This window comes from Engraulis encrasicolus, chromosome 5, assembly GCF_034702125.1.
Source record: "Engraulis encrasicolus isolate BLACKSEA-1 chromosome 5, IST_EnEncr_1.0, whole genome shotgun sequence".
Taxonomy (NCBI): Eukaryota; Metazoa; Chordata; class Actinopteri; order Clupeiformes; family Engraulidae; genus Engraulis; species Engraulis encrasicolus.
The window spans coordinates 21,913,605-21,981,104 of NC_085861.1; the positions used below are offsets into that span (position 1 = coordinate 21,913,605).

General features: G+C 41.7%; 8 protein-coding genes across 8 annotated transcripts in view; 6 read left to right on the forward strand and 2 right to left on the reverse strand.

The window, feature by feature from the left end:
• Positions 1–10,604, forward strand: part of LOC134449731 (meprin A subunit beta-like) — an 11,206-nt gene extending 602 nt beyond the window's left edge. The window contains exons 2-8 of the mRNA XM_063199840.1: positions 4,240–4,389; positions 5,088–5,306; positions 7,110–7,559; positions 8,352–8,516; positions 8,662–8,773; positions 9,518–9,610; positions 10,361–10,604. Of these exons, the coding sequence (XP_063055910.1) occupies positions 4,240–4,389; positions 5,088–5,306; positions 7,110–7,559; positions 8,352–8,516; positions 8,662–8,773; positions 9,518–9,610; positions 10,361–10,553 (1,382 nt within the window). The 3' untranslated portion in view covers positions 10,554–10,604. The remainder of the gene's footprint in view (positions 1–4,239; positions 4,390–5,087; positions 5,307–7,109; positions 7,560–8,351; positions 8,517–8,661; positions 8,774–9,517; positions 9,611–10,360) is intronic.
• Positions 10,605–21,849: 11,245 nt separating this feature from the next.
• Positions 21,850–23,607, forward strand: LOC134448393 (apolipoprotein A-I-like). The gene is made up of 4 exons (XM_063198070.1): positions 21,850–21,910; positions 22,032–22,086; positions 22,582–22,732; positions 22,831–23,607. The coding sequence occupies exons 2-4, from the start codon at positions 22,047–22,049 to the stop codon at positions 23,405–23,407; spliced, it is 768 nt and encodes a 255-aa protein (XP_063054140.1). The 5' UTR covers positions 21,850–21,910; positions 22,032–22,046; the 3' UTR covers positions 23,408–23,607.
• Positions 23,608–25,910: 2,303 nt separating this feature from the next.
• On the reverse strand, positions 25,911–27,426 carry LOC134448394 (apolipoprotein A-I-like). Its single transcript, XM_063198071.1, has 4 exons — positions 27,361–27,426; positions 27,169–27,222; positions 26,901–27,051; positions 25,911–26,770 (listed from the first exon to the last, which is right to left on the reverse strand). The coding sequence occupies exons 2-4, from the start codon at positions 27,206–27,208 to the stop codon at positions 26,194–26,196; spliced, it is 768 nt and encodes a 255-aa protein (XP_063054141.1). The 5' UTR covers positions 27,209–27,222; positions 27,361–27,426; the 3' UTR covers positions 25,911–26,193.
• A 7,576-nt stretch (positions 27,427–35,002) lies between these two features.
• LOC134448395 (apolipoprotein A-I-like) lies at positions 35,003–36,399 on the reverse strand. Its single transcript, XM_063198072.1, has 4 exons — positions 36,312–36,399; positions 36,130–36,187; positions 35,853–36,003; positions 35,003–35,755 (listed from the first exon to the last, which is right to left on the reverse strand). The coding sequence occupies exons 2-4, from the start codon at positions 36,167–36,169 to the stop codon at positions 35,200–35,202; spliced, it is 747 nt and encodes a 248-aa protein (XP_063054142.1). The 5' UTR covers positions 36,170–36,187; positions 36,312–36,399; the 3' UTR covers positions 35,003–35,199.
• Positions 36,400–47,175: 10,776 nt separating this feature from the next.
• LOC134448396 (apolipoprotein A-IV-like) lies at positions 47,176–48,489 on the forward strand. The gene is made up of 4 exons (XM_063198073.1): positions 47,176–47,205; positions 47,315–47,364; positions 47,647–47,782; positions 47,880–48,489. The coding sequence occupies exons 2-4, from the start codon at positions 47,325–47,327 to the stop codon at positions 48,454–48,456; spliced, it is 753 nt and encodes a 250-aa protein (XP_063054143.1). The 5' UTR covers positions 47,176–47,205; positions 47,315–47,324; the 3' UTR covers positions 48,457–48,489.
• Positions 48,490–52,235: 3,746 nt separating this feature from the next.
• Positions 52,236–55,409, forward strand: LOC134448397 (apolipoprotein A-IV-like). Its single transcript, XM_063198074.1, has 3 exons — positions 52,236–52,285; positions 54,566–54,701; positions 54,795–55,409. Exons 1-3 carry the CDS (start codon positions 52,246–52,248, stop codon positions 55,369–55,371), a joined length of 753 nt encoding a protein of 250 aa, XP_063054144.1. The 5' UTR covers positions 52,236–52,245; the 3' UTR covers positions 55,372–55,409.
• Positions 55,410–59,350: 3,941 nt separating this feature from the next.
• LOC134448398 (apolipoprotein A-I-like) lies at positions 59,351–60,481 on the forward strand. Its single transcript, XM_063198075.1, has 3 exons — positions 59,351–59,390; positions 59,672–59,807; positions 59,905–60,481. Exons 1-3 carry the CDS (start codon positions 59,351–59,353, stop codon positions 60,479–60,481), a joined length of 753 nt encoding a protein of 250 aa, XP_063054145.1.
• A 3,361-nt stretch (positions 60,482–63,842) lies between these two features.
• Positions 63,843–65,400, forward strand: LOC134448399 (apolipoprotein A-IV-like). The gene is made up of 3 exons (XM_063198076.1): positions 63,843–63,882; positions 64,595–64,730; positions 64,824–65,400. The coding sequence occupies exons 1-3, from the start codon at positions 63,843–63,845 to the stop codon at positions 65,398–65,400; spliced, it is 753 nt and encodes a 250-aa protein (XP_063054146.1).
• The last annotated feature ends 2,100 nt before the right edge of the window (positions 65,401–67,500 follow it).

Genomic DNA, 67,500 nt, shown 5'->3' on the forward strand with positions numbered 1-67,500 from the left:
ATATTAAGTCTATTTTCGTGGACTTTATCTTAGAATAGACGTACTCATTATTTCCCCTTGATTTACACAGCTATTCTCAAAAATAACAACACACCCAAAAACACTCAGATGGGCTATCCATCCTGGCAGATTTAACCGGATGTCTATAATTCTTATCAAAAGTAGCCTATGCCAGCCCAGTAGCGGTGGGTGGATGTTGATTAGGGAGGCACAATACAGCCAGAGAGAGTTTAAAAAAATAGCCAGAGAGAGTTCCTAAAAAAATCTCTGGAATAGCGCAGGTAAACGTCAGCATAATAAGAGGTGTCGATAGGCATGGATTTCAGTTCTTGCCTAGCTCTATTTAATAGGCCATGATGAGGTTTGCAGCAAGTGAAACGTGTAAGTAAAAGGGACACAGTTTGCTCCACAAAAAATCCCAAACTGTTTTGAGATGTGCACGATGCAAGGGGTCACTAGTTCTAGAGAAGGGACAGGTTGCATAGTCTGAAACCTCGGATATGCTCTCAGATATCGGCTACCAACCATTCCAGTGCAAATCCATCACCACAAAACCGGAGACCTTTTGTTGCCTAACAGACAAGCGTCACAAAATAGTAAGAGTTTCCACGTAGTCCATCCCATCAGCCCAGCCCTCTGCACGACAGAAGAGAATAATAACTTAAACAACAACAAATGCGCTGTCTTTCTCTATCCCTGCTTGTTGTCACACGCGACCTAGAACTATTGTTATTCGTGATGACAGCCAGGAAATATTGCGCGATACTGAGGAAACCATCGAAACATTGAGCGGGCCAGCTAACGTCAGCTAGCGTCTGTCCATCTGCCACGAATGACTTTATCCCGCATTGACCACAACAACAGATAAATAAGACGTCCTTGATTACAGCACATAAAACACCAGCTCTCACCTCTCTTCTCTACAACCGACAGTGGGATACGCTGCGCACAACAAAAGCACTTCAGTAACTTTACCACAACATAATTTGCCATAACCGCATTGAACATCGAGGCACTCGGCGGTGCCATTACAAGTAGTAAGCTAAACATGACTTACCCACCAGTTGCCTCTCGAGAGCACTCTGCGAATTAGGTTCATCAAATCGCCTATTCCTTTGCAAATCATAGACTGTATGGTCCAAATACTCTGTCCCTGTAGGAATCCCAACACCGATCTCAAGACATGTTCTCTTTTGCTCTCCATGAGACTGAAGTACAGCGCGGGTAAAGTGTCATTTCTCTTACAAAAACTTATTTGATATTGGTGGTCAAAAACTTTAGGGCGGGTTTATTAGAGTCAACTTCCAATCACTACGAGAAAGCCAGGAGAACAGAGACAGTTTAGTTCTAGTTTCCTATCAAATTCTCTGAGGAGAAGCACATCCTAAATTTACCCAGGAAGTTTCTCCATACAATGCACAGTCGCACTCTGATTGGCCAATGCTCCTCAATATTTTATCAATAGGCGGCAAGAGCTCAGGTGAAGCAAAATGCTGTTGCTGTATGCATGTTTCCCCTCATACACGTCAGTAGCCGAACTAAAAGACTGCTCGTCGCCATGGTTACTCCTCAAACAAAATCGTGCACTTGTATGAAATATAGAGAACGAAAAAAAAAACGTTATTAACCGGTTTGTGGATTTCAGAATAACGTTTTTGTTCCGGAACACTTGAAGACCATTTCGTTTTCGTTTCCGTTTCCGTTCCTTGTAAAATTCCATAAAATTTCGTTCGTTTTCGGTTTTCGTTTTCGTTCCTTGAACCGGTTCGGAGCCCTGCCCCTGATGCTGCGTTTACGCTACATTTACCAGGGCACCTGGAACGATATAGATGCTGCGTTCAGGCTCTTGAGATTTGAATTTGAATTTGGGGTTACACTTTATTTTAATGTTCCACTATTACAGTGGATCTACCACATTAGGTACAGTGTAATAACCAGTGTTACAATATTTAATACCATGGAATACCAGTCTAACACCTGTTCCAATTTTGTAGTTACATCTGGGGCAGAGGTCGCGTTAACCGACAAATGTCCGTCATTGACGGATTTTTTTGAAGGATGACGGAAAATTCTGAAGTCTGTCCGTCATTTTGACGGATCAATATTCAGGGTGATGATAAATTAATCACAAGTTTAAGTAGACCTACGCTTCTAACGAGTAGAGCAAATATGCATTTCAATTAGGTATAGTTATCAGCGCAGATAATTTCATGCTACTATCGTTTGCCTTTCTCCCTCTCTCCTTGCTTGTCATACCATGCGCCGCAGCTGGGCTGTGCGGCTGGCTGCAGCAGAGCGCGCGCCTCTGCGCTTGCTCAAAATAATGAATTAAAATAACTAAGACGTTGACACCATAGCCTACACGTGTGACTTCGACTTTAAGATTCAGAACTGTGTAGACCTAGGCCTACTACATTTACCGACTATCTGATTTTCTGCCAATGACGAAGTTGTCCCTCTATCGCCCTTCATAGAAGCATTGTTTCATAACTCCTCGCTTGAAACATAAACAAATATACGAATAGCATTTGCTAGCCAGAACCTTCACTCAAAGGCAACGCAGGTCTAAAACGGCTTCAGGACATTAACTAATAAAAACGATGGATATTCAAGAGCCTAAATATTACCAGGCAACGCAACTTACAACTTGGCAAACGTTGCCAGAAACGGCTAACCGTCTCTCATTTCGATAGCTGGTTCACCCATTATAGGCGATATATTTATTTATTCAAACAACTTTACCGCGCCAACATATAAGCCGATGGGGCTACGAGAGGCTCCCTTAACCGTCGCTGATATTTTTCAGCAAAGTTTTGCGAAATCTGGTCGTCTTCCTGTCGACTGCCTGGGCTAAACCTTTCTGCTTCAAGACGGCTGTCCTTTCCATCGTGCATGTGAAGCCCAACGCGAATATTATTTAACACTGCGCATTTGTATTACAATCGTTGCATTAATCAGAGCCAAACGAGTGACTGACAGCTGTTGGATAAAGCCCTGCACGCGTCTTTTAAAAAAGTGCTTGTGGTGACCATAGCGCTGAACACTGAACCAGACGCGCGTCGTGAGAGATATCTGCAGCTTTTTAAACAGTGCAGTGAGGGGGGCAGAGAGAGAAAGTGAAAAGCAAAATTGACTCCATCCTCAAAGTTGGAGAATGAATGTCGAGTGAAAGGGGGTGTATTCACAGCGGTTTACTCTCAATTGGCCGCAGTTGCGCATGTGTTGTTCCCGGTGCGGGGATGGAACGGAACGAGATGGGGAATTTAAAAAATAGGTGATGACGGATTTTTTTCGACCCTGTCCGTCAAAATGACGGACTGTGAAAAAGTCTAGCGCAACCTCTGATCTGGGGTTAGGGTTAGGGTTAGAGTTGGTACATGGTATTACACTGGTATTACATGTTAAATATGGCAATGTCAACCAATGTGCATCTGTCACCTCTTTTTTGAGGTACCACCCAAGCGGCTCAATGGTACTCCCCTTGAGGGAACTGCCACAGCGACGAGTTCTGTACCGTTATTTCTGAGAGTGTAGCTTTTAAGTGCAACTTAATTTATGTTTTATATGCTTCAGAGGCTGAGCTTTAGGTTTTTCTAGGCTGAGGGCACCTTTTCCCAAAAAAGGGCTTAGGCATTCAGCAGGCGTTTTTTGCAGGCGTCCCAGACTAAAATCAGTTAATTCCCCATGATATGCCCAACAACATGCCTTAACCATTATAAAATGTAAACCAGGATTTGTTTTTCAGTGCCTTTTTTAAGTGTAACTACGTGTATTCATTTTATATCATTACCTATTACCTACATATTACATATCTAACCCTATCTCTATGGTACACTGTAGGTATATAGAATTATATGCAACAACATTGTTGCAATGTACCTAATTAACAGGAATAAGGAAAAAGTGAAAACACATTGTGTGCTAACGCTGTGCTGCCCTAAAGGCAAAGTGTGGTAACTACATATGTTGTCGAAATTGAGTTTGGACTGAAAACGGTCTTCATTACACCTCTCTTATCTTGTTGTGACAAAGCCTTACAGTCCAAATGTGTCCCGTTTTAGATATATTCTTACTGCAAATTTGCAGTGACTTCAATATCCAACCCAATACCAATGCTTTGAATGCCTTTTTTCTCAGTTTTACTGCACTTTTGCTCTGCATGGGCTATGTGCATGCTGCCTGCCACTCTAACCCTGAGTTGTACATACTGTATTCATTCAATGTTATCTTGTTATACAGAAAATTCTATCTCCTTCCTGGAGCACTGCAACTTTGACGAGTGGTGTGAGATGAGAGTCTGCTCCAGCACACCAGACGGATGGAGGAAAGTGAGACGTGCTGTTTGGGGCCCCTTCTCTGACCACACTCACCTGGGCACAGACACCAAAGGTGAGGTGTCCTGTCCTGTATTGCTGTTTATTTTGTCTTAATCTCGTGGTGTATACACCCAAGGCAGTTCATAGGTGGACAAATTATTCAGTTTGTGGGCGGGGGGGATGGGGGGCCAGAGGTGGATCCCCATTTCATTGTACATTTCTATGTGTTGTGGGGGTGGGGTGTGCGTGGGGTCAGATGTTTTTTGTCCTGGGCCCAGCAAAACACCCACCCAACCCCCAACTCCCCATGTATGAGCAAATGTAAAGCTTCAAGTCAAAGAATTCAAAGAATTTGAAAAGAACATTGTTGACAGTGGTAAATAGTCACGTAAATGGACACGTGTGTGTCTCCAGCTTTGATTATGGACAGTTAAAATGCTACAGATTGGGCCTTTAAAGCTGAACTTGACCCCTTGCCCAATGTTATAAGTATGCTATGTGTTTGGAATCACCTGCAGGCAACTCAAAAAACTGCATGCAGACAGACAGACAGACAGACAGACAGACAGACCGACAAGACAGACAGGCAGATAGACAGACAGACAGACAGACAGACCGACAAGACAGACAGACAGACAGACAGACAGACAGACAGACAGACAGACAGACAGACAGACAGGGTCATTGCAAAAGGGTTGCTGAGGGGCTAGGCAACTAAACTTTGAAATGTAGTCCAGCTATTGTGGGTAATTCTTACATTTATATTCACAGGCTTCTTCATGTACTTAAGTACCAGTAGAGGAAGGATAGGCCACAGAGCCAGCCTACAGACCAGGAGGATGACTCCCAAGAGAAGCTGCAAGGTCCAGTGTCTTGAATTCTTCTACTGCAACACTGGTAGTCGGTCTGACCGTCTCGACATCTGGATAAGAGAGTTTGATAATGATGATGACATCAAGGGAACTCGAAGACTTATCAGCCAGATAAAAGGTAGCCTGCCGTACTTGGGTTTATTTTGCACCCATAGCAACGAACATGCATCCATACCTTACCTTTTTCTTAAATCCCAGTATAGTATATGCTATATACAGTGGTGCTCATATGTTTGCATACCCCAGCAGAATATACGCTTTCTCTGCGATTTCTCACAAAATATGAAGGATTACACAAAATCTTTTTTTTCACTCATTGCTAGTGACTGGCTTAAGACATTTATTAGCAATCTTCTGTGTTTACTCTTTCAAAAGCATGATCACAACCCAAACTACCCAAATGACCCTGTTCAAAAGTTTACATACCCTAGTTTCTGATGCTGAATATGGCCTTGTTTAACATCAAGGACCGCTCTAAATTGTTTGTGGTAGTTGTGGATAAGGCTCTTAATTTTCTCAGATGACAATAAAGCACATTCTTCCTGGAAGAATGGTTGTTTCCTATAATATCTTTGGGTATCTTGCTGGAACCTCACATTTGAGGTTTCCCCTGAATGGCTCAATGATGTTGAGATCTGGAGAGTGAGACGGTCACTCAAAAACCTTCATTTAATTCTTTCTGAAGCTAATGGCGGGTTGATTTGGCTTTCTGTGTCAAAATATTGTCATGTTGGCACTGTTGGAATTTCAATTCAGAAATGCAATATGAGGGGGTTTGGTTGGAATCAAGCTATTGGGCAAGGGAATCGTTGCATTGCAATGATCATTGCAAGGGAAATTGTTCAGGAGGCATAGGACAACCAAAACATAACTTCAGGTGAAATATAGGACAACATGAAAAAATGTTTTAAACTGTACAGCAAAGAGGCACTTGAGGAAAGATGGGCTGTTGGGGGTTGCCAGGAGAAAGCCATTACTACAAAAATGCAAACATGTTATTTTGCATATGATACACCAAATAGCATAGTGAGAAGCATCAGAATGCCTGTGACAAAGTCATTTGGAAAAATGAGATCAATATGGAACTTTTTTCAGCCACTATTAACAGTACCATTTGGAGAACAGTCAACGGAGCCTATGATGAAAGTTACACCATCCCTTCTGTGAAACATGGCCATGGACCACTGATGTCATGGGGACATTTGAGTTACAAATGCACTATAACTTTGGTCCATACTCGCAGAATGATGAATACATTGCCCTGTGAAAAGTACTGGAGGAAACTTGACACACATCAGCCTTGAAACTGCACATGTTCCATTTATTGGACATGCCAACATGACAATATTTCAACACAGAAAGCCAAAGCAACCCGTCATTAGCTTCAGAAAGTATAAAATGACGTTTTTGAGCGACCGTCTCACTCTCCTGATCCAAACATCATTGAGCCATTCAGGGGAAACCTCAAATGTGAGGTTCCAGCAAGACACCCAAAAATATTATAGGAAACAACCATTCTGCCAGGAAGAATGTGCTGTTTTGTCATCTGAGAAAATTAAGAGCCTTATCCACAACTACCACAAACAATTTAGAGCGGTCCCTGATGTTAAACAGGGCCATATTCAGCATCAGACACTAGGGTATGTAAACTTTTGAACAGGGTCATTTGGGTGGTTTGGGTTGTGATCATGCTTTTGAAAGAGTAAACACAGAAGATTGCTAATAAATGTCTTAAGCCAGTCACTAGCAATGAGTGAAAATAAAGATTTTGTGTAATACTTCATATTTTGTGAGAAATTGCCAAGAAAGCGTATATTCTGCTGGGGTATGTAAACATATGAGCACCGCTGTAATGATTTAACAACCACGTTACTTACCATTAAAATACACAATTGTTCTGGAAAAATGTTTCCCCCTGAAGGATCCCGTGATCCTTACTGGCAGCTCCACCATGTTACCCTGAACGCCTCCAAGACCTTCCAGGTGGAGTTTGAGGGCCGCAAGGGATCAGGGTCTTCAAGCGGTGGCTTCTCTGTGGACGACATCAACCTCTCAGAAACCGAGTGTCCCCATCAAACATGGCGGATCCAGAACTTTGAGAAACAATTGGCCATGTCTGATGATTGGCCATTCCTTTTCAGCCCACTATACTACTCAGAGGAAGGGTATAGGTACCAGCTTGTTGTGCACATGAAGGAAGACCATTTTGGAGTATATTTTCGACTTGCTTCTGGGATTAATGACGACAGACTGCCATGGCCTTGTGTTTCAAGGCAGGTCACTGTTACATTGCTTGACCAGAACCCTCACATTCAAAGGCGCATGTCCAGTCAAAAAAGCCTAACAACAAATTCATCAGCCGTAGATAATGGTAAGGTTTTACAAGTACAGAGAAAATCCCTCATATCCTGCTTACAAACACAGAGCCAGCTGAGACAATCACTGCCTTGCTCTTTTAGAATCTATAGACCAAACAAATGTACTTCTTATACCCAGCATGAACTTAAAAAGACTTTCACTCATACCGCCTCCTCCTCTCTTAATTAAAAACAAACAAACAAACAAACAAACAAACAAACAAACAAACAAACAAACAAACAAACAAACAAAAATATTAGTGGGCTGCTTGCCAGTTCTGTGAGCTGCTGGTCATTCTCTCTAAATGTAATGAACATTAGAATAGCAGTTTGTGAAAATAAATGAAAGGCTAAGTTTGAAATAAAATACAGTGTATAAAAAAGAATATTGACCATTTTGCCCCCCTGAAAAGATACACCCCCCCCCCAGTAATTTTGGTCTAGAACTGCCACTGCATGGAGTTAAGTAGTAGAGTACACATAACCTACATACACAACATGCCAGTGTCTACCCCGGGATTGGGGCAGTGTAGGCATTAGTGCAGCAGAATTTCACGAAAGATTACACATACATACAATACTTTGCCATACTTCATACCATACCATATTTTCATTTGTCGGTGTGTCTCTGTCCTACTGTACTGGGGTGAGTTTCTCAAAAGGGAAGTTGTTAGCCTGTTAGCAACTTCGGTAGTTGCCAATGGGAAAATGCATTGAAAGCAACGAAGTAGCTAATGTAGTAAGCAACTTTGTTTTCGAGAAATTCACCCCTGCTCTCACTAACCCTAACATTTTACTCCATCTAGATATCCAAGGCAAGCCACAAATATCGGGGACGCCTGACATAGTAGACGGTCAAGTTGTGTTCTTCAATGATGCAATCGGCCATGCATTTTTCATGTCTACCAAGGTCCTTTCAACCAGAGACTTCCTCAAAGGAGGCGACATCTTTCTCCTTGTCACCATGCAAGGTTGGTGTGTAACACCTACTTAGTCAGATTCGAAATAGTCTTAATTTTGTTGTTCAATCAGACTTAGTGTGGTATTCTGACACAGTTACTGTATGTACATACTGTACTATATGCAATGAACAATAACTGGTGTGTGTGACTGCAGATATCTCCCCATTAAACTCTGAGGTTACATTGCCATGCCCCGGCGTCCAAATCCAGACGTTGCCTACCAATGATCAAGAGGGCTATGATGAGACTGCATCGTGTGAAACTCTGTAAGCTCACGCCACAAACACTTATATTAATGCATGCTATAGCTGCAGGAGGCCACTGCACTAAAGTTTGCTAAATGGCGATGTCTCAAAATTGTATGTTGGTGAATGTATAAATAGCCTATTATTGTATGTCAGTTGCTCAAATGGAACTGGTGTATGCAGTTACAGTTATAGTAATCCTTTTACAAAATGAGATGCAATAATATAAGATGTGAATCACTGACATGGAAGCCGGGGTAAAATGACATAAGAAATATGTGGAAGTGCACCTATGGGTTTCCAATTGGGTCAACACTTTTGTGTTACCATTTCCCAGACATTTGCACCCTCACCCCTTTTTCTGTTGATGAGTGTGTTCCACTTTTTCGTCATGGAAATGCTGTTTACAAACTACATGTGTTAGTTGGTGAACTAAAATTGAGACCTAAGTGAACCTTTTGAAACTGCTTAATGCACTTTGAAATCTTCATTCAATATTGTCTGAATTAATCAGCCAAGTACATCTGTGATGAATCCATCATTTGCTTATTGAAGTTTGTAAATGAAACTTTTATTCGGATACACCTCTCTTGATAATGCCCATGAAAGTTACAAGTAGACAAGATCTACTACACATGTTTTAAAACATTTTGCTTTCAGAGCAATGGGTAAGCTGTACCTGAACTACTTTGTACGTATGTGGAAATGTGCATGCTTAAGGCAGATGTTAAGTGTTATTTTTTTGTGTGTAAAATTCCCATATAGGACTTTACCCTTTAAGACTGAATTGAGAACTACGGTACCCACAGTCACCCCCACAGAGCGCATCAAACCCATCATAACAACTTCAGAAAACAGGTAGGCCTACACATAAAACCTATATTGAAATTGTTGATGAAATTGGTGTTTTTGTCATAATAAAATAGTTTTTTGGCAGACCTTATACTTATACCCTTATATCACATATTTGGACTATGAAAGCCACCATATTAATTAATTTCACTTATTTTATATGCGTAATGTACATTACTGCATACTTACTTCCTATTTGAAAAAGAAAGCAAAAACTATTTAAAACTACACTATTTCTAGGGCAACTTTTTCCTTCCTTTCCAAGTGAGGTCTGCTAATTAAACCCATTCAAATGAAAATTAGTTTCAATTGACTAATATCGCTCATATCAACCTTTGGTAACACTTTCTATGAAGCCCATATCTACAGCGCATTATGAGCGCATTTATAACAACTTATAATGCGCATCATAATTAGTCATAGTGCATCATGACAGTTATACTGTATTATAAGCCCCTTCACTGCCTGTAGTTCACTCAAAAGCACTCAAAACACCCTAAGCCTTATAAGCCAGATTTATAGTTATTCATGACTGATGATATACTCCATCATGAAGCGTTATGAGTGTTGTCGTAATGCACTATAATCATGATACGCATTATGTTTTTATAAATGTGCTCATAATGTGCTATAGATATGGGCTTCATAGAAAGTGTTACACAACCCTTTTTTTAGCAATTTATTTCAATAAATGCAATAGTAGTCTAGTTGAAAGTTAATAAATCATCATCTCATTATCTCTTTTTTTCTCTACAGATTTTATGAAGAAGAAAGTCCCTTGTACAACATAATACTGGGCATTGCTTTCTTTTCATTGTTCATTTTATTCATTTTCATAGTTCTTTCCAAGTGTGCTTCTTTGTACAAAAGACTTTGTTCCAGAGATAAGAGGGACACGGACACACCATCTGGGGAAGTTTTCACAGTGTTGATGCAGAGAGTTAATTAAAGCAGGACAATACATCTGGATGTCTGGAATTATACATCAGTGTTTAATTAGTATAAAATAATTTAAAAAATATAATATAATATACAGGGCCAGAAATATTTGGACAGCAACACAATTATCATCCTTTTCCACCCTATACCCCACCACAATGGATTTGAAATAAAACAAATAAGCTGTGCATTAACTGTAGACTCTTAGCGTTAATGTGAAGGTGTTAACATCCATATCGCATTAACAGGAATGAAATAGCAACGTTTTTTGTCTGTGTTGCCCACTTTTCAAGGGATCAAAAGTAATTGGACAGTAGGCTTCTCAGCTATTCTCCAGTCAGATGTGTGTTATTCCCTTACTACACCATCACCAAGATGTCAATACAAGGCCTTACAGTTCATTTGAAGTGTTCCATTTGCATTTCCATATATTTTTACGCAATGTCCATGAGATCCAAAGTCCACCTGTCACCATCAGTGATGCAAGCCATCATAAGGTTGAAAAAAATCAAAACAAACCCATTTGAGAGATGGGGAAACATTGAATATGATTAATTCAAGAGTTCAGAATGTTGGAAAAAAGAAATACTAGAGCAACACCAAATTACCTGGCAGACATGGAAGACAAATGCTGTGGATGACAGACAATATTCTGTATCTGGTGAACAAAAACCCATCTCCCAACAGTTTGCCAGATGTAGAACAGTGTCCAGGTGAACGGTGGATACATGTCCAAGGCAACAATCAAGAAAAAGATCAAGACCATTCAGGAACACTTCACCATAGGAAATACAGAGGGTTCACTAAAAGATGTAAATTATTTATTGCATCAGAAATAGCAATACCAGATTTGGCTTTGCCAAACAAGGTCTTAAAAGACTTTACAGGTCTTGAGCTGCATCCTATGGACAGAGGAGACAAAAATCATCTTGTACAAGGGTAATGGGAAGAAAGGAGTATAGAGAGGGGAAGGAACTGCTCATGATTCAAAGCATACCACCCAATCAGTGAATCATGGTGGTGGTAGTGTCATGGTGTGGGCATGCATATCTGTCAATACTATTTTCCCCTTGTATTTATTGATGATGAGGACTACCGACAAAAGCCACAGGAGGAATTCTGAAGATTTTCAGGCTATATTATCATGTCATATTAAACCTAATGGTTCTGAACTCATTGGACAATGCTTCACAGTGCAGATGGACAATGACCCAAAGCTTCATCTGAAAGCCACTAAGCCATTTCTACCCCAAAAAAGTGGAATATTATTCAATGGCCCAGTCAATCACCTCACCTGAGTACGGTAGAGCAAGCATTTCACTTGCTGCTGGCAAAACTGAAGGGAAAATACCATAAGAATAAGCAGGAACTACAGACTGTTGCAATAGAGCTCAATAGCATCACCAGGGATAAAACCAAGTGTCTATTGATGTCTATGGATTGCAAATTACAGGCTGTAACTGACTGGAAAGTATTTGCAACCAAATAATTGAAAGTGTGATGTATAAATACTAGACTGTCCAATTACTTTTGGTCCCTTAAAAAAGGAGTGGCACTGATAGAAAATGTCATAATTCCTTCACAGTTCACTCGATTTGGATGCAAACACCCCCATATTAAAGCTAAAAGTCTGCTGTTAATGTGCATCTCGTTTGTTTCATTTCAAATCCATTGGGATGGTGTACAGCACCAAAAAGATGAAAATTGTGCAGATGTCCAAATATTTATGGCCCTAACTGTAGTAATAATAGTAACAACTAAAACAACAACAACAAAAGTATCGCCATAATCATCATCATCATGGTTATGATGAAGTGTAATAATAGTCAGGTATGAAGGTATGTCTTTGTAGAAAAAAAATACAAAGGATTTTACAAACTTTTGCCAATTCAGGTGTGTTTGTTCTGTGTTTACAATATTGGTCAATCTTTTTGTCTGGTTAAATAACTTACGAAGTCATGAATGGGTCATTTGATAATATTGTCACTAACTCAGTGTGATATTTTTTGTGAAAAGTATTTGCTTGATTATCTCACCCCAAAAAATAAATACATTAAGTATTAAGCAATTTCGTATTATTGGACATTTTTGGTAAAGACCAGCCCCTCACACTACTTGTTTTTCTATACAGTATGATTGGCTCTGTCTGTTCTAAAGACGGAACATTATGGGCTGCCCCATCTAAATTACGGACCGGTCTCTAGGCGACAAAAAGAAAACAACAACAGTGTCAGCCCCTGAGGACTGTTGGCCCACCAGGAAAAAGCCCTGTATGGCAGATTACCTACCAGTCCATCAGAAACACAGGTTGTGAGTGACTGAGCTGTCTTCTTGCTGTCTTCTTACTATGCTTTCTTCTTGCACAATCTACCCAGCAGAGGGCAGACACGTCTTTGTCATCAGGGTCTCTAAGACCTTGGTTATTATGCAGATATTTTTTAATGTGGTTATTTTTTTTATCTGATGGCAAATAAACACGGCATGTGGATAAATATAAATATGCCATTATGACAGGTGCACATTAGTGCCCTAAAATAAAAGGGATATTTTAAATCTAAAGAGGATTTCTTAAACTCTTCTTATTTATCTTCTGTCTTATAAGCTTTCAACAACTGCTTCCCTACCAATGAGGTTTAAACTTGAAATCTGAGTTTGATTATGAGTACATACATGTTTTGTTTTAACTTCCACACCCTACAAAGTAATTTTTTTACCATTAGTACCATTTCATAACATAATGTAGCAGCCATTATGTGTGTGTGTGTGTGTGTGTGTGTGTGTGTGTGTGTGTGTGTGTGTGTGTGTGTGTGTGTGTGTGTGTGTGTGTGTGTGTGTGTGTGTGTGTGTGTGTGTGTGTGTGTGTGTGTGTGTGTGTGTGTGTTTCATTTCAGATAGATCAATAGAATACGTAGCCCCTTAAAGCATGCCGTACCTCCAGTAGCACGCTGTAATAGTCATTGAAAGTTAACTACCATAGTACTAAAATATGACATGACACAGGGCCTTTAGTAATGCACTACGACTTGATCATTGCAATTCTGGTAACAGCAAATGTATAACGCTGTGTCGTAATGGGTTAATGTGTTGTTACACAGACCAATAAAATAACAACACGAAGTCTTTTGTAGACCATGGCATGGGAGCTAAATGTAGGCCTACTGTATGTTGTCCACAAAGTTGCCCAAAGAGCAGCCAATGAAGGGTGGGTGGAGTTACTGAAAGTTGCTGCAAGAGCTTACGTATACAGTAATACAACATGCAGCAAATTTGCCAAGGTAACGAATTGGATGGAAATAGCCGCCAATGATACATGTTGGGTGGAGCCTTGGATATGCTTGCTGCATATCGAACGTATTGCCATGCTTATTTTATGTACATTTTGTGAATGGTTGGTGGGCGCGCGCACGGTGCAGAACTGACACAACCACGAGAGGTGATCTTCCAAATTTCAATGTCCAGGTCACAATAGAAGTATGAATGAGAGCTCCGTTGGCTATTTGTCCATTAGATAATACCTCCAGCATTGTGCAAAGTACTCTGGTCGTTCTGAAGAACGTATAGCGGTCGCACACAGTTGCGTGCATGATTTAAAGGAGAATTCCGGCCATTTTGGAGATATCAGATATCTTATCTGATTCTGACCAAGGGATAATGGGCAAAGGTGACCCCGCTAGAAATGTTCGTGCGGACTGCACAAAGTTGTTCACTTGCGCTGTTTTCAGCTGTTTTCAATGAAAGCGGGAGGCAGCGGGCAAACGTTTCACAGTTTTTATCGTTTATGAAAATGCTTCAGAGTGAATTGGCTTGCTGTTTGGGCACGTACAACAAACCCTAATGCGTAATTTTAGCATTAGCTAGCACAGACATTATGCATTTGGAGATTTCAGAAATGGCGCACCTACCACTCCCAACTTCCGTCTTCCACAGACGTCTTTAGAAATTGTTCGCCTAGGTCATCCAATACAGTTATCCATTTTCTTTATTTCCACCAAAAAACGACCCTCAGGAACTGAGCTTTTCACATGGCTATATTTGAAAAGTTCAGATGCAAAACCCCCTAACTCCATTTCTGAAGACCTGCACTTCTATATTTTTAGGAGAACCCCCTTGTTGGTTTGGTTTACATTATGTACTTGATAATACATATAAATAGTTATATTACATAAATAAAATAAAAAGAATATGCAATTTTGATAGCTTTGTATTAAATAAAAATAAATTAAGATTATTTTCTGAAAAGGAACTTAGGGGGTTTTGCATCTGAACTCTTTATTTGTTATTGTTTCGTAGCAGACAGCTGACTGGTTTCAACACCCATTTTTGCCATGATGTCACAGGCCAGAATCAGATAATATATCTTGCCAAAATGGCTGCAATTCTCCTTTAAGGCATGCAGCAAGCATATCCCAGGCCTTGGGGTATACATTAGGGAAGTGGTTCTTCTTAAAGCACCCCTTTCCTGGCAAGCCACACGCCCCCAACCCAAACATCTACACGTATACACACTGAAAATGATTGAAGTGATCAATTACCGTACAATGATTCTTACTTGAGACATTAATCAATACCTCTAATAACTTTAAAGGACCAAAACAGGTTTTCATTTGGTTTTCATTTGGCCTAATTATAATGTTAGGGGATATGAAGTACATTTGCTCTACTCTTTATCGATTTGGTGAGAAGGAAATAATGTAAGGTGAGAGCAGTATTATATAGTATGATCATATATGTAGCAAAGCCAGTCAAATTTGCTGAAAAGCTAAAGACTTGGATGGAAATATGAAATACAATGTTTCATGAGAGTAGCCCAATTGTGCTGTGGTTGTGATGGCATGCCTGCCCCAACAAATGATTACTGATTGTCACTAATAGATGGCACAGTAGTAAATGTTACACATGATAGCTGTACAGGTAGCAGGCAGTGGTAGAAAGAGGCATTGCAATCAGTTTTACTGTAAAACACGGTTAGAGTTGTGAAGTGGGGGCAATGGGCATAAAGAGATTTTGCTGTCTGCAAATTATATCATCTTGATGGTATTGCTGTCTCTATGTTGTACAATTATTGTTTCATTCGTTTAGGATTGGACTGAAAGCAAGAAAAGGCTTTGGATATTTCCACAACCGACACGTTTTCGAATGATGCTCCTTATCAAAAATCCTTGCATGTCAGCAGGGGAAAAGGCAATTACCAAATATTGGCTACAGAAAGATACACCTACGGTGGGCACATTGGCATCGTAAAACATTTACATCTCCTTAAGCAGATTACCTATTCCCTAAGGCTGCAAAAAGAAATTGGAGAAAGAAAGTGGATTAAATGGTCCGTTTACATAAATGACAGAACTAACAACACAGGTTAATGAGACTATTGTACTGTATTGATAGGCCTATTGTATTGTATTGACTGTGATATGCACTTATTCTCCTGACCTCCACATTATTTGTCTTTTTGTTTTTTTGTTTTTTTTTGTTTTTGTATTTGTCTTGCCTCTATAAAAAATACCATAAATAAAAAGTATCAAAAAAAAGAAATCTTGCATGTGATCGGATAAGCAACCTGTCCTCATCACTTCAGCCACTCACACCGAACTCGACCCGCCACACAGCGGAGAACGACAGGAGGAAAAGAACCCACCCGGAGATCCTGATTGGCTCCTTCGTTCCGGAATGATTCTAACTGCCATGAGCCTCTCAGATGATTGCGTGAGGAAATGGGAAAATCCCGCTTGCATGTAGTTTGGCGAAACACAGCTAGATGGAGTAAGTCAGGATGTACATTGTTGTCCAGTCTCTAAGAAAATACAATACACCTTAACAGCATTGGCCCATGATAGCCTTGCGCGCCATCCTATGAACTTCCGCCAAAAGATGTTGGCTCTGTACATAAAATTGTGGTATTATGAGATGGTCAGTACCAGGCTATGCCCATGAGGCCCGCCGCAGGGAAATGCCCTGTATGCCAGATTACCAGTGAAGCCCTGCAGGTGCTTAATCTTCATACACATATCAGGGTGATAAATTACAATATTCACTTTTCCATTCACCTGCACTATGCACACATTTCAACACTATGCACACTATGCACACATTTGCCATGTTTCCGTCTCTCACCTTTCCTCCGCCTTTGACATATGGTTGCTCTAGCATACCTTTATCACACCTACATAGCATATACAAGGTACAAAGATGCACACATGAAAATATAACTGTTGTTATTGTTGGGCTGTACTGGTTTCATAATGTTATCATTGGGTGGGTGGGCAGTGGGGGGGTCGGGGAGCACTGCTTTAGCACAGTAACACAGCAGGGAAATGTCTCATTATGTGTGTGTGTATATATGAGAGAGAGAGAGAGAGAGAGAGAGAGAGAGAGAGAGAGAGAGAGAGAGAGAGAGAGAGAGAGAGAGAGAGAGAGAGAGAGAGAGAGAGAGAGAGAGAGAGAGAAATACCGGTACAGGATTGGGCTTGCTCTCCACCACACCTCGTATTTACTAGGGGTTATCTTTTTAACACATGACCCATGATGACTTCAACAAACACAGCAGAAAAATCAATTTGTTTCCAGTCACCATTTTGTCACATCCCTCAGTTCACTTCGAGGCAATGCCCTTATTCCTTATTTGGACACCGTGGGAACCAGAGAACAAGAGTTGGTGGGTGGATTGGACCTTGAAAAACAGCAAGATACCAAGATACAGTCTCTCTCTCTCTCTCTCTCTCTCTCTCTCTCTCTCTCTCTCTCTCTCTCTCTCTCTCTCTCTCTCTCTCTCTCTCTCTCTCTCTCTCTCTCTCTCTCTCTCTCCCTGCAGATTCAAGATTCAAGAGTTTATTGTCATTGTCAAAAAAGGCAACGAAATTATGTTAAGAGTACACTACAACATTTAGTAGAAGTAACAGCAGATTTCCAAGTAAAGTGCATATAAGGGGTAAAATTGACACCAGTGCTTGGTCTCTCTCTCTCTCTCTCACTCTCTCTCTCTCTCTCTCTCTCTCTCTCTCTCTCTCTCTCACTCTCTCTCTCTCTCTCTCTCTCTCTGTTATTGAAGACAGACTGAAACCAGTGAGTCAGTAACATACAAGTCTCTACATGCAAGGCAAATCTGCCAAATCATGTAGGCCAATCTGTGGTGGTGCTATAATAGTCATAGCAGTCGCAAAGGTGTGGTTTCAAAGCCCCGTTGACGCTTGAGAGGAGAAGGCCTCTATAGTTTTACTCCTGGGACTATTGCGAATATGTGGAAGCATGTTTGAGGCGTGTGTGTGTGTGTGTGTGTGTGTGTGTGTGTGTGTGTGTGTGTGTGTGTGTGTGTGTGTGTGTGTGTGTGTGTGTGTGTGTGTGTGCATGAGTGCATGCGTGCATGCGTGCGTGTGTATGTGTGCGTGTGTGTGTTTAGTTCACCTATCAATATTGAATACAAGAGCACCCCCCCCCCACACACACACACACCATGTACTCGCCATGCTTTGCAAATGGGGGAGGGTCAAAGAGGTCAGTCATACCAGGCCCAGGTAGAGAGGGGGCCCAGAATTGGGTCCTCATTACAGTGCATGTATTGGGTGGCTGGGCAGGTCCTTTCAGATGATTTTGTTCCGGGTCTGTCCAAAGCTGTAAGCGGCCCTGTTGTAAACAGGGGAGCAGTGGTGGAAAATTTGCCCTTCATTACAGTCTTCTGTTTATGGCCGTCTAGGTAGCTCAAGGACGTGACTCTTTCTCCTCAAACGTGTCATCACCTGATCGCCTTCAGCAAGCAAGCGAGCGAGCGAGGGAGAGGGAGAGGAAGAGGGAGGGAGCGCCACACCCCCGTCATTGTCAGTGGCCAGCGTGGAGGTCCAGAGTCCTTTGACAACACAGCAGGGGGAAGGCCTATTTCCAACACAGAATAGCATCAAAAACAGCCGCAGGGCCCTGCACGGGGGAAAAAAAGGAAAAACAAGTGAGATGAGGACAGGGGTTCTCGACGAGAGTGAAAAACAGTCCTTTTGTCGGAGCAAAGCACTCCTGTGCAACAGCACCCCACCCCCGCCACACACACGCACACACAAACATACACATACTCCCATACCTTATTGACACATGTTTCAATATTATATCATTTTTCAAAAGGCAGTACTTTCTTTGATTTGTCTGAATAGATCAAAACGTAGCCATGGGCGGTTCTAGACAGTGACCAGGGTGGACCAGGGCCCCTGTAGATTTCCTCCTGGCCCCTGTTGTGGCCCCTGTGCTTAACACTCCGCAACATGATATATTTGTTTGTATATCATAAATTCACAACAGAATGATGTCTTTGGCATCATTCCGTCTATGTCTTTATGTGTCCCCCTGAAAAAATGATTGCCCCCCTCGGCCCCCCTGGTAACTTAAAGTAACGTCAAGATTACTCTATAGGCCTACTGGATTACTTATTTTTAATAGAATGCAATGCAAATCTTGTTCATCTTAACATCTCCATCATTAGTTATCTACAATACATACAGCTACCTCTGCCTACAACATGGATTTGTGATTGCCCAGCAGTGGTGTGTTTGTTTTTGTGCATGGTTTATTTGAACCTTTTACAGAACAAGCCTACAGTATTAACTTTTGCTGGAAGTTTTCTGTGATGGTACATTTAGCATCAAGGATTCCTTTAACTCCTTTTTCTCAGAGTCTATCTTACTGTCACCAAAATTATAATGATAAGTCTTAATCTGTTACTTGAGGCTCTCTGTAATGTCACAGCAATGTTCTTATCATGTAGTTGAGTTATTTCAGCAAATAGTGAATGGGCCTGCACTGGCGGGCCCATCTGCAGTAAGAGATATGGAACTCTGTATACTTACTACGAAATTAGCCTACGTTTCTTACTTTCCCATGCAGACATAGACATACTTTACTGTGTATGTCTATACCTAAAGTATGTCTATGTCTGCATGGGAAAGTAAGAAACGTAATTTCAATTCTTTGTATGACCAGTGCATGTAAAGAAATTGATAATTAAGTCGATTTGACTTGACTTGACTCTATTATTGAACAGAGAATGTGTTATTGGAGGTCTACACTTTCCATTTGTTTCTACTTTCAAAATTAAAATTGTGATTAAAATATTGCCCTTACTGGAAAAACTTTTAAAAGTATAAGGTTAAAAAGAAAATACACAAATATACGACAAAATAAAGAATTGTTATGGGTCAGCGGTTAGCGTGTTAAGCTTGTAGCCCACAGCTTGCATGGCTCGATTCCTGACCCACAAGGTGGGAGTAATTGACCAGTGCTATCGCCCATCCTCCTACATGACTGAAGTACGCTGAGCAAAGTGTCATCCCACCGTACTGATCTCTTGGGGCCCTGTTTGGCACTGCCCACTTGCACTGGTGAGGCATAAATGAGATTTTTTTGTGTGCACTGTGCACTGTGGAGTGCTCTGTCAAAATGGTAATTCGATTTTCCCAGGTGGGCAGTTGCTTTAAAATAATTATGTTGAACCAATCAATGTAAGAATATTATATTATATTATATTATATTATATTATATTATATTATATTATATTATATTATATTATATTATATTATAGTACTCTTTTTGTTTGGTATCAGATAAAATCCAGACCACACAGAGTGTTTTCTATCAGTGATGTCAAAGATAGATAAGTCCTTGAGTGTCCTTACACGACCCAGCCTTCCAGGACAGTGGTTGCAGACATGGCTGCATGCCCAGTGTGCAGTATGTAGCACTCACAGAGACACTCAGAGTCCGGTACACTAACTGATAACAGTTCCTATTCAGTATCACTGGGAATCACACCAGATAGCACAAGGTTTACAAATTAGGTCATACAGTACCTCAGGAAACTATCAATCACATTCATTATGTCTTCTTGTTAAATCTAGTTATTAATTATTTTGTTTATGTCATGTAAACGTGTTTTGGCCGGTGTAATTTCCGTCTTCATCAGAGGGCCACATGGATGTTGATGTGTGACTTGCTTCCAAAAGCAAGTAAAGGAAAAGAAAAAACTTAACATTAAACAAAAGTAAATGAATGGCTAGTACCTCAGACTAGAGTGATGATTAAGTCCCAATGCAGAAATCCCACTTATTGCACTTGATCATGATCACATCTCTGAATACATGTATAAAGAATATACAGTATGCATACAAGTACAGACTTGCATTCAGAGTTGTCATCCAGTGTTTACCGATATTTGAGCTACTTTGACTCTCTCTTTGGTCAATGGATTTTTAATACACATCTAACATTTGACATATTGGACTTTGTCTGGTTTAAGCCACATTACATTACATTATATTACATTACACTTAACTGACGCTTTTATCCAAAGCGACTTACAGTTGTTTGAATTACAAAGTATTGGTTACAGTCCCTGGAGCAGTGTGGGTTAGGTGCCTTGCTCAAGTGCACCTCAGCTATGGAGTGATACAGTGAAAGGGAGGGATTCAAACCTGTAACCCTCTGATTTTAAGTCCATCTCCGTAATCACTAGGCCACGGCTGCCTCCATAAGCAATCAAGCAAATAAACAAAAATAAACAGATATCGATTTCCCATACCATACTCTTAAGTTTCAGACACCTTTATTTCCAGTGTGCAGCTCACATAAATGTATTTCTGAGTCTTGACCGGTTAAGTGAAGGCCCAACTGGGAAACTCCAACTCCCATTGTCATTGTGACACAGCACTTCGCAGCACACAACTCTTCACTGCACACTGCGAAATTGCATTTATGCCTCACCCGTGTAAGGGGCCAGCCCCCAATGGCGCCCCAAGGGAGCAGTGCGGCGGGATGACACCATGCTCAGGGTACCTTAGTCATGGAAGAGGATGGGGGAGAGCACTCGTTAATTACTCCCCCCACCAACCTGGCGGGTCGGGAGCCGAACCGTCAACCTTTGGGCTACAAGTCTGACACCCTAACCGCTTACCCATGACTGCCCTTAAAAAGTGTCTTTTTCAAAGTGAGTTTGATTTTTGTTGTTCTCCATATGATACTCAACACTTGGAGAGTTCTCTGGGATCAAATACAATCTAGAAGATACCAAATAGACTCTCTAAGTGTTTAATTAACACAACATGTTTTAGTGGCTTTTTGTAAGTATGTTCACTTCCCAATGACTACCAACCAGAGGCATTTATGGGAGAGTTGAACTCTGTGGACATCAATCATTTTGGTATCTCAGGGGTCACCTCAGGTCATCTTTCGGACTGAGCATGAGGCATTGTCAGAGCTCTGACAACATGACACTGGCCACTGGACTTTGAGTCACCCACAGACTACAATCCTCTATAAAACGTGGTAATTGAAGGTGACCAACACTCACACACACACCAATCGCACCAGACCTGCACTCACTAAGAGCCTGAAACTCGGGTAAGGTTTGGACATGAGTTTACATTATTGGATTAATCTGGAAATTTGTTGGTGATCTATGCCTATAGATGGGAGCTGTTAATAACTTGTTGCATTTGTTTTTTTGGTTGGGTTTTTTTAGAGAAAGAAAGTCAAGATGAAGGTAGTGCTCATCCTTGCCATTGCTGTTTTCACAGGTAAGGTCCTACACATTGTTTTATTGTAATGACCATCATTGTTGATACTGAAGGCAAGTTATAACAACTGCAACAGCAGATTGGCATGACAAGCTAAATTAATCGGACATTAACCCATTGATGCTGAATGCTGCCTGTAATTAAGCCAGGCGCCTGGAGCTGCATGGACGCTGCATTCAAGCTCATGATATTTGAGAGGTTTTTTTTGTGAATTAAAAATGTGTTCATGTTAGAGCTGAATGAACACATGCTAATGCAAGATGAGGCTCTTCAATTTTAAATGTTACTTGTTTCATAATTTTCTGTGCTTCAGAGGTTGAGATATTTAGAGTTTTAGAGGCTGGGGGCACCGTTTTCCCAAAAAGGGCTTAGACATTTAGTAGATGTTTTTTGAAGGTGCTTACATGGGTTTAAAGACTACCTCAGGATAGGCAATGGGAGAATTTTATTGTGTACTCAGTTTTCAATAATGCTTGCGTTGCTCTCCTTGCATAGGTTGCAATGCCAACCTGTTCTACGCTGATGAGCCTAAACCACAGCTGGAGCAGCTGACAGATTCGTTCTGGGACTATGTTGCCCAGGCAACACGCACAGCAGAGGACACCATTCAGATGATCAGGAAGTCTCAGCTGGGACAGGAAGTCAGGTATGTTCTACGCTAAAAGTTCTGATCTTCACGATTGATATGACACCAACAACGTTTTTGTCCTCGTGTGACCTTGTTTTTTTATATATATATTTCAGCGCTAAACTCACAGAGAGTGCAGATGTGGCCAGCCAGTATGCAGTCACCCTCCAGAACCAGATGTCGCCTATGGCTCAAGACGTCATGGCAAAGATCACCACGGAGGCTGAAGTGCTGAGGGAACGCCTGACACAGGACCTGACCTCTGTGAAGGGACAACTGGAGCCCTATGCAGAGAACATGAGAGTCCAGGTTCTGCAGAGGGTGGAGGATCTGAAGATTGCTGTGGCTCCCTATGCCGAGTCCCTGGACTCTGAGTCCCTGAAGACCACCCTGCTCCAGAGGAGTGAGGAGCTGAAGGGAAGTCTGGAGAAGAGCGTGCAGGAGCTGCAGTCCCAGCTGGGCCCCTACACAGAGGAGCTCAGGCAGAAGGTGGACCAGCACCTGCAGGAGTTCCAGGCCAATGTGGCCCCCTTGGCTGCTGACCTCCAGACCCAGATGTCCCAGAGAGCCAAGATGGTCCAGCAGAGCCTGGCACCCTACGCTGAAGACCTGAAGGACAAACTGGACCCCTACGCCCAGGACCTCAGAGCACAGCTCACCTCCCTGTTTGAATCCTTCACTAAGTCAAGCTAAATACTCCATGATAAAGACACTGAAAGCATTGTGACTCCACTCTTGCGCTCCTATAGCTTGTAAGTCTTTTGCTGTGTAGCAAACTAACAAGTCTAAGCTGCTGTTAATCGTGTATTTATTTTCACTGTAAAACAAAATAACTGTCATGTCAAAGAGGCTTAATTTATTAATGAAATAAAACTTTTACATTCTTAACATAACCATCATGCAAATGTTGCATTACTTTCTTCTTAGAACCTGGACCACTTTTTTGCAAAAGTGGAAGGAATGTATTAAAAAGGAAAGGAAAGGTCTGACTTAGACATTTTAATATGTGGAAATGTGTTTCATATTTGTGGTGTCTTTATCTGAAAAAAACATTCTTTGAGGCACAAGGGGGATTGAGAATAGAAATCTGGGATGGCTGCTCTGTATTGTTTGCTCATTGTTAGGCCTACTCATTGTCAACGTCCCCTGCAGACTTTGTTTACAAATGTTCTGGTTGAAAATGATAATCCAGGGCCCTACCGTGGCCAACCAGTAGGGCACTCGGGTTTGATTCCCAGCCCGGGTCATTTGCCGACCCTTCCCCATTCACTTCCTGTCCACCCGTCACACTATCCTATCATCATTAAAGTCATAAAAGTCCAAAAAATATATTTAAAAAGAAAAGGAAATGATAATCCAGAGGATCAAAAACGACATGTTGGCATCAGTAATTGAAGCTACTGTATTATTAGATAGAGGGCGGGTAGAGCATCTTGAGTCTGATTTTCTTCTTGAGCATCTTGAGCTGTTTCTTATGGGAACACCTTTGTTCTATCGCCTTGGACACATTGAATGTGTCAAGGATGATAACGGTCATTTACGGTATCATTTGTCCTATTGATACAAGACAAACTACGCAGCCCCTTGTAAGTTAGCTGATAGCCCTCTGTGCACTTTTAATGACCCCTTAAGTGATCTCATTTGGGTAACTGTTCAGTTGCTGACCTGGATTATGACATTTGCGGTATGTCAAATACGGCATCAATGGAACAACAATATAAGGATACCAGCAGCCTCTTGATGTTATATTTTCCTCATAACCATCATGGGGTACAGTCTGCTGGGCCTTTATTGAATCAGTACTCCCTCTGCAGTTCAGGTCTTGCTCACGGTTATTCTTGGAGTAGAAGTCCACAACATTTTTCACACATTAATACTGCAGAACAGCAGCTTCAGGACTTCTGGGACTTTTTTGGAAAGGCCTTCCTTCGAAGACTATGAAGCCTCCCGAAAGCAAAGTGGGGTTACATTCCAAGGATATGTTTGTAAATATTAGTAAATATTAGCTATTTACTCTTTTACTTTATTTACAAACCTGTGACCTTCCAAACCCTGTACTACACCAATACCCTAACCATTCGTGCAGAGCTGTGATGTCCCAAACGTCATGTCTTTGACACACACTGAAACCCCATAAGCTTGGAAGGCATGTATACTAAACACTGTGTGAGCATATCACCACATAGTCATTGGGGTAGGCTTCTTGCAGTTATGGGAACATTCGACCCATTGATTTAATTATATCTGTAGTTATTTCACTGTGCTTCAATGGCTCTCATTGCCTTTTAGACTGGTTTTGGGATTTTACAGTTGCATGTTCATATTCTGTAGGCCTACCAGTAGGGAGAATTTGGGTGATTTCCGTGGTGCCTCATCTAACCCCACACATACCTCCATGGCCTGTTTCGAAAGTGTCCCTAAACTGTGTGAAATTTAAATTTAAGTAATGGCCATATATGAACATAAAAAATAAATTCCTTCATTCTACTAACATCAGCCAAATAGAAAAGGGAATTCTGCGATCGCCCGCTCAAATTTGGTGGCCAATGGGTCATATCCTAATATTTTTTAATTCAACTTTGTTGACACATCTGAATAAATGATAAAAGTACTCATGGGAAAACAACCTTGCTTCTGCTACACAAGTCTACTCGGTGCAACACTGCTCTGTGATGTGTCTTTTCTTATACCTTATTCATTACCATAATCTTGTTTTTATTTACCTCTCATAGGCTTATTGGTAAACACCAACCTGAATTATATTTTTAGTACCTTGTACTGTATAAGCTGTTATACAGCAAACATACATGTATATTGTTTACTGTTTACATGATTTTGTGCAGTGCCTGCCGACATCCATGTCTCAAAATCTACATAGAACTGTTGTTTAAATGCTCTCACGGTTTGAGCAGTCAATGCAAATGTGAATATGGCTCTTTTGGTACGTTGAGTCAGATTTCTTGTGAAAGGTTTTTTTCCCACGATGCTTGTTTGGGTGTGTCAGTCAAACGTTACATGTTGGAAATTCTGACCGAAGACCATGAAAGAGTCATCATTCATTTATTAATGACTTATTTAAGTATCAGCTCACTTGGGAAGGTAATTTTTCAGTCCTACATGGTACTCCTTTAACTCCTATATTGTTTTTACATATGTATTATACTGTATTTCAACTGCAGGAATCAGGAAGGCAATGTTAGGAATGCATTGTTCTGAAGTAGGGTTTTTATTGTAAATAAAATATATAAAGTTCAATAAATAACACATTTATAAATTAACATCCTCTTCAAAAGCTCTCCTCTTAACCTACAACTATCGAAGCACATTCACATCCACCACAGAAAGCTGGCATGTTCCTTGTTTCCTCCAAGTTAGTGCAGAAAGAGCAAGGAAAGTAGATGTTCTTTGAAATTGCACGGATCTCATTTTGTCCTGAATTGTTATTTAGCACATAAATCACTGTCTCTGGTTTGAACATTTTAGCTTGACTTAGTGAAGGATTCATACAGGGAGGTGAGCTGTGCTCTGAGGTCCTGGGCGTAGGGGTCCAGTTTGTCCTTCAGGTCTTCAGCGTAGGGTGCCAGACTTTGCTGGACCATCTTGGTTCTCTGGGCCAGCTGGGTCTGGAGGTCAGCAGCCAAGGGGGTCACACTGGCCTGGAACTCCTGCAGGTGCTGGTCCACCTTCTGCCTGAGCTCCTCGGTGTAGGGGCCCAGCTGGGACTGCAGCTCCTGCACGCTCTTCTCCAGACTTCCCTTCAGCTCCTCACTCTTCTGGAGTAGGGCGGTCTTCAGGGACTCAGAGTCCAGGGACTCAGCATAGGGAGCAACGGCAGCCTTCAGATCCTCCACCCTCTGCAGAACCTGGACTCTCATGTCCTCTGCATAAGGCTCCAGCTTCTCCTGAACGGTGGCCAAGTCCTGTGCCAGGCGCTCTCTCAGCACCTCAGCCTCGTTGTTGATTTTTGCCATGACATCTTGAGCCAGAGGGGTCATCTGATTTTGGAGGTTGACTGCATACTGGCTGGCCACATCTGCACTCTCAGTGAGCTGAGCACTGGAGATGATTAACAACAGGTTCAGGTTAGACACTAAACCGTTTTTTAATCAATACTGTTAAATTCTAACGTTTGTTTTATTTGAGATATTTTAGTCTATTAGTAATTTAACTTATCCACCCTGCCTACCTGACTTCCTGTCCCAGCTGAGACTTCCTGATCATCTGAACGGTGTCCTCTGCTGTGCGTGTTGCCTGGGCAACGTAGTTCCAGAATGCATCAGTCAACTGATCCAGCTGTGGCTTCGGCTCATCAGCATAGAACAGGTTGGCATTGCAACCTAATAACAAAGGGGAAAAATATTTGAAATAAAATAAATTCAATGTGCCTCAGTATATACACATGTAACTAGTAATGATGGCATATTTTAAAAATTATGTAAATGGGCAATGCTAACCTGTAAATACAGCCAAAACCAGTACAGCGATCGTCCTCATGACTGTGCGTCTTTCTGTTGTTAAAGTTTTTAAAAAAAAACAATAAAATTGATTCGGCAAAGTTAGAAAAATAGAGTTGACTTGTTACATGGTATATTTGCTATGTAAAAAATAATAAGCAGGATTTTTTGTTCAAATTGTTGTCTCCTTACCTGGGCCTTGTGGGCTTTGTATTTGCAGGCAAATCCTTCAGTGTAGCTTTGAATGTGTCTGTGTTCATATTGCTGTGTCTGGCCAGTATTTATACCGCATGGCAGGTGCAGCCTCTGGTATTCCGCTCTAACACTCAAAGTCCAAGAGGCTCTGCCTTGCTGTCACCAGTCATCAGTGCTCCACATCCCCACTTCCTGTGTGGACTATCTAGCCAGCGATAAATTGCAGCCAACACTCGCCGCCAGGGCCACTAGCAGCTTTGACCGGGCCCAGGACAGAATCATCCGAAAGGGCCCCATATCCAATAGAGGCAAAGTAATGAGGACCCGGTGTGCCTCTTCTCTCCCTGGGCCTGGTACAACTGACCTGTTTGTCCACCCCTGTCAGCTTCCCTGCTCTCTTCCCCGAGTGATGACTTCACTAATCAACCGAGGTCAACATTGGTCCCAAAGGGCAAGTGCTAATCAGTGAGAAGTTTCATTCTACCGGTATCTTTTCTGTCTACTCCTCCTGCCTTATGAAGTTATCTTATGTGACATAGAGACTACCAGCGCAAACTCAGAAGGATAGATTTGTAAGAACATCCTTTATGGATTAAATTAACTTTCATATATTTATATGTGTATTTATTTTAATCTATTTGAGTTCTTGCACTCTTTATATATATATATATATATATATATATATATATATATATATATATATATATATATATATGTGTGTGTGTGTGTGTGTGTGTGTGTGTGTGTGTGTGTGTGTGTGTGTGTGTGTGTGTGTGTGTGTGCATGCGTGCGTGTGCGTGTGTGTGCGTGTGCGTGTGTGTGTGTGAGTAACTGAGGGAAGGAGATGGGGGCATTTGAGGACATTCACTGTGACAAACTGAGCAAAGATGGCAAGATCATGTGTGAAAATGGAAAATTATCACAAATTTGTTCACTACTTCATAATTTATCTTTTTTGCCGAATGGACAAGTCAGGGTCTTGAAGAAGCTAGACGATGCTTCAGAAAACCGTATTGATTTAGCTAAAATGTATAGCTTGAATTGAAAGCTTATCTGCCCTCTCCATGGGTGCTGCTAAAAGGAGAAAGGTATTACAGATTCTAGGGGCCCAAGCCCTGACAGCACTGACAGCGACCCTTAAGGGGGCCCAAAATTTGGGGTCCAACATTTCTGGAAGTGCCCCTGGCCCTCTCAGAATCTATAATTAACTTGTACGCCCCTGGGCCTACTTGAGGCCTTTATATCGGTGGCTCACATATACTAAAATGCCCTTTTTGGAATTTTGTGGTTTATATTGATATTTGTTTTGAGATGTAATTTGGTCTTCTGGAAAATACTTTGATCAGTCATTGCGTGTCACCTCCACCCATCATGTCAAAGTCTGATTAGATTGTGTCCATAAGGTGATGCAGGACCATGACAAGAGTCCAGTACCTGTCCTGAGACTCATGTTGAACTTTAACCTGCCATAGCCTTAACTGTGATTGCCCTAGCTATTAAGTGTGATGACACATAGCCATGTTTTTTAGTCTAGTGTAAAAGTCAAAGTTCCATACTCTTACCCTTTTGAAATGAAGAGCAATGAAGGTTGTAATCAAAAGCAGATTAATGGCACATATGTAGAAGACAAGTGGAGTTTGTTCATTCTACAATAATTCCAAATATGTTTGAAAAACCTTTAGGATTATAATTGTTCACTAAGATGTGTATATACCTGTAGTATTAATGCTGTCGGAAAGTCTTAAAGTAGGAGAGGGATTATGACTAAATTTCCATGAAATTTGTTTTTAAGAAATTAAATTTGATATGAAGTTGATTTAAGTATTCATCAAGGGGTAACCTTAGGCTTTAAAAGTGTTTGCAGATATACAGTGTGTGACAGAAGTGAGTACGGCCCTCACATTTCAGCATTTTATTAAAAATTATATCTCTTCATCAACACCAAAGAAATATAACTTTGACATAATGCCAAGTAGTCAGTGCGCAGCTTATAAAACTGTTTCTATTCATTGTTCACCCAAAATTGTTAAAAAATACAGACATTAATGTTTCAACCTCTGGCAACAAGATGCGCAGACCTAAATATGTGGGGGAAAAAGCATAGCATGAGTGGTGGTAAGTAAGTGAGTAGTACAAAAAAAGTGTATATTGCTTACAGTCAAGTATGGTTGTGGGACTGACATGGTTTGGCGCTGCATTAATGCTGCTGAAATTGGGAAGCCAAATGTCACTAAAAGAAACATGCATGTCAACATACATAGGCTACTGTGACAAATTGAAGCAGTCCATATGCATTTTCACTCAGGGGTGTGCACTCACTTTTGTTGCCAGAGGTTGAGACATTAACCCTCCTGTTATCCTCAGATTTAGGTTACATCTGTGATCCTTGGGGTCATTTTGATCCCAGCCACTTAAATGTCTACGAAATCAGCTGAAGCAAAAAACTTTTGCACCAGTTTATGCCTCAGCTATTTACTGTTGCTCTGTTGGGGACATAAAAAAAGCCCTTTAGATAAGTCCTAGCACCCCCACACACAGCCCACACACCAAAAAAAAACCTAATCCATGACTAGGCGAAAATGTGCAACAACTGCCCAAAAGTTGCCTTGAATTAGTTATGGCCCTCGTCCACATCATACATATTGTTAGTCATCAGAGCCCTAAATAAAGCAAAATGTTCTGTTCTAAATAACTTATGTTCATGTATTTGACATAATCTAGACAGATTGGAACATGTATTAGAAAAATATGGATATTCCATTCATGTTTGATACACTTAAAATAATTTGGGGTCAAAATGACTACTTTTCATCAAGTCACAGTTTAATATCTTTCGTGTTATCCCATGAAAAATTTGCAGAAATCTGCTTACTTTTGTGATACACTGTGCCACTGGTAAGACCTTATGAGATACTTTCTACATAGCCAAGTGCAAGTTTTACACATGATTAGGAGCATGGTTGGCAGGCCTACTGGCATGATTGACCGTAGCAATCTGTTCCTCCACACCTCATAACACTTGCGGTTGCGTTCAAGTCCTTTTGTTGACATAGTTACGTAAAACACAACGAAGCCAAAGTTTATCCTGACCATGTTGTTAGTGTGCACCAGAGATGGGACCAAGTCACTAATTTACTTAATTTAAAGTAAGTCTCAAGTCATTCCAATCAAGTTTGTGTCAAGTCACAAGTTAAGACACATTTGCCCAAGTCAAATCCAAGTCGTACCCAAGCCAAGTCAAGTCCAAGTCTCATTTTTCCCAAGTCCTTAACAAGTCACCATGTATTCTATGCACAATCTTGACAACTACCTTTGGTAGTAAGGAATTCATTACCTCTCCACACTGCTATCCATGCCCCCCTTTGCCAGTCGTGTTCTTAAAAAAATAATGTAATATTTTGGTAACACTTTATTTAAGGGATACATCTATTAGCACTAATACATACATACATATTGTATAAGCAAATTGTAAGGCATGTACAAAGCAAAATCAAACATTTGTTAGGCATGTATTCACAAATGTGTTGTTAATGCATAATAAGGGATTTATTACCAATTTGACCTTAGTAAGGACCTAGTAGGCCTTAGCGTTTGCTTAGTACATGCCAAACTTATGCTTATGCAGGCATTAACATTGTATGTATTAGTGCTTATAGATGTATCCCTAAAAGTGTTACCAATATTTTCACGTACAAATGTAGAAAATGGAATATACAGTGAGTCCAATATGTATTTGATCCCTTGCTGATTTTGTTGGTTTGCCTACTAACAAAGACATGATCAGTCAATAAATGTTATGATAATATGTATTCTAATATGGAGAGACAGAATATAAAAATTCGGAAAATCCAGAAATTAACTGAAGAGAATATATATTAATTTATTTCGATTTCATCGAGCAAAATAAGTATTTGATCCCCTGCCAACTGATTACAGTTCCGGGCCCACAGACCAGATGTGCACTTCCGATCAACTTGTCATCTGAATTAAAGACACCTGTACATACTAACATGCATAAAAGACACATTGAATCAGCAGAATCAGTCCATAGTATGAGTTAATCAGTCACACTCCAACCTCACCAGCATGGGAAAGACCAAAGAGTGGTCAAATGATATCAGGGACACGATTTTAGACCTGAACAAAGATTAAATGGGCTGCAAAGCCACAAGAAAGAGACTGGGTATTAATGACCCAGCTGTTGATGCATTTCTTCCAAAGTGTGAGGAATACAAAATGACTATCCATCAGCCTGTCTGGGGTTCTATACAAGATTTGACCTTTTGTAGGGATTTGATAATCATGAGAACTGAAAGAAATCACCCTAGAGCTGTACGGGATGAACTAGGCAATGATATCAAAGCTACTGGGACCAAATTCACTGAGAAAACTACTGGTAGCACTTAATGCCACAGAGGTTTAAAATCCTGTAGTGCACACATGGTACCTCTACATCAGAAGGAACCTGTGCAGTCCCACTTGAGGTTTGCCAACGGACATCAGACTGGTTTAGGATATGATAAGGACGTGCTGTAGTCAGATGAAACCAAAATCGAGCTGTTTGACATTATCACAATTCAATGTGTTTTGAGAAAGAGTACTGCTGTCTATGATCCCAAGAACACCCTCCTCACCATCATGCATGAAAGTGGTATCATTATGGTTTGAGGGTGTTTGTCTGGCCAAGGCACAGGACAACTTCACATCGTCAACGAATGGATGGAGGGAGACATGTAATGTGCAAGCCTGAGTGCAAACGTCCTTTCCTCCACCACTACACTGAAGGGTGGGCCATTTTTGGATCTCCCAACATGACAATAATACACAACATACAGTCAAAGTAACGAAGGAGTGGCTCAATAAGAAGCATATTAAAGTCGTGAAGTGGCCTAGACAGTCTCCAAATATTAACCCTATAGTAATTCTATGGAGAGAACTGAACCTCCCATTTGCCAAGCTACAGCCACAAACTATTAATGTTTTAGAGATAATGTGCAAAGAAAAATGGGCAAAAATATTTTCTACTATATGGACAAACATTGTCATCAACTAAAAGAAGCATCTGACCTCAGTGCTAGACAACTAGGGCTTTGCCACAAAGCACTTTATCTTCTTTAGCTAGAGGGGTCAAATACTTATTTGCCTAAATTAAATACAAATAAATTAAAATATATTAATTTAAGTTATTTTCTGGAATTTCTTTTTGATATTCTGTCTCTCCATGTTTGAATACATATTATCATAAATTTATAGACTGATCATGTCTTTATTAGTGGGCAAACCGGCAAAATCAGCAAGGGATCAAATACATATTGGACTCACTGTAGTATGTTGAGTCCAATTCTTGCGGGGTTAATTTGACAGCTCTTGTTGGGATGTTCGGCGTAACCTCCATGTTTGCCCTTTCCTCCCTCTCTTCCTCATCTGATTCATACTTCAGATCGAAATTGATGATAAACTCGTCCATAGTTATTCTTTTTTCTTCATAGTACAACCTGTCAATTCTTCGATTAGCCTACCTCTCGCCTCTCTATGTTTGTATTTTATGGAATGATGGAATGGAATGTTGGTGTAACGGTTACTTTGTATCTTTGGTCGTGGAGTGATTATTAGATGTGAAGAGTCATTCATAGAGTGTTGGGGAATACCCTCACTCCTAGTGACGTGTAGAACGCCTCTCGTCCAATCAGAAAGTGTGAAATAATTCAACCGGATCTAACTATTGTATAAGTTGCTGTAACAACCGGTCTACAAGTAGCCGACCCACTTGCTATTTGACCCATGTCTGCAGTTTGCTGTCGAGCGAGCGCAGCCCATTCATTCTGAATTCTCCTTGGTGCCCATAGAGTGCAGTACCACCCGGAAAAGTCGTGAGTAAAGTCTCTCGTCATATCCATAGAACCTCTGAGTGCTTTCCAATATGCGACCTTGCGTCCTCCACTCGTGCTTGTGGCCTCACGTTTTGCTGATTCCCCGCTTCCATGGAGAAAACAAATACTGTAAGTTTCCCCGCTGTCAACCTAGCCAAAACAATTTTTGGGGGACTATTCCAGTTTGCAAATGAGAAAATGACTTTACAATTGCGCTTTTGCGAGATATTGAAATATAATGCTGTTGTCAGTGATGTCATCATGACATATTACTTCCTGGTATGAGGCCACAAGCACAAGTGGAGGACGCAAGGTCGCATATTGGAATGCACCCTCTCTCTTGCCGTGCTGTGACCTCTGTGTATATCAGACAGATTCTGTAATAGGCTTACTGAAAGCCTGAGAGATCTCCTTTCCAGTGATACCAAGCACAAACTTTTGGCAGGAAAAGGGCCTAATTTTTCCAGCTGATGACATGCATATTTTGGCTACTGGAGAAAAAGTTATTTCGTTACCACCCTATGACTGCTATCAGGCTTTTTCTAGTAGTGGGGAGATATACCCTGCCAAAAATCATTGCTAGTATTTTTTCCCTCCAGATGACACTTCTCAACCTTATGGCTCATGGTCTACCAGGTGCTCTAACATGGCAGCCCCAAGTATCAACCCCAGCATCATTCAGTTCTGTTAACGTCTATGGATGATGTAACGGAATGTGTTACATCATTATGCAGTCAATGGGATGACTTGGCTATTTTGCTTTTCATGACACTAATATGGGCAAGTTCAGTCTACGGTCTGGCCAGTAATTTTCATTGAATTGGGTCATATTTAAAAGGCACTGTAGGTTACTCTGTGTTAATGAAAATTTGTACTGGGTGCCCACTTCTGTCATAGATAAAAATCATATTACTATCTCATTACAGCAAATGTATTTGAAAAAGGTGAGCAGAGTTACTAAGAATTATTTATGGATTATATTTTTCTCAATTTTTTGTCAAACACGAATGGAATGCTGAAAGCTACAATGTGTGTCAAACACATTCACAGTGTTGGTGATCTCAAGAGTTGGACACACCTACTTTCCCACCCATCCATAAACACCACGCCTCATTGAGCTTGATGAAGCCATCCATTGGTTTCAAGTTGTGCTTCAACAACCCATTATGGTCAGAGGTAGCCTACATAAGTAAAACTAGAAGTAAATTTATGATTTAAGTACACCACCAAAATGTAGGAAACAATGGCTGGTTTTGTTTTTTACCTCTAGTTTTACTTTGGCACCTCTGATTATGGTGTCATATATTAAAGGAACAGTCCACCCTTTTTTATTTTCACATACGGTATTTGCAGTATTTTCCAGCATCATTCATGAATATGTATATCATTTTCGTCTATGTGTTTCCATTGCCTAGTTTAACAGTATAGCCAAATTAAGTGTAGCAATGCAAGTCTATGGGGGCGAGCAAAACATCATCAAATGTACTTATAGAGTTAATAATTAATGTAAAATTCACCAGAGTGCAAAACAGCTATTTAATCCTGTCCTGTGATCACTTGTGGCTTGATGCTAATGCTCCCATTCACTTCCAGTGATTATGCTAAGCTATGCTAATAATTCTGATCCAATAAATCTAATTACTGAAAAAAACTGAGAAGAAAATGATATGCACATTCATAAATAATGCTTGGGAATACTGTAAATATGTGAAAATCAAAAAAGGGTGGACTGTTCCTTTAAGTCTGTTAACACTGGTGTATATACAGTATGAATGAGACAGACCTTCTGAACGTATTTGTTTTATTGCTATACCAGATGGAAAAACACTATTTAATCACATTTAAATAAATAAAGTTAGCAAAAATATACAGTACAAAGGGGACAACGTAAAATGGCTGTCATTTTTCAAGATCCAAGAGTCTTTTGCGAATTTCTTTGTAATAAATTAGTCAACGGCAAAATTATTTAGCTTGACTTAGTGAAGGATTCATACAGGGAGGTGAGCTGTGCTCTGAGGTCCTGGGCGTAGGGGTCCAGTTTTTCCTTCAGGTCTTCAGCGTAGGGTGCCAGACTTTGCTGGACCATCTTGGTTCTCTGGACTAACTGGGTCTGGAGGTCAGCCGCCAAGGGGGCCACATTGGCCTGGAACTCCTGCAGGTGCTGGTCCACCTTCTGCCTGAGCTCCTCGGTGTAGGGACCCAGCTGGGACTGCAGCTCCTGCACGCTCTTCTCCAGACTTCCCTTCAGCTCCTCACTCTTCTGGAGCAGGGCGGTCTTCAGGGACTCAGAGTCCAGGGACTCTGCATAGGGAGCCACAGCAGCCTTCAGATCCTCCACCCTCTGCAGAACCTGGGCTCTCATGTCCTCTGCATAAGGCTCCAGCTTCTCCTGAACGGTGGCCAGGTCATGAGTCAGACCATCTCTAAGCACTTCCGCATTCCTCAAGATGGTTTCCATGGCGTTTTGAGCCAAAGGGACTGCATACTGGCTGGCTGCATCCGCGCCCTCTGTGAGCCTAGCACTGTCAAAGGAGGAGAACTCATTTTAGTACAACAATAACACATTTAGTCACATCCATTGTGTTAGAATGCTCAATGTTCTCAGATTCAAACACGTACCTGACTTCCTGTCCCAACTGAGACTTCCTGATCATCTGAATGGTGTCCTCTGCTGTGCGCGTTGCCTGGCCAACGTAGTTCCAGAATGCATTTGTCAGCTGCTCCAGCTGTGGTTTGGGCTCATCAGCATACAATAGGTTGGCATTGCAACCTACAATCAAAAAGTTTGAATTTCAGTCATATGTCTTTCAATGTCTTCAAAACTAGGTTAGTCTTTCAACGTCTTCCAATCCTTGACTTAAGTGATCAATAAATGAAAGAACATGAAAGTACTCACCGGTGAAAATGGCCAAAGCAAGCACAACGAGGACCTTCATGGTTCTGTGATTGAGTGTCTAAAAAAATACACAACACATTTTGTTTTTAAAAAGAATATCTATGCTTTTGAAAAACATCACCAGAAAGTCTTAACCAGTTCTTTGAAATTTGCCACTTGCTTCTTTTCCCAGTCTTGCTTACCTCTTTGTATTTTGAGTAAGTCCTTGAACGCTGTCTGCAGTTAGTCTGTGTGTGTGTGGCCCTGACAAGCACGCTGCCCGGATATATAGCCTACCATTTGGCTGCTAGGAGTCTTGTGTTGTGCGGTGCGAAGTCCAGGGGGCAGTGCCTCGCTGTCATCACCAGTCACTCCACACCTCGCTTCCTCTGGTCTGAAGTCCAAGTCACACCTCCAAGGCAAGCCTGTCTGACTGTGTGACTGAATCTACACCTTGTGGAGACACATTTGAATGCTTTGTTGGTCCTGAGGAAAACACTGAACATTCATTCATGTATTTATTTACTTATTTATTTATTTATTTATTTATTTATTTATTTATTTATTTATTTATTTATTAGTGAGATTCTACTGCGTGGTATTTCACACAATATAGTTTCTGTTCCAACTAAAAGACGGGATGAGATACCATATGAATTAATTATAGTATCAAGTACTTCAGTATCATCACTTTCAATCAGGTTATAATATACTGTAGATCGGCAAATGACCCGGGCCCAGGTCAAAACCCGGGTCGCCAGTGTAGTAATCCAACCCAGTGCCCTACCGTTAGGCCACAGCAGGGCCATGTCATGGGGTTTTTTTTTACATAAAATCTCTATTTCTCTATCTCTATCTCCATCAATTGATTTTTTTTTGTTTATCACAATCTTACATCGTGAAAAAACCCCCGCAGAAAAACAATTACGGGCAGCTAAACCCCTAATGATAGCTAAACCCCTACATGTAAGAACGATTTAAGACAGGACATGGGTCATTTTGCCATCCTTTATATATTTAAGAGAGGTGAAGAAATGGGGAAAGCCTTTTTGTCTGTGCCACCTATAAAGCCCTTACAGCAACTAAAGCAGTGGTTCCCAGGGGGTCGAGACCCCTGGTGGGGTCAGGGAGGTACTGTTGCTGAGGGATTGTGAGATTGTTTGCCTAAAACTTTGAATATTGTATATGCTTTCTTAACATAATTATTACATAAATTGATTATAACAGCAGTCCGTTGGTTAATAAATATGTTTCCGGTAGAAATATTCTTAGGTCCAAAAGGGGGTGACACTTAATACAGTTCTGTAACCACTGCACTAAAGCAACATCATTCGCCAAACCTAAAACCCTATCCCACTTCAACAACTTCACTCCCGTTCACATTAGAACAAAATAACATTCCATCTTATGTTGTTTAAAGCTGTGAGTCTACTGAAGGGTACCACCTGGACTTTGGTTTGGATAATACTACACTTACACATAAGAACAGAACATATAGTATGTTGACTCGTGCAGCTCACTGCTCTGTACAAAGCTTTCTCTGTAAAATAAAAGCCAGGAGGATAAAGGGCAATAATTTTCAATTGTTATTATTTTTTCTGTTTTGATTTTGAGCAAAACATTTTTGTCCATTTGACAACTACAGTTGCCCAAAGAAGAAATATAATTATGTTGTCCAGATGTGGATGGATGCCTATTGTATTGATTTATACAGGCTCTCTTTTTTATTTAATATTTCTGCCATTTGTTTCTAAGTTGGCTGTTTTTTGTGTTGTGGTTGTGAGCCGTAATAAAACACAAGCTTCTAATATGGTCAAATTATGGTCCTCTTTTTCACATGAAATGCAAAACCCTTCTATTACATGTTGTTTGTGTATACAGATGAGAGTGATGTTCAAAGTCTACTGTATGGGATGTTGATATACAGACTGCAGAAATGGGTCACACAGACATAGTAAATAGTTGTTTGGTTTCTGCCTGAACCCAAACTCACTCTGAGGACACTGTGCTTCATGATTTGAACAGCTTTAGTCTACAATTTGTTTTGTGCGTTTCAATTGAACATGCGCTCGAACTCATTGCTGCTGCATATTCCATTTTTTTTTAAATCATTGTAGAAAAGAAGAAAAGAAAAGACCACACTGCTTATTGTCTTTTCTAAAACATTAAAATTACAGCTTCAGGTCAAAACATGTCTTTGTAACCTGCACATGATCCATTAAACATTTAAGTGCATAGCATAAGCAATGGCTGAGTCTTTTGTCTTTTGTTCTGTGTTCTTGTTCTGTGTTCACATGCTTTGATATATGTCAACTGATAGGGCAAACACCAATGACAAAACATCTCTATTCTCATTCATCCACATCCTGGTAGTGCAAAGAACTATGTTGTGCCACTGAGCGTTTTTATTTTTTTATTTTTTTTCAACTTGAATATAGTAGGCCTATGTCACCCCTAAGATTTTACTTTGACCTGCAAACCACACATATTTCTGATCAGAAAAAAAATCAAGTTCTCTGAAATCAGATTACAAAACAGTTTTACAATGGTGGGGTCTTGTGATAAATGAAAGAAACATGTCTGCACACTGAGATCGTCTTTATGTTCTTTAGTTTGTCAAGCTTTCGGTCGACTGACCTTCCTCAGGGCTCAGTTTCCAGTTTACAAAGGCGGGTATGTAAAATATACACTGGTAGTTAGATGTAGACGTCTCAGATGCATGAGGTAATATGAGCATTGTATTATCATTAAACTGTTTTTTATTAGGTTTCAGAAAAGTGTGTATGGAGTCGGTCCACACTGAACCTTGAAACAATCAGACATTAGATACTACAGTATATTGCATAACATGTTCACCTACATACAGTGCCCTCCATAATTATTGGCACCCCTGGTTGAGATGTGTTTTTTAGCTTCCAATTATTTTATTTTTTTTCTAAATAATATGGGACCTTAATGGAAAAAAAGAGAAAAATCCAACCTTCAATACAAGTGCATTTATTCAGTGGGGAAAAAATCCCACATAAAGAAATAATTATTTGACATCAAATAATGTGTGTCACAATTATTAGCACCCCTGGTGTTAATATTTTGTACAACCCCCTTTTGCCAACAAAACAGCACCTAATCTTCTTCTATAATGTTTCACAAGATGGGAAAAGACCGAAAGAGGGATCTTCAGCCATTCCTCTTTGCAGAATCTCTCTAAATCATCCAGAGACCTGGGTCCTCTTCTCTGTACTCTCCTCTTCAGCTCACCCCACAGGTTCTCAATGGGGTTGAGGTCAGGGGACTGAGATGGCCATGGGAGGAGCTTGATTTTGTGTCTGGTGAACCATTTCTGTGTAGATTTGGCCATATGTTTAGGGTCATTGTCTTGCTGAAAGACCCAGTGACGACCCAGCTTCAGCTTTCGGGCAGAGGGCAACAGATTTTGATTCAAAATGTCCTGGTATTTCAAAGCATTCATGATGCCATGCACCCTAACAAGGTTCCCAGGGCCTTTGGAAGCGAAACAGCCCCACAGCATCACTGACCCACCCCCATACTTCACAGTGGGTATGAGGTGCTTTTCAGCATGCGCATCTTTCGTGGTACGCCAGACCCACTTAGAGTGTTTGTTGCCAAAAAGCTCAATCTTGGTCTCATCTGACCAAAGCACACAGTCCCAGTTGAAGCCCCAATACCGCTTGGCGAACTCCAGACGCTTGCGTTTATGATTGTGAGTGAGGAAAGGTTTTCTCCGTGCATGCCTCCCAAACATCTTGTTGGCGTGTAGACAGCGCCTGATGGTTGATTTGGAGACTTTGTGACCCCAGGATGCTACCATTTGTTGTAATTCTGTAACAGTGAGCTTTGGAGATCTTTTGATTTCTCTTACCATCCTCCTCACTGTGCGTGGTGGCAAAATAAACTTGGGTCCTCGTCCAGGCTTGTTTACCACTGTTCCAGTTGTTTTGAACTTCTTAATTATTCCTCTCACAGTGGATATGGGCAGCTGCAGTTGAGCGGCAATCTTCTTGTAGCCTCTGCCTGACCTGTGAAGGTCGACGCACACCTGCCTCACTTGTATGCTGTGTTCCTTTGTCTTTCCCATGTTTAAGAGTGGATAAGAGAAATGGCCTCGGTGTCACGTCATATTTATACCCCAGGGAAACAGGAAGTGATGAATTACTAATTAAATGTTCCTAAATACTCTGGTAAACTTTGTAAACTACTGTAGAAATGACAGAAATGCTTCAATTATATTTATTTCCTGGGAATTGTTAAGGGTGCCAATAATTGTGGAACAGGTGATTTAATGAAAAATATTTTTTTTTTAGTCAGGGATTTTTTTATTTTCTTACAATTAATTTGAGTTGAAGGCTACATTTTCCTACAATTTTCAGTGTGACAGTATTCTTCTGCAATAAACACTGAATTTATTTTAAGGCTTTTAACACATCTCAACCAGGGGTGCCAATAATTATGGAGGGCACTGTATGTGAACACGTCACTGTATACCATGGTATCACCTCATTCCATTTGCATATGTAACATGTGGAGCAAAGGCCATCATCTAAAGAGGACTTTCTTGAACTTTCCTCACATACTTGCTAGAGCAGATAACTCTTATCAAGTCTTTTAGATATGTGTGATGGAGTGACCATCACTAGGGTTGTGGGTGTGTTCTGACTGTCACACCAACGAGCCTGGCTCTTTGGTGTAGCTGTCAGAGCCCTAGTTTACTACTCCAGAAGTTCTGGGTTAAAGTCCCAGCTGGGCAACTCTTCTCCCCTTCCCTACAAATGGTGTCAGAAGTGGGATGGTTACCGTGAGGCCATTGGGAGTGTACCCATTGTGTGTGAGCCGTAATTCCATGTGAGGGACCTCAGTGATGGGTGAAGCATTGATGATGGGGTTACACTGGATGGGAGAAGCATGATGTGCAGTTGCGTGAAATACACCATGAGTGTGTGAATGTACGGGTGCGCTTCCCGAAGGGGAAGGCAGTGTGATGGAGTGACCATCATTAGGGTTGTGGGTGTGTTCTGACTGTTACACCAACGAGCCTGGATCTTTGGTGTAGCGGTCAGAGCCCCAGTTTACTACTCCAGAAGGTCTGGGTTTGAGTCCTAGCTGGGCAACTCTACTCCCCTTCGCTACAATATGTTACAGGAAATGTCTCAACTCCAGAGAAAAATAAAAAATGACATCAATCTACAGAGGCCTTGTATGAACTTCCATGTTATAAAGATGATATGGGAAGTTGTGTGGTCTACTTCCAGCAATGCAGGAAATCCAGACCTTTGCGTCCACAACACTACCACAGTCACTTCCTCTGCTGAGTGTATATATACAGGTCCTTCTCAAATAATTAGCATATTGTGTTAAAGTTCATTTTCCCCCCATAATGTAATGATAAAAAACAAACTTTCATATGTTTTACATTCATTGCACACCAACTGAAATATTTCAGGTCTTGTTTTGTTTTAATATTGATGATTTTGGCATACAGCTCATGAAAACCCAAAATTCCTATCTCAAAAAATGTGCATATCATGAAAAGGTTGTCTAAACAAGCTATTAACCTAATCATCTGAATTAACGTATTAACTCTAAACACTGGTAAAAGCTTCCTGAGGCTTTAAAAAGTCTCAGCCTTGTTCATTACTCAAAACCGCAGTCATGGGTTAGACTGCTGACCTGACTGTGTTTAACATTGAAGTCAATGGCAGTGGCATTGCATGAGGGTTATAAAAGCCCAGATATCATTGATGCTTAGCTGTCAGCTGTTTTTTGTTCTTTGATCTGTTGACCCACACTTCCCTCTGCATTATAGGCCTACCCCATAGATTTCTATACCACGCTTAGGTATTTTGGTGGTTATGTACATTCTAAATCACCAGACAGAACATTCCATTGACTTTCAATGGGGTTTCATTTCTGGCAATTTAAAAAAAAAAAAAAATAGAAAAACTTGGTATGGAAATCCATACCATCCATCCATGACTTCTTATTTCTGTAACAGCACTAGACTCACTGAGAGTGCAGATGTGGTCAGCAAGTACGCAGTCACCCTGCAGAACCAGATGACCCCTCTGGCCCAAGACGTTATGGCAAAGATCACCAACGAGGCTGAGGTGCTGAAGGAGCGTCTGAATAACACTCACCGCAAAGTCTTCAAAAATCTTTACTAGAAATGAGAAGGGAGTGGAAGAGGAGAGTATTATCCAACACATACTACTTTGCACATATTTTGCCCAAATGCTGTTCATGCAGTTTACAGTTTTGCAAAGAAAACTCAGTTCCACTCTCAGTTCAATCTGACAGGGCAACGCTATGACATATAACGTCTCTATTCTCAGTCATACGTGTCCTGGTAGTAAAAAGAGAAAGCTGTAGAGTACCCAGATTTAACTCATTTTGCTGGAAGACATTTAATCGTTTCTACAAAAAGCTTGACGTCTGGCATAACTTTGGCTGTTCTGATCAGGAAAAAGATAAATTCATTACAATAATGATGACCAAACGAGATTAGAAGGGTAGGTCTTTTACAATGCAGTACATTGTATTGACAAATAATATTTGTGTTTTAGTTCATATACATTGGAATAAATCCTTGTCAGAAAAAGGTAGAGCTTCTGTAACGCCGCATTATGTAATAACGGAGCAATATGTAATAATGTAACGAATTATTACATAATGCGGTGACAATTGCCGCATTGTGTAATAATTTACGCATTTCGTAATACATTTCTTGAACGCATTTCGTAATAACTTGTTTCTCATCTTGTAATGAATTATTACAAAATGCAAAATTTATTACGGAATGCGGCCGCAACTTTTTTTTTGATGGAAATGTAATAACATGGTGCATTATGTAATAATTTATATGGATATGTTTTTTCTGCACTTGGATTCAGTAGGCACAGCACACACATACTCAGTGACATGGTAGTCACTGCCCTCTCTCTCTCTCATTCTTCTCAGTTCTCAAACTGCTCGAGAGTCGCAAATTATGCGGTTAAAACTGTTAAGAAAGCATTCCACAACTTGTTGCGTGCAACGAGTCCAGCGAATGTCTTGCACCTTCTGCTACATTACACCAATTTACAGCGACATTAAATAGGCCAGGTCTAAACACTTCACGAGGTGGTGAAAACTTGTCTTGCACTTGCGTGGGTCTGTGGCGCGCGCGAGAGAGAGAGAGAGAGAGAGAGAGAGAGAGAGAGAGAGAGAGAGAGAGAGTGTGTGTGTGTGTGTGTGTGTGTGTGTGTACGCACGGAGACAAACCTGGCCCATATTGATCTTAAGCCCCATCTTGGCTCTTTGGAAATATTCTTACCATTACAAAGGCTATTTTAATATTTTCCCCCAAACGACATGAATCAAATCCCAGGAAAAGACCAACCATTATAAGTGACTCGTGGGGAGCTGTCCATGCTGGTGGTGCTTAATTTTTCCCGATATTTGCCCTTGGAGTAGTGAGTCTTTCATGTCTGCCTACATGACCTTGCGCGCCAGGGTCTGACCATGGTGCTTTTTGCCCGTGGAGTAAGGAGACTGTCTTCTTGCAAAGCAAGAAGTCATAGCACCCGAGAAAAATGCCACTCTTGTTAAAAATTACATAGGTATGCTTAGGCCTATGTCCTATTTTCAATTTCAGTCCACTGTTCAGTAGGCCTATTAGGCTGCAATCAAATTCAATAGCCTATGCTCATCCACATGCACGCGAAAAACAATAACCCAAGCGGCGGGACTAATTCGATTATATTCCTTCCAAACATGTCCGAACGTCACAAAAATCAGTTATTTGCATTGTCCGTAATTATACCAAACAAAAAGGTATCAATAGAAGAATTCAAGTCTTCAGTTTCGATAATCCACGTTACAAATCCTCAACAACAGTAAGCCATTCCTTCTCTGCTATGAGGCAGGCAACGGAACAAGTGCAGACAGTAGGCTATATGACCACGTTGATGCTGCACGGCTTGAAAGGATTCTGTCTAAATTAAATATCTTGCATAGCCTATATAGACCTAGGCCTAACTAGATGTGTTGCAATACAGATTCATTTTCTATAGCCAGAAGTGTTCCGTTGGACTGACGAAACCGAACACGATCAAGTTTGCAACTTCTTTCCCTCATGCGCTGTCCGTCAGCACCACCTGTCATTAGACGTCCGATTAGCTTTCATTACGTGCTGAGGGAAAAACTCTCGCCATTAGGCCTATGTGCTGTTGCACTGTTGTGAGGGATATCACCAAATAATTTAGATTAAAGTCAGAACATTATTTTGGCAATGAAAGGCAAGGTCATGTAGGCAGACATGAAAGACTCACTACTCCACGGGCAAATATCGGGAAAAATTAAGCACCACCAGCATGGACAGCTCCCCACGAGTCACTTATAATGGTTGGTCTTTTCCTGGGATTTGATTCATGTCGTTTGGGGGAAAATATTAAAATAGCCTTTGTAATGGTAAGAATATTTCCAAAGAGCCAAGATGGGGCTTAAGATCAATATGGGCCAGGTTTGTCTCCGTGCGTACACACACACACACACACACTCTCTCTCTCTCTCTCTCTCTCTCTCTCTCTCTCTCTCTCTCTCTCTCTCTCTCTCTCTCTCTCTCTCTCTCTCTCTCGCGCCACAGACCCACGCAAGTGCAAGACAAGTTTTCACCACCTCGTGAAGTGTTTAGACCTGGCCTATTTAATGTCGCTGTAAATTGGTGTAATGTAGCAGAAAGTGCGAGACATTCGCTGGACTCGTTGCACGCAACAAGTTGTGAAATGATTTCTTAACGGTTTTAACCGCATCATTCCCGACTCTCGAGCAGTTTGAGAACTGAGAAGAATGAGAGAGAGAGAGGGCAGTGACTACCATGTCACTGAGTATGTGTGTGCTGTGCCTACTGAATCCAAGTGCAGAAAAAACATATCCATATAAATTATTACATAATGCACCATGTTATTACATTTCCATCAAAAAAAAAGTTGCGGCCGCATTTTGTAATAAATTTCGCATTTTGTAATAATTTATTACAAGATGAGAAACAAGTTATTACGAAATGCGTTCAAGAAATGCGTTCAAGAAATGCGTTCAAGAAATTTATTACGAAATGCGTAAATTATTACACAATGCGGCAATTGTCACCGCATTATGTAATAATTTGTTACATTATTACATATTGCCCCGTTATTACATAATGCGGCGTTACAGCTTCACTTCACACATCTCCTCTTTCCGACCTTTAAGATCTTCATTTGAATCCTGTAGCAAAGGGGAATAGAGTTGCCCAGCCGGAACTTGAACCTGGACCTTCTGGGGTGGTAAACTGGGGCTCTGACCGCTACACCAAAGAGCCAGGCTTGTTGGTGTGACAGTCAGAACACAAGTGATGGTCACTCCATCACACTGCCTTACACTTTGGGAAGTGCACCCATGCGCTTGACATACACTCAAGGTGTCAGTGTACAGTTCACACACAATGGGTACGCTTCCGATACCACTTCTGACATCATGTGTAGCGAAGGGAAGTAGATTTGCCCAGCTGGGACTCAAACCCAGCCTTTCTGGGTGGCAAACTGGGGCTCTGACCGCTACACCAAAGAGCCATGCTCGTTGGCGTGATAGTCAAAGCACACTCACAACCCTACTGATGGTCACTCCATGACAAATCCCCATTTTCTTTTACAACGTGTATGCCTACCCTACACTGTTCTTTCAGTGACACAGTGTTTGAAAACAAGACAGCCGGAGACATATTGAAGTAAAGCTGTTTCAAGTTCAGCATCCTATTAGCTACTTTTATGGCTGTTATGTGACATGGGGAATTAGTGTTTTTCAGATAATAACAACAGGCACAGCTTGAGCCTATTATAAAGTTAGGCCTAACGTTTCAGATGCGATGATGAACTATTATGATGCTATATCAACATTACTTATTCAGTGTCAAAGTATTAGGTTTTTGCGAAATGGATGAGGTGTCCACCAAAATAAAATATTGAAATTCACATTATTGCGCTGTAGACAGCCATACATGTAGTGTCACACGTGACCTATATTATGTAGTCTGTAATCTCATGCTAACGCGTCATCCACACGCCGTGTCATCTCATGCCAAATATATGAATAGAATGGGGAGCAAAGGCCATCACCTACTAGCCAGGCCATGCCCTCCTAGTGACGCAACAGCTTCAGCGTTGCTACCAGTCAGGTCAGGAGTCAATGCAATTACTTTTTGAGCTCCCGCAAATACGGGAACTACCCCCCCTTTGTTGGGAAGCAAACAATCATTAGCAAACCGAGGGAGGCCATTTAGGAAATGCCGTTTGGGAAATGTTAATTGTTATGCTCTTGGTCAGACCAAGTCTCGAAGAGATTTGAAAGTCGATGATAAACTGGCTAATCGCCTACAATGGAAATTCTCAGACTTTCCTCACAGATAACTCTTTCTTATCAGGGACTTTGGATCCCGTATATGGCACAAGAAATGTCTAAACACCAGAGAACATTGAAAACTAACATAAACATGAATCTGGACCAGGTATGCTTGGCCTTATTTTCTTAAAGCTCCCATTCTATGTATTTTAAACAAGCCACACACCCAACCCAACATTTTATCCGTACATTACTATGAGAGTTAATGTAAGTGATAAGTTACCATGCCTCTTGCTCAAGACATTACTAAATAATACCTTCATTAGTTAACATGGGGAAAACAATATAATTTGGATTCATTTTAGGTTGGCCAATTGGATGTGTTGTTGGGATTCTGCTTTATAACGTTCACAAGTATAATTTTATTAACCTCAGCGAAGAAAAAAATATGCGCATCCCATGCAATCTATGGTTCCCAAAGGGGGCCCGGACCCAAGGTTAAGAACTATGCTCTACACACAGTAGCCTACCTCGGCTGAACTTCCATGCTGTAAAATGATGAGGGAAGGCGTGTGACCATGGTCTACTTCCAGCAGTGCATGGCATGCAAGACCTTTGCCTCTACAACACTACCACAGTCACTTCCCCTGAGTGTATAAATACGCAGACAAACCATAACCAAGCTAACACAATCTACAGACAACAAACGGTGACAGAAGACACTCAGAGGTAAGTTAGGATACATGTCCTGAACATCTGAAAATGAGCTTTATTTTAGACGTTTGAATTTAGAAGGTAATCAAAGTGACTAATGATTTCATTTTTTTTCCAAAAACAGAATACTGAAAATGAAGGTCTTTGTGCTCCTCGCTTTTGTCGCATTCACTGGTAAGCTGTATTCTTCAGTTAAAATGTTAACATTTCTTCATTTGATGATGTAATGTATGCCTCATGTCATAATACACCTTAACAGTTATTTATACAGTATATGATCTAGAATATGATGTGTAAATGTAACTTTGTCAAGTGAAAAGGATAAAAAATTAGATAATTCACGACAATATCCTTACATTATTAGTCATTAAATCCTAGCCAACTGCTACTACATCTCCTGCTCAACTGTATTTTTCTTTAACTTATCATTTATCTTTTTTACCATTGCGACCACAGGCTGCAACGCAGAAGCACCTCATCTACAGCTTGATCAGCTGACGGATTCATTCTGGAATTATGTTGCCCAGGCAACCCAGACCGCAGAGGACACCATGCAGATGATCAGAACATCTGAATTTGGGCAGGAAGTGAAGTAAGTCAGTATGATAAGATTGAAAATACGGTATATATCCAATTAACATCCAATCATTGAGATTGCAGCTAATGACAATATCATATTTCTCTGACAGCACTAGACTCACAGAGAGTGCAGATGTTGCCAGCAAGTACGCAGTCACCCTCCAAAGCCAGATGACCCCTCTGGCTCAAGACGTTATGGCAAAGATCACCAACGAGGCTGAGGTGCTCAAGGAGCGTCTGACACAGGACCTTGCCACCGTTCAGGGGAAGCTGGAGCCTTATGCTGATGACATGAGAGTCCAGGTTCTGCAGAGGGTGGAGGATCTGAAGGTTGCCGTGGCTCCCTTTGCTGAGTCCCTGGACTCTGAGTCCCTGAAGACCACCCTGCTCCAGAAGAGTGAGGAGCTGAAGGGAAGTCTGGAGAAGAGCGTGCAGGAGCTGCAGTCCCAGCTGGGCCCCTACACCGAGGAGCTCAGGCAAAAGGTGGACCAGCACCTGCAGGAGTTCCAGGCCAGTGTGGCCCCCTTGGCTGCTGACCTCCAGACTCAGCTGGCCCAGAGAACCAAGATGGTCCAGCAAAGTCTGGCACCCTACGCTGAAGACCTGAAGGACAAACTGGACCCCTACGCCCAGGACCTCAGAGCGCAGCTCACCTCCCTGTATGAGAGTTTCTCCAAGTCGAGCTGAATGTAATTTCATGACGGAATTGTAAAGGCATGTTTGGTAACATGATGTGTTGTATTTAAACTAATTTATTTTTCATAATAAACCACAATTTTCACAAGTTTGCGCATATATGATTTCTGTAGAGTAAAGAAGTAGTGAAAAATAAGTGATATTTACTGAGCAATGGTAAAGCATATGGCTGCTGAAGAGCAGGCCTGCAAGTCAAGACCACCTTCATAGAGTCAATGACAAGTCCACAAGCAGTCATGGGTAAGCGGTTAGGGCGTCAGACTTGCCGGTTGCCGGTTTGACTCCCGACCCGCCAGGTTGGTGGGGGGAGTAATTAACAAGTGCTCTCCCCCATCCTCTTCCATGACTGAGGTACCCTGAGCATGTTACCGTTCCGCCGCACTGCTCCATTGGTGCCTTTACATACTGATTGGGCAGATGCGACAGGTTGAATGAGTTATCATGGCAGTTCAATCTTTGTAGGTCAAGGAAGTCATGAACTTCACTCATAGTCAACTTCTGTACTGTATCGTGTATGTGCAGCGCCGCTGACAGCATTGGCTGGTCCCAAGACAAAGTCATTTGAAAGGGCCCTCTTCTCAATACATTCAATGTAATGAGGACCCAATTGTGGGCTTCCTCTGTCCCTAAAGCTAGATTTATGCTTCGGACGTCCGTCCGTCTTGTGTCTGTGCGAGTCCACGCCCCCCGCGCAGAGGCTCTGCGCCCGTCGTCGAGCGCCTCGAAAAAATCCTAACTATCCGTCCGACGGACTCGGAGGATGCAGACAAAAAGGCGCTCTGATTGGTCGTCTCACTACTTCCTTATTCTTGTGGCAGCAGCGCAATGCCGGTAGTTTGCGAGAGCAGAGCTGTATTCTGTTACAAAAAAAACTATGTTAATGCCTTGTGTGTAAATGTGTGCAAATACACAAAGCTACAAGCTAAGTAACAAACAATGCATCAGTTGAACACTCGTGGCACAATGCCTGCGGTTTTACTACCGTAGCTTCCTCCACCGAATGTAAACACACATCGGCAGAATCAACTGTTTACATGCTTGCATTTTCTGCTCGTGAAAACAGACTGGGTATGTCAAATAATGATACCAGTAGGCCTACATTGCCATTTCAGTTTGTGTGAAAATACTTAGCTAACCGGGCTAGAAAGCAACATTGCTTAATAATGACCGCAGTGCTTGCAATGAAGTGAAGGTAATCACGCAATTTCAAATGTGGCTCGCGACGAGACCTCGGACCTCGCAGATGCATGAATACAAAGTTGGTTCGTGGCCACTCCCACGACTTTTCACGCTCGCAGTTGCTGAAGTCTAATCTGACCTTAAGCCCGGGGCAACAGACCGGCTTCCCTGTGTATATGACAAAAACTGTCCATATTTTTCAATCAATGTTTCCACAATTACTGGGCTATTTGATTCAAGATGTCATACACCAATTGATCACATTTTGTGCAGAAGTTGGTCATATAATTGCAAACTCAATATGGTAAACAATTTTCTTGCACAAAGCCAGGCAAAAAAGGCTAAGTGGCAATTGTAATTTTGAATAATACTCATGGCAAAGTCTTGAAAAGTCTTTGCTAGAAATGAGAGGAAGGGACTGGGAGACCAGACAATAATACAACACACACTGCCTTGCACACATTTTGCCCAATTGCTGTTCATACCGTATGTTTACAGTTTTGCAAAGAAAACTCAGTTCCACTCTCAGTTCAATCTGACAGGGAGATGCAAAACATAACATCTCTATTCTCAGACATACATGTCCTGGTCGTAAAAATAGCAAGCAGAGTACCCATATTTAACTCATTTCGCTAGAAGACATTTCATCTTTTATACAAAAAGCTTGACGTCTGGCATAACTTTGGCCGTTCTGATCAGGATAAAATAAATGTATTAAAATAATGATAAACAAACGAGATTACAAGGGCAGGTCTTGTACAATACAGTACATTGTATTGACAAATGTTATTTGTGTTTCATATACTTTGTAATAAATCAATGTCAGACAAGGGAAGAGAGCTTCCCTTCACACATCTCCTTCTTTCCGATCTTTAAGATCTTCATTTGAATCCTGTAGCAAAGGGTAGTAGAGTTGCCCAGCTGGAACTTAAACCTGGACCTTCTGGGGTGGTAAACTGAGGCTCTCACCGCTACACCACAGAGCCAGGCGTGTTAGTCTGATAGTCAGAACACGGTCAGAACCCTAGTGATGGTCACTCCATCACAAATCTCCATTTTCTTTTACAATGTGTAGGCCTACCCTACACCGTTCGTTCAGTGACACAATGTTTGAAAACAAGGCAGCCGGAGACGTATTGAAGTAAAACTGTTTCAAGTTCAGTATCCTATTAGCTACTTTTATGGCTGTTATGTGACATGGGGAATTAGTGTTTTTCAGATAACAACGGGCACAGCTTGAGCCTATTATAAAGTTAGGCCTAACGTTTCAGATGCGATGATGACCTATTATAGATGCTATATCAACATTACTTATTCAGTGTCAAAGTATTAGGTTTTAGCAAAGTGGATAAGGTGTCCACCAAAATAAAATATTGAAATCCACATTATTGCGCTGTAGACAGCCATACATGTAGTGTCACACGTGACCTATATTATGTAGTCTGTAATCTCATGCTAACGCGTCATCCACACGCCGTGTCATCTCATGCCAAATATATGGGGGGCAATCGCTATTCCGACATACCGCTACTCCGACATACCGCTATTCAGATACCGATATGCCGTAGGGTTAGGGTTAGGGTTAGGGTCAGGGTCAGGGTTAGTGTTAGAGTTAGGGTAACTGTATGCACTCTCCCTAAACTGGTAAAAGCTGAGCAACGTAGCACAAACCAAAGAAATTGCATAACTCGCGCTGGTATTTCGACAATAGACATCAATGTCGAAATAGCGACATGTCGGAACAGCGCCACGTAACCCAAATATATACATAGAATGTGGAGCAAAGGCCATCGCCTGCAATGGAATTTCTCAGACTTTCCTCACAGATAACTCTTTCTTATCAGGGATTTTGGGTATCGTGTATGGCACAGGAAATGTCTAAACACCGGAGAACATTGAAAACTAACATAAACACGAATCTGGACCAGGTATGCTTGGCCTTATTTTCTTAAAGCTCCCATTATATGTATTTTAAACAAGCGACACATCCAACCCAACATTTTGTCCTACGTTACTATGAGAGTTAATGTAAGTGATATGTTATCATGCCTCTTGCTCAAGACATTAATAAATAATACCTTCATGAGCTAACATGGATAATAATTTGGATTCATTTTAGATTATCCTATTGGATGTGTTGTTGGTATTCTGTTTTATAACGTTCACAAGTATAATTTTATTAACCTCAGCGAAGAAAAAATTATGCGCATCCCATGCAATCTATGGTTCCCAAGGGGGGCCCGGACCCCAGATTAAGAACTATGCTCTACACACAGTAGCCTACCTCGACTGAACTTCCATATTGTAAAATGATGAGGGAAGGCGTGTGACCGTGGTCTACTTCCAGCAGTGCATGGCATGCAAGACCTTTGCCTCTACAACACTACCACAGTCACTTCCCCTGAGTGTATATATACACAGACAAACCATAACCAAGCTAACACAACTACAGACAACAAACGGTGACAGAAGACACTCAGAGGTAAGTTAGGATACATGTCCTGAACATCTGAAAATGAGCTTTATTTTAGACATTTGAATTTAGAAGGTAATCAAAGTGACTAATGATTTCATTTTTTTTCCAAAAAAAGAATACTGAAAATGAAGGTCTTTGTGCTCCTCGCTTTTGTCGCGTTCACTGGTAAGCTGTATTCTTCTGTTAAAATGTTAACATTTCTTAATTTGATGATGTAATGCCTCATGTCATTGTAGCCGAGTGCCCCGCCTACGAAGTCGGCACGGTATTTCCGCAGCGCAGCGCACCTGCATTCAGCCAATTACCTTAATTACAGCGACTGCTTAAAAGCAGCTTGCTTTCCTGTCGTGTATGGCCTGACTTTCACTACGTTTCCTTTTGACTGTGCCGTGGGTTGCCGGCAGGTAAGCGCAGTCTCTCTATGCACATTGTATGTTTTAAAGAGTAACTTTTTAACCACTGATCTTATGATTCGGTAGGCATCTGTGGCTGGCTGGTGAGGTCCTTGCGTATGCGCTGCGGGCTATCGTGTTGACGACTGAGCAGCATTCGGGTTCAGGTGTGTTTTGAGTCTCTCTCTCTTCTGGCCCCCTTTGTTACTCTTCTTCCTGCGTTCCTCCTCGGCCAAGATCTTATCCAGCAGCTCCGTGAAGAACTCCATCCTGCCGACTACGCCAAAATGTAACCGGGGTAACTATGACCCCGGTTGACCTTGGTTGACCTTGTAGCACGACCACGCCACCCCGAAGGGAAAATTGTAAATACCACCAACTGACCACTCTAGTTGGTTTCACCCCTGACACAGAATATGCACTTAATAGCACACAGGTTCGTACAATGAATAAAGGCAGCAGAGACACAATGCTCAAGTTCAAATGGTTGGATATTTATTTATAGAGTAATGCTGGAAGAGGAAGACGAGGCTGGAAGGCAATTTGATTAGTGCAAAATATATATTTTTATTACAATTTATTCTCAGCATTAACCATTAATATAAAAAGGTGTGATTACTATTTACTGAATAAAATGGCTATGTGTGTGCAATTTAGCTTAGGCTTACTGTGATGTTGAGGCCTATCAACAAGGTGGTCCGATCGCCAGAGGAGAGACCCAAGTTAACACCCGAGACCTGTGGTGAAAAATACTCACACTTGCATACACACACACTGCAAGTCGTATCCACACCGACTGCAAACGCACGGTTGAAAGGTGAACACTACAAACAAGCCCACTAAGCATGCAGTCAACTATAAAGACAGTCGGGCTGACAGGGAAAACCCAGAAAAGCCCGCACTCCAGTGGACCTGGACCAGTCCTGCGATAGGGCAACAACAGCGACCATTAAAGACCTATCAGTGTGTTGGACAAGTCACATTACAGTTGGTTAAAAACAAAAAGAAAACACAAGTACTCATGAGCGCCACAAGCACACATACCCAAGGGTAAGCTATACAGTCCAAATCTGTTCCCAAGCGCCCCCACACACTAGAAACAGAAGCTACCAGAGCATCACTCATCGGGGGATGTGCGCATCAGAAACAAAAGAAAACAAACAGAATGTGGACAAGTCGTAACCTTAATCATAAACAAAAAGTGGCAAAACAGCAGCGGCACGAAGCAGCACAAGTCTTTCCTATAAAAACAAAGTCATGATTAGACCGAGGCTTCTTTAAATTAAAATGGTTACTTGCTCCATCATTAATATCTTAATTACCTTGCCTCCGGAATACCAAAACTAAATCAGTTTCGTTCGGTCATCACACCATGTCGCACCCTCCTGTTAAGGAAGGCCAACAATATTAAAATTAAGACAAGCGACAGGAATAAAAGAGTAGAGAGAGAGAGAGAGAGAGAGAGAGAGTCAAAACACACCTGAACCCGAATGCTGCTCAGTAGTCAACACGATAGCCCACAGCGCATACGCGAGGACCTCACCAGCCAGCCACAGACGCCTACCAAAGCATAAGATCAGTGGTTAAAAGTTACTCTTTAAAACATACAATGTGCATAGAGAGACTGCGCTTACCTGCCGGCAACCCACGGCACAGTCAAAAGGAAACGTAGTGAAAGTCAGGCCATACACGACAGGAAAGCAAGCTGCTTTTAAGCAGTCGCTGTAATTAAGGTAATTGGCTGAATGCAGGTGCGCTGCGCTGCGGAAATACCGTGCCGACTTCGTAGGCGGGGCACTCGGCTACAATTTCTTAATTTGATGATGTAATGCCTCATGTCATAATACACCTTAACAGTTCTTTATACAGTATATGATCTAGAATATGATGCGTAAATGTAACTTTGTCAAGTGAAAAGGATAAAAATGAGATCATTCACAACAATATCCTTACATTATTAGTCATTAAATCCTAGCCAACTGCTACTACATCTCCTGCTCAACTGTATTTTTCTTTAACTTATCATTTATCTTTTTTACCATTGCGACCACAGGCTGCAACGCAGAAGCAACTCATCTACAGCTTGATCAGCTGACAGATGCATTCTGGAATTATGTTGCCCAGGCAACCCAGACCGCAGAGGACACCATGCAGATGATCAGAACATCTGAATTTGGGCAGGAAGTGAAGTAAGTCAGTATGATGAGATTGAAAAATGTTCATCCAATTAACATCCAATCATTGAGATCACAGCTAATGACAATATCATATTTCTCTGACAGCACTAGACTCACAGAGAGTGCAGATGTTGCCAGCAAGTACGCAGTCACCCTCCAAAGCCAGATGACCCCTCTGGCTCAAGACGTTATGGCAAAGATCACCAACGAGGCTGAGGTGCTCAAGGAGCGTCTGACACAGGACCTTGCCACCGTTCAGGGGAAGCTGGAGCCTTATGCTGATGACATGAGAGTCCAGGTTCTGCAGAGGGTGGAGGATCTGAAGGTTGCCGTGGCTCCCTTTGCTGAGTCCCTGGACTCTGAGTCCCTGAAGACCACCCTGCTCCAGAAGAGTGAGGAGCTGAAGGGAAGTCTGGAGAAGAGCGTGCAGGAGCTGCAGTCCCAGCTGGGCCCCTACACCGAGGAGCTCAGGCAGAAGGTGGACCAGCACCTGCAGGAGTTCCAGGTCAATGTGGCCCCCTTGGCTGCTGACCTCCAGACTCAGCTGGCCCAGAGAACCAAGATGGTCCAGCAGAGCCTGGCACCCTACGCTGAAGACCTGAAGGACAAACTGGACCCCTACGCCCAGGACCTCAGAGCACAGCTCACCTCCCTGTATGAGAGTTTCTCCAAGTCGAGCTGAATGTAATTTCATGACGGAATTGTAAAGGCATGGTTGGTAACATGATGTGTTGTATTTAAACTAATTTATTTTTCATAATAAACCACAATTTTCACAAGTTTGTGCATATATGATTTCTGTAGAGTTAAGAAGTAGTGATAGACAAAAATAAGTGATATTTACTGAACAATGGTAAAGCATATGGCTGCTGAAGAGCAGGCCTGCAAGACAGTCAAGACCACCTTCATAGAGTCAATGACAAGTCCACAAGCAGTCATGGGTAAGTGGTTAGGGCGTCAGACTTGCCGGTTGCCGGTTTGACTCCCGACCCGCCAGGTTGGTGGGGGGAGTAATTAACAAGTGCTCTTCCCCATCCTCCTCCATGACTGAGGTACCCTGAACATGTTACCGTCCCGCCGCACTGCTCCATTGGGGTGTCATTGGGGGCTGCCCCCTTGCACGGGTGAAGCATAAATGCAATTTTGTTGTGTGCAATGTGCAGTGAACACTTGTGTGCTGCAGAGTGCTGTGTCGCAATGACAATGGGAGTTGCAGTTTCCCAGTTGGGCTTTCACTTTCACTTCACAACAGGACATGTAGAAACCGAGTCCAGACCGAGTCTGAGCCAAGACCAAGTGTGTTTACATCAATTAAAATGATGAATGGCAATAATATGAGCGTTTTTGAAGCACACACACAGGCTGTGCACATGAAAATCATGTTAATGGTTTATCAAGTTCCACTCTGGAATATTTGATGGGCATTGTTTAAAATACAGCCTCTACCGAGAACCGGGAACAGGTAGAAGAACTTAATACAGATGGCAATATCTTGGTGCCTTTACATACTGATTGGGCAGATGCGACAGGTTGAATGGGTTATCATGGCAGTTCCATCTTTGTAGGTCAAGGAAGTCATGAACTTCACTCATAGTCAACTTCTGTACTGTATTGTGTATGTGCAGCGCCGCTGACAGCATTGGCTGGTCCCAAGACAAAGTCATTTTAAAGGGCCCTCTTCTCAGTACATTCAATGTAATGAGGACCCAATTGTGGGCCTCCTCTGTCCCTAAAGCTAGATTTATGCTTCGGACGCATAGCCTCTGCGTCCGTCCGTCTTCTGTCTGTGCGAGTCCACGCCCCTCACGCAGAGGCTCTGTGCCCGTCGTCGAGCGCCTCGAAAAAAATCCTAACTATCCGTCCGACGGACGCGGAGGATGCAGACAAAAAGGCGCTCTGATTGGTCGTCTCACTACTTCCTTATTCTTGTGGCAGCAGCGCAATGCCGGTAGTTTGTGAGAGCAGAGCTGTATTCTGTTTAAAAAAAACTATGTTAATGCCTTGTGTGTAAATGTGTGTAAATACACGAAGCTACAAGCTAAGTAACAAACACTACATCAGTTGAACACTCGTGGCACAATGCCTGCGGTTTTACTATCGTAGCTTCCTCCACCGAATGTAAACACACATCGGCAGAATCAACTGTTTACATGCTTGCATTTTCTGCCCGTGAAAACAGACTGAGTATGTCAAATAATGATACCAGTAGGCCTACATTGCCATTGCAGTTTGTGTGAAAATACTTAGCTAACCGGGCTAGAAAGCAACATTGCTTAATAATGACCGCAGTGCTTGCAATGAAGTGAAGGTAATCACGCAATTTCAAATGTGGCTCGCGACGAGACCTCGGACCTCGCAGAGCTCGCAGATGCAGGAATACAAAGTTGGTTCGTGGCCACTCCTACGCGACTTTTCACGCTCGCAGTTGCTGAAGTCTAATCTGACCTTAAGCCCGGGGCAACAGACCGGCTTCCCTATGTATATGACATAGCAGGGGTGCTCAAAAACTGTCCATATTTTTCAATCAGTGTTTCCACAATTACTGGGATATTTGATTTAAGATGTCATACACCAATTGATCACATTTTGTGCACAAGTTGGTCATATAATTGCAACCTCAATATGGTAAACAATTTTCTTGCACAAAGCCAGGCAAAAAAAGCAAAGTGGAAACTGTAATTTTGAATTATACTCATGGCAAAGTCTTGAAAAGTCTTTGCTAGAAATGAGAGGAAGGGACTGGGAGACCAGACAATAATACAACACACACTGCCTTGCACACATTTTGCCCAATTGCTGTTCATACAGTATGCTTACAGTTTTGCAAAGAAAACTCAGTTCCACTCTCAGTTCAATCTGACAGGGAGATGCAAAACATAACATCTCTATTCTCAGTCATACATGTCCTGGTCGTAAAAATAGCAAGCTGTAGAGTACCCATATTTAACTCATTTCGCTAGAAGACATTTCATCTTTTATACAAAAAGCTTGACGTCTGGCATAACTTTGGCCCTTCTGATCAGGATAAAATAAATGTATTAAAATAATGATAACCAAACGAGATTACAAGGGCAGGTCTTGTACAATACAGTACATTGTATTGACAAATGTTATTTGTGTTTCATATACTTTGTAATAAATCATTGTCAGACAAGGGAAGAGAGCTTCCCTTCACACATCTCCTTCTTTCCGATCTTTAAGATCTTCATTTGAATCCTGTAGCAAAGGGTAGTAGAGTTCCCCAGCTGGAACTCAAAACTGGACCTTCTGGGGTGGTAAACTGAGGCTCTCACCGCTACACCACAGAGCCAGGCGTGTCAGTGTGACAGTCAGAACACACTCTAAAACCTAGTGATGGTCACTCCATCACAAATCCCCATTTTCTTTTAAAACGTGTAGACCTACCCTACACTGTTCGTTCAGTGACACAATGTTTGAAAACAAGACAGCCGGAGACGTATTGAAGTAAAACTGTTTCAAGTTCAGTATCCTATTAGCTACTTTTATGGTTGTTATGTGACATGGGGAATTAGTGTTTTTCAGATAATAACAACGGGCACAGCTTGAGCCTATTATAAAGTTAGGCCTAACGTTTCAGATGCGATGATGACCTATTATAGATGCTATATCAACATTACTTATTCAGTGTCAAAGTATTAGGTTTTAGTGAAGTGGATGAGGTGTCCACCAAAATAAAATATTGAAATCCACATTATTGCGCTGTAGACAGCCATACATGTAGTGTCACAGGTGACCTATATTATGCAGTCTGTAATCTCATGCTAACGCGTCATCCACACGCCGTGTCATCTCATGCCAAATATATAAGTAGAATGTGGAGCAAAGGCCATCGCCTGCAATGGAATTTCTCAGACTTTCCTCACAGATAACTCTTTCTTATCAGGGATTTTGGGTACCGTGTATGGCAGAGGAAATGTCTCAACACCGGAGAACACTGAAAACTAACATAAACATGAATCTGGACCAGGTATGCTTGGCCTTATTTTCTTAAAGCTCCCATTATATGTATTTTAAACAAGCCACACACCCAACCCAACATTTTGTCCTACGTTACTATGAGAGTTAATGTAAGTGATATGTTACCATGCCTCTTGCTCAAGACATTAATACATAATACCTTCATGAGCTAACATGGATAATAATTTGGATTCAACTTAGATTATCCTATTGGATGTGTTGTTGGGATTTTGTTTTATAACGTTCACAAGTATAATTTTAATAACCTCAGTGAAGAAAAAACTATGCGCATCCCATGCAATTTATGGTTCCCAAGGGGGGCCCGGACCCCAGGTTAAGAACTATGCTCTACACACAGTAGCCTACCTCGGCTGAACTTCCATGCTATAAAATGATGTGGGAAGGCGTGTGACCATGGTCTACTTCCAGCAGTGCATGGCATGCAAGACCTTTGCCTCTACAACACAACCGCAGTCATTTCCCCTGAGTGTATATATACGCAGACAAACCATAACCAAGTTAACACAATCTACAGACAACAAACGGTGACAGAAGACACTCAGAGGTAAGTTAGGATACATGTCCTGAACATCTTAAAATGAGCTTTATTTTAGACGTTTGAATTTAGAAGGTAATCAAAGTGACTAATGATTTCAATTTTTTCCAAAAGCAGAATACTGAAAATGAAGGTCTTTGTGCTCCTCGCTTTTCTCACGCTCACTGGTAAGCTGTTTTCTTCTGCTAAAATTTTAACATTTCTTCATTTGATGATGTAATGTATGCCTCATGTCATAATACACCTTAACAGTTCTTTATACAGTATATGATCTAGAATATGATGCGTAAATTTAACTTTATCAAGTGAAAAGGATAAAAATGAGATCATTCACGACAATATCCTTACATTATTAGTCATTAAATCCTAACCAACTGCTACTACATCTCCTGTTCAACTGTATTTTTCTTTAGCTTATCATTTATCTTTTTTACCGTTGCGACCACAGGCTGCAACGCAGAAGCACCTCATCTACAGCTTGATCAGCTGACAGATTCATTCTGGAATTATGTTGCCCAGGCAACCCAGACCGCAGAAGACACCATGCAGATGATCAGAACATCTGAATTTGGGCAGGAAGTGAAGTAAGTCAGTATGATAAGATTAAAAATACGGTATATATCCAATAAACATCCAATCATTGAGATCGCAGCTAATGACAATATCATATTTCTCTGACAGTACTAGACTCACGGAGAGTGCAGATGTTGCCAGCAAGTACGCAGTCACCCTCCGAAACCAGATGACCCCTCTGGCTCAAGACGTTATGGCAAAGATCACCAACGAGGCTGAGGTGCTGAAGGAGCGTCTGACACAAGACCTTGCCACCATTCAGGAGGAACTGGAGCCTTATGCTGATGACATGAGAGTCCAGGTTCTGCAGAGGGTGGAGGATCTGAAGGTTGCCGTTGCTGCCTATGCTGAGTCCCTGGACTCTGAGTCCCTGAAGACCACCCTGCTCCAGAAGAGTGAGGAGCTGAAGGGAAGTCTGGAGAAGAGCGTACAGGAGCTGCAGTCCCAGCTGGGCCCCTACACAGAGGAGCTCAGGCAGAAGGTGGACCAGCACCTGCAGGAGTTCCAGGCCAATGTGACCCCCTTGGCTGCTGACCTCCAGACCCAGCTGACCCAGAGAACCAAGATGATCCAGCAGAGCCTGGCACCCTACGCTGAAGACCTGAAGGACAAACTGGACCCCTACGCCCAGGACCTCAGAGCACAGCTCACCTCCCTGTATGAGAGTTTCTCCAAGACTAGCTAACTGTGATTTTATGATGGATTTCTAAAGGCATGGTTGGTAACATGATGTGTTGTATTTAAACTAATTTATTGTTGTATAATAAACCACTGTTTTCCTAAGTTTGTGTATGTCTGATTTCTGTAGAGTTAAGAAGCAGTGATATTGTAGAGAACGAAGGTGATATTTACTGAACGACATATGGTTGCTGAAAAGCAGGACTGCAAGTCAAGCCCACCTTCATAGTCCATGACAAGTCCAAGACCAGGACTACTGTAGAAGAAACAAAGTCAAGACCAATACTGTGTCTCAGATGCTCTTGTGCACTTCGGTCACCATGTTTCAGTGCGTAGTTAATATTAATATGCCATATGCACTAAAACATGAACACTGAAGTGCACAAGTGCACCATTTGAGATCAAGCATGAGTCTGATCCTAGACCAAGTGTGTGTAAATTAATGAAAACTATGAATGGCAATAACGTGAGCGTTTGAAGTACACACACAGGCAGTGCACATGAAAATCATGTTATTGGTTTATCAAGTTCCACTCTGGAATATTTGAGGCATTGTTACAATCTAAATACAGAATCTACCGAGAACCGGGAACAGGTAGAAAACCTTAATACAGAAAGCAATACCTTGGTGCCTTTATATACAGTACCTAATTGGGCAGATGTGACAGGTTGACGACAGTTCAATATTTTCAGATCAAGGAGGTCATGAACTTCACTATAGTCACCTTCTGTGTGCATCATGTATGTGACAAACACAGCAGGGGTGCTTCGATCTGTGTCTCAAAAGCTGTCAATATTTTTCAATCAGTGTTTCCATAACTACTATTTGATTTAAGATGTCCAACATCAATTGAGTATATTTTGCGCAGCAGGCAGTCATATAATGGCAAGTTTAATATGATAAACTATTTTCTTGCACAAAGCAAGGCAAAAAAGCAAAGTGGCAACTGTAATTTTGAATAATACTCACGGCAAAGTCTTGAAAAGTCTTTGCTAGAAATGAGAGGAAGGGAGTGGGAGACAAGACTTTAATCCAACACATATTGCCTTGCACAAATTTTGCCCAATTGCTGTTCCTACAAAATGTTTACAGTTTTGCAAAGAAAACTCAGTTCTACCATGAAAGACTGGATAGACCAAGTTAAGTTTCAGACATTTATTGAAACACTTAAGTATGCAATAGTGATTCTCTTTGGCGTATGCCCCCGCCTACTTAGATTGATTCACATGAAGAGGGCGCATATCCTGCCGATGGATTAGGCAGGGAGGCGAGAGTCTACCCCCCCCCTTCACAGGATGGGGACTAACTGGTGACGGTGGCTGGAGGTGGTGGCATCCGCACAGAGTAATGAGAGGACCATCGACCTAGGACTGTGATGAGTAGAGCGGACGCTCTCAGCATCCTCGTGGTGGCAAGGCAGAAGAGAAGATGGCGGACTGCGTCGAAAGCAGGGACGCCTTGCGGGGCCTCCTCATGGGATGAGGACTGGCCAGTGATGGCGGCTGAAGGGGAGGTGGTGGGAGCGTCAACACCTGCGTACTCTAGTCAGCGGAAGAGCAGAGATAGACAGAGGGTTTATGAATGAGCGGGAAGGCTTCCTATTGGCTGTAGGTAAATGAATGATAATGCAAAGGAAAGGGTATGCCTAAGAACTAGAACAGTGATTGGTTGGTTAATGCAAGAGAATAAATGAGCCGCATAGCGTCTCATATTCCTGGCAGAACTTAACGCCTTACAGCTTACATTTCCACTCTCAGTTCAATCTGACAGGGAGATACTAAACATAACATCTATATTCTCAGTCATACATGTCCTGGTAGTAAAAAGAGAGAGCTGTAGAGTACCCAGATTGAACTCATTTTGCTGGAAGACATTTAATCATTTATACAAAAAGCTTGACTGGCATAACTTTGGCCGTTCTGATCAGGATAAAATAAATGTATTAATATAATGATAACCAAACGAGATTAGAAGGGCAGGTCTTGTACAATACAGTACATTGTATTGAAAAATGTTATTTGTGTTTTAGTTCATATACATTGGAATAAATCATTGTCCGAAAAAGGAAGAGCGTCCCTTCACACATCTCCTCTTTCCAATCTTTAAGATCTTCTTTTAAATCCTCATTTGCTTTTACAATGTGTACCCTACACTGTTCCTTCAGTGACACAATGTTTGAAAACAAGACAGCCAGAGACGTATTGAGGTAAACCTCTTACAAGTTCAGTATCATATTAGTTACTTTTATGGCTGTTATGTGACATGGGGAAATAGTGTTTTAAGATAAAAAATATAAAGTTAGACCTAACGTTTTAGATGCAATGATGGCCTATTGATAACATTTCAACATTACTTATTCAGTGTGTCAAAGTATTAGGTTTTAGTGAAGTGGATGAGGTGTCCACCGAAATAAAATATTGAAACTCACATTATTGCGCTGTAGACAGCCATACATGTAGTGTCACAAGTGACCTATATTATGTAGTCTGTAATCTCATGCTAACGCGTCATCCACACGCCGTGTCATCTCATGCCAAATATATAAGTAGAATGTGGAGCAAAGGCCATCGCCTACAATGGAATTTCTCAGACTTTCCTCAACGATAACTCCTTCTTATCAGGGATTTGGGGTACCATATATGGCACAAGAAATGTCTCAACACCAGAGAAAAATAACAACTAACATAAACATGAATCTAGACCAGTTATGTTGAGCCTTATTTTCTTAAAGCTCCCATTATCTGTATTTGAGACAAGCCACAAACCCAACCCAACAGTCTATCCGTACATTACTATGAGAAGTAATGTAAGTGATGAGTAACCATGAATCTTGCTTGAGACAATAATGAATACCTTCATGAGATAACATGGGAAAAACATTATAAATTGGATTGATTTTAGGTTATCCTGTTGGATGTGTTGTTGGGATTCTGTTTTATAACGTTCACAAGTATAATTTTACTAACCTCAGCAAAGAAGAAATTCTGCACTTCCCATGCAATCTATGGTGCCCCAGGGGGGCCCGGACCCCAGGTTAAGAACTATGCTCTACACACAGTAGCCTACCTCGACTGAACTTCCATGCTATAAAATGATGTGGGAAGGCGTGTGACCGTGGTCTACTTCCAGCAGTGCATGGCATGCAAGACCTTTGCCTGTACAACACAACCACAGTCACTTCCCCTGAGTGTATATATACGCAGACAAACCATAACCAAGTTAACACAATCTACAGACAACAAAACGGTGACAGAAGACACTCAGAGGTAAGTTAGGATACATGTCTGGAACATCTGAAAATGAGCTTTATTTTAGACGTTCAAAGTGACTAATGATTTCATTTTTATCCAAAAACAGAATACTGAAAATGAAGGTCTTTGTGCTGCTCGCTTTTGTCGCATTCACTGGTAAGATATGTACCTACTCTTGCCACAATTCTCAGAGGTGGAACGTAACTAAGTATGTTTTACTTCGTTACTGTACTTAAGTAGTTTTTTCTGTAATTTGTACTTACTTGAGTAAAAAATGCAGACTTTTACTTTTACTCAGTTAAATTTTTTGACAATTACTTGTACTTTCTACTCCTTACATTTCTAGAAGAAGACTTAGTTACTAGTTACATTTATCCTAGGTTTTTCTGTTGTGTTTCGTGGATATTTGAGTAGCCTCAGCTGCGGGCAGGGAGGCGGGACCAAGCCCATCTTCCAAACAGACACCCAGACAGAAAAGATACTTTAAACAAAATTAACAGGACTCCAAAGTCTTGTTCAAACAGAACCGAAAACCGTTGCAGAAACTTTTTTTCTATTGGATCAAGTAGGCAGACATGGAGAAAGATAGCCAATGTGCAAGTACTTGTAGGCCTACTTTTGTACTCAAAAAGTACACACAACTTCAGTACTTCTTCCACCTCTGACAATTTTACACAGTGCACATTTAACAATTATTTTTATATGATCTAGAATATGATGTGAAAATGTAACTTTGCCATGTGAAAAGATCCTCATTCATGACAATATTACATTATTAGTCAATAATTAGCCTACTGCTACTACCTCTCCTGCTCAACTGTATTTTTTCTGTAACTTATTATTTCTCTTTTTTCCATTGCGACCACAGGCTGCAACGCAGAAGCATCTCATCTACAGCTCGATCAGCTGACAGATGCATTCTGGAATTATGTTGCCCAGGCAACCCAGACAGCAGAGGATACCATGCAGATGATCAGAACATCTGAATTTGGGCAGGAAGTGAAGTAAGTCAGTATGATGAGGTTGAAAAATGTTCATCCAATTAACATCTAATCATTGAGATCGCAGCTAATGACAATATCATATTTCTCTGACAGCACTAGACTCACGGAGAGTGCAGATGTTGCCAGCAAGTACGCAGTCACCCTCCAAAACCAGATGACCCCTCTGGCCCAAGACGTCATGGCAAAGATCACCAACGAGGCTGAGGTGCTCAAGGAGCGTCTGACCCAGGACCTTGCCACAGTTCAGGGGGAACTGGAACCTTATGCCAATGACATGAGAGTCCAGGTTCTGCAGAGGGTGGAGGATCTGAAGGTTGCTGTGGCTCCCTTTGCTGAGTCTCTGGACTCTGAGTCCCTGAAAACCACCCTGTTCCAGAAGAGTGAGGAGCTGAAGGGAAGTCTGGAGAAGAGCGTGCAGGAGCTGCAGTCCCAGCTGGGCCCCTACACCGAGGAGCTCAGGCAGAAGGTGGACCAGCACCTGCAGGAGTTCCAGGCCAGTGTGGCCCCCTTGACTGCTGACCTCCAGACCCAGCTGACCCAGAGAACCAAGATGATCCAGCAGAGCCTGGCACCCTACGCTGAAGACCTGAAGGACAAACTGGACCCCTATGCCCAGGGCCTCAGAGCACAGCTTACCTCCCTGTTTGAGAGTTTCTCCAAGACTAGCTAAATCACCCTTGCTAATTAAGATGTAGTTGGTAACATTATTTATTGTATTTACATTTTCATACATTTGAAATAAAACGGAATTTTCATAATGTTTTGTTTGTCTGTATGATATGTTAAGTGTGGGGAGGTAGACATAGAAGCTACGGAGAATGCACTACTCAGAGGTAAAGGGAATGCAGAAACTGTTTTTTGTTTGCTTTTTGGCAAACCCACATACAGTAGTAAGTTGATTTTTATTTGTTGGGGGGATTTCAACCTATTTATTATCTTTTTGCATTTATCTACTGGTTACACTAGGGGGTGCCACATCACGGTCATGTTTTTCTGCCTGCCTGTGTGCACGAATGTGCAGTGTGTGTTTGTGTGTGTGTGTGTGTGTGTGTGTGTGTGTGTGTGTGTGTGTGTGTGTGTGTGTGTGTGTGTGTGTGTGTGTGTGTGTGTGTGTGTGTGTGTGTGTGTGTGTGTGTGTGTGTGTGTGTGTGATTGTCTGTCATGGGAAGGATCAAAGTTGAGCTCCAACAGTAAAAGTGCACTCTGACCCTAAGCAAGTCAGCCGATACCTCAAGCAGTGGAAAACAATCAGATACAGTAACAGCCCATCCAGGTAGACTTTTCCTCAGTGGTAGTACAGTAAATGCACACCATATGTATGAGATGCATACAGCGGTCTAGTAGGTTACTTTGTAAAAAACATAATGTTGTCGCTAGAGATGTACAGGATCCAAGATCCGGTTCCGGATCCGGCAGGATAATAGGGTTTTTCAGACTATCCGGATCCGGCAGGATCTTAAGCACTGGATCCGGTATGCGGCAGTTACCTAAAAATCAGGATCTGGGGCATCTCTACTTTTTGCGTAGCCTAGGCTTTTCAGTCAGTCTTTCACAACCCTAATCGCTGCGTGTGCGAGTTGGCTATGTGTTTCAACTCTTTCGTAGGATCCGGTATCCGGTTCCGGATCCGGCAGGATCTTAAGCAGTGGACCCGGTATCCGGCAGGATCCTAAAAATCAGGATCCGGTGCATCTCTAGTTGTCGCACCGCTTGTCAAATAAAATAGCGTATAAAATTGTGAAGTTCTGAGGGTGTGAAAATTACTCCACAACCAAGGGGGCCCTGAAGCCCAACCCTCGATATTTACATTCTGCCATCGTGCTATACTCAGGGGTAAAACATTTGGGCCCCATGAAAGATTCAAATTTTGGGCCCCCAAAATGACAAATTATGTTATCAGCATCCTTCCAGGGCTCTGTCAGAGCTGTCGGGCCCTTAGAATCTGTAACACCTTTCCCCCCCTCGCGGCACCCATGGCTATACTGTATGTCGCACAATTGTATTGTATTTTTTTAGAGGAACAAATCCCCGAAACCCCCAACAATGACATAGGGTCTCTGTCTTAAAACCCTGAAGCAACACCCATGGATGGGGGGGTTTCTAGCTGTTTGGCCCAGGGGCCCATGGACTCATAATCTGTCCCCGTAGGTCGTTAAAGCATCCAAAACATTACAGCTAGCTGGGGTCAAACTGTAAGACCTCCATATAAGGATCCTCTAACTCAGTGTTTCTCAACCTTTTTTTAGGCGAGGCACCCTTTCAATTCATGAAAAATTTCAAGGCACCCCAAACCAACAAGCCGTAACATGGCATCGCATCCGATACCACACAAGCTTAGAAAAGTAGCACATTTGGAGACGTCACACGACCTACGTTCGAAGTTGCAGCTGACTGGGGCGACCTATATTTACTTTATTGTGCGTAAATGGCAGATGAAAGATTCCACTGACTAGCATTAACTTATCAATTTAGAATTTTTTGTATTATATATTACATAATTTATTTATCAGCCATGTTTCTGCGGCACCCCTGACGGGGGCCTGCGGCACCCCAGGGTGCCTCGGCACCCCTGTTGAGAAACGCTGGCCTAACTCAGTTAAGTCGCCAGCCAAGTATTACCAATGATACACCCAAAGTTGATATAATTTATTCTTAAAATTACATTCCTCTCAGTGCTCACAAAACATGAAACCTTCACCTGCTAAAATGCCCCTCTAACTTGTTCACTAATAAGATATTATAATTTACCGAGCACTAGTTTGTTTTGGAG

What these genes read in the sequence shown, in the direction of transcription:
- LOC134448393 (XM_063198070.1), top strand. Translation starts at nt 22,047, where the DNA reads ATGAAGGTAGTGCTCATCCTTGCCATTGCTGTTTTCACAG. An exon ending in TGCCATTGCTGTTTTCACAG is followed by an intron (nt 22,087 to 22,581) that starts GTAAGGTCCTAC and finishes CTCCTTGCATAG; the next exon opens with GTTGCAATGCCAACCTGTTC. An exon ending in CAGCTGGGACAGGAAGTCAG is followed by an intron (nt 22,733 to 22,830) that starts GTATGTTCTACG and finishes TATATATTTCAG; the next exon opens with CGCTAAACTCACAGAGAGTG.
- LOC134448394 (XM_063198071.1), bottom strand. Translation starts at nt 27,208, where the DNA reads ATGAGGACGATCGCTGTACTGGTTTTGGCTGTATTTACAG. An exon ending in GGTTTTGGCTGTATTTACAG is followed by an intron (nt 27,052 to 27,168) that starts GTTAGCATTGCC and finishes CTTTGTTATTAG; the next exon opens with GTTGCAATGCCAACCTGTTC. An exon ending in CAGCTGGGACAGGAAGTCAG is followed by an intron (nt 26,771 to 26,900) that starts GTAGGCAGGGTG and finishes AATCATCTCCAG; the next exon opens with TGCTCAGCTCACTGAGAGTG.
- LOC134448395 (XM_063198072.1), bottom strand. Translation starts at nt 36,169, where the DNA reads ATGAAGGTCCTCGTTGTGCTTGCTTTGGCCATTTTCACCG. An exon ending in TGCTTTGGCCATTTTCACCG is followed by an intron (nt 36,004 to 36,129) that starts GTGAGTACTTTC and finishes TTTTGATTGTAG; the next exon opens with GTTGCAATGCCAACCTATTG. An exon ending in CAGTTGGGACAGGAAGTCAG is followed by an intron (nt 35,756 to 35,852) that starts GTACGTGTTTGA and finishes CTCCTTTGACAG; the next exon opens with TGCTAGGCTCACAGAGGGCG.
- LOC134448396 (XM_063198073.1), top strand. Translation starts at nt 47,325, where the DNA reads ATGAAGGTCTTTGTGCTCCTCGCTTTTGTCGCATTCACTG. An exon ending in CGCTTTTGTCGCATTCACTG is followed by an intron (nt 47,365 to 47,646) that starts GTAAGCTGTATT and finishes TTGCGACCACAG; the next exon opens with GCTGCAACGCAGAAGCACCT. An exon ending in GAATTTGGGCAGGAAGTGAA is followed by an intron (nt 47,783 to 47,879) that starts GTAAGTCAGTAT and finishes TTTCTCTGACAG; the next exon opens with CACTAGACTCACAGAGAGTG.
- LOC134448397 (XM_063198074.1), top strand. Translation starts at nt 52,246, where the DNA reads ATGAAGGTCTTTGTGCTCCTCGCTTTTGTCGCGTTCACTG. An exon ending in CGCTTTTGTCGCGTTCACTG is followed by an intron (nt 52,286 to 54,565) that starts GTAAGCTGTATT and finishes TTGCGACCACAG; the next exon opens with GCTGCAACGCAGAAGCAACT. An exon ending in GAATTTGGGCAGGAAGTGAA is followed by an intron (nt 54,702 to 54,794) that starts GTAAGTCAGTAT and finishes TTTCTCTGACAG; the next exon opens with CACTAGACTCACAGAGAGTG.
- LOC134448398 (XM_063198075.1), top strand. Translation starts at nt 59,351, where the DNA reads ATGAAGGTCTTTGTGCTCCTCGCTTTTCTCACGCTCACTG. An exon ending in CGCTTTTCTCACGCTCACTG is followed by an intron (nt 59,391 to 59,671) that starts GTAAGCTGTTTT and finishes TTGCGACCACAG; the next exon opens with GCTGCAACGCAGAAGCACCT. An exon ending in GAATTTGGGCAGGAAGTGAA is followed by an intron (nt 59,808 to 59,904) that starts GTAAGTCAGTAT and finishes TTTCTCTGACAG; the next exon opens with TACTAGACTCACGGAGAGTG.
- LOC134448399 (XM_063198076.1), top strand. Translation starts at nt 63,843, where the DNA reads ATGAAGGTCTTTGTGCTGCTCGCTTTTGTCGCATTCACTG. An exon ending in CGCTTTTGTCGCATTCACTG is followed by an intron (nt 63,883 to 64,594) that starts GTAAGATATGTA and finishes TTGCGACCACAG; the next exon opens with GCTGCAACGCAGAAGCATCT. An exon ending in GAATTTGGGCAGGAAGTGAA is followed by an intron (nt 64,731 to 64,823) that starts GTAAGTCAGTAT and finishes TTTCTCTGACAG; the next exon opens with CACTAGACTCACGGAGAGTG.